Consider the following 72,089-nt stretch of genomic DNA (forward strand, 5'->3'; position numbering starts at 1 on the left):
TTAAAATGGAGCGCGTCCATTTCCCACTCCATTCCCACTGATCTCCGGTTTTGATGCTCTTTGTTTTGGCAATTTTGCTAATAAACGCCCTAATGGAATTTAAACTGAGGCTCAGCAGCGAAACCGTGAGGTGGAAGTAAGTCAGCACCAAGTGGAAAAATTTAAATTAAAACCATTTCCTTTGTGCTCTTTTTTTCCCTTCATTCTTTCATGGGATGTGCACGTCGCTGACAAGGCTAGTATTTGTTGCCCATCCCTAATTGCCCTTGAGTTGAGTCGCCTGTTAGGCCATTTCAGAGGGCAGTTAAGAGTCTTTGGGCACATGGGACAGGACATCCCAAGAGGTAGTGGGATCTGGAGTGTAGGATTTGCATCCTCATCTTTCCTTCTCTGCGCCACTTTGCCTCATCATTAAGGTAACTTGGACTCAAAGCATGACGCACTTGATGGACAAGTCACCATTTTGTGCTATTGGTAGCAAGCTGCTCCCAGCAATTAATGTCAATGCTGTTGTGCTTTAAGGAGAGCTTCAGAGTGTCTTTGAATCATTTTCTTTGTCTTCCCATGGACATTTAGCCATTTAAAAGTTGATAAAATAGGCAGTGGCAGGGAAGACACTTTACGGCTATATGGGCACTGTGTCAAGTCCATCATAGTTGTCTTTGCAGGAGTTTTGCCTGAATGTTTGTGGAGCTGGATTCAAGAAGGACACTAGTGTTTGTTTGATGGTCCTCCCATTGAATCCAGAGGATGTGGCGGGTCATTGCTGATGGAATTTCTCTAGCACTCTTATCTATCACTGATACACGGTCCAGGCTCTACTGCAGTACAGGAACGTGATGACGACAGCTACTCTGTGAGCTAGGACTTTTGTTGACTTGCGGAGGTCTTTGTTGTTAAATACTTGCTGCCATAGCTTGTAGAAGGCTGAGCTGGTGTAGCTGATCCAGTGGTTGATCTCTTAGTCAACATTGGCTTTTTGAGAGAGGTGGCTGCCAAGGGTTGGGAAGTGCTCAACATATTCCATAGTCTGTCCTTCAACATATATGCGAGGTGGAATATTTGGCTGACCAGGTCTGAATTGATTTATGAGTTTTGTTTTGGCAAATTTAAAGGGTAGCTCAAGTCTGTTGTGTGCAGAATTGGAGAGATCAAGATTGATTTGCAAATCTGGTGCTGAATTGACAACGACACTGCAGTCATCCGCAAACTGTAGGTCATGTATGTCTAAAGTGGTCAGTTTAGTTTTGACTCGGAGTTGATGAGGTTAAAGAGTTTTCCTTCTAGGCAGTAATTAATACTGACACCAGAGGGCAGTTGAAATTTGATGAGGTGAAGAGCCACTGTCAGGTAGATTGTAGATAGTATGGGGGTTATTACACAGACTTGCTTGACCACGGTTCAGGTTATGAAGGCAGCTGTTTCAGATATCCCACTCAAGGCAATTGCTGCCATATCATCATAAAGCAATTGCAGGATTATGACAAAGTTTCTTTGACATTCAGGTCTTTGGAGTACCATCCACAGAGTCCTGTGATTTACTGAGTCAAATGCTTTGGTCAGGTCAATAGATGCAATGATGAATTCCTGTTCTCAACAGTTTTCTTGGATTTGTCTGGTGACAAAGACCATATCAGAGGTGCCTCTAAAAGGCCTAAAGCCCCTCTATGTCTCTGGGAGGTTTTCCTCAGCCACAGGAAGAAGGCAGTTCAGGATAACGTGTGTCAGGATTTTCCCTGCTTTGGATAAGAGGGAAATACCTCGATAGTTTCTGCAGCTTGATTTGTCTCCCTTCATGAAGATAGTTAGAATTGTCACGTTCCTGAATCAAGCACCTGAATGCAGGCCTCATAAAAAAGAAGTCCCCAGATATTTCTTTTTATTTTAAATCCTAACGGAGATTTCATCCCGCTCTTGGATGAGGTTTCATCAAAAATGTAAAGCCCGCTTGGCCAACCATAAGGTTGGACAGGCCATGAAAAATCACTGACAATTGGGAAGTTAATGGGCTTAATTGCCTGCTTAATTGCTAGCGGGTGCTCTTCCGAATTTTGTGTGCACACACTGAGTGAAATATTACGTGAGTGCACGATGATGTCAGGGCTTGGCCTACGTCATCGCGCGTAATTTCATGCTCATTTGGGTCAGGCACGTCCCTGCCTGTGGGACCTAAAATTCTGGCCCTGGGGACTGTTTTTTCATGCAGTCTGCTTTCTGGTGCTTGATTTTGCTGCATGGACATTTTTTGCAGCATTTTTATGCTTCATTTTTTTATTTGGAGGTTTGCAGCTCCCTGGGCAGCTGTCTGCCTTCAGGAAGCTCACTGGAAGTGCTCACCAGCACCAGCAGTGACGTTGACACCCGCCCTCTTCCCACCCCCAGGGCAATAAGTGCTGGCCTAGCCAGCGATGCCCACATCCCATGAACACATTTTAAAAAATGCACTCCAGTTTTTCCTTTCTCACAACATTTTAATTTTTGCTGTACATCTCTTTAACTTTTCCATTTCTTTCTTTAAAACTGTTTCGTTAGCCAGATGATGCCAAACCCTTCCTGAGTAGCTTGGGGCTTCGTTTCTCCATCCTGAATCCATACCCTGATCGCTGCCTTTAAATCTTCATTTGGCGAAATTTTACCACCCGGTTGTGGCGCGTGTGGGGCTGTAAATGTGACGAGCCATTCAAAAGTCCATTAACTTCGGTAGGACCGGGAAACCCGCTGGCGAGGGGGGAAGTGGGGGGCGGGGGGCTGTAAAATTCCACCCATTATTTCAAGTCCTTTCCTACAAATTTCGATTTCCCTACTCTTATCCAAATAATGATTCTTTAAACATTGTTCTTTAATGCACCATTTTTCCTAATGCTTTTTCAATTTTCCTCAGTTCTCCTCCACTTTTTTTAATCATCTACAGATGACCACCTCTTAATCACTTGCTATTCTGTACACTCTTCAAATTTTTCACTCAAATTAATGCACCCCTCTTTCAGGGGCATCTTGTTGTCACACACTTTGTGACCACGCGGATGCACAGTCCCTGGGAACCCCTACTTACCCCTCCATTACACCTACATACTAGGGTTCTAAAAGAGATAGCTACAGAGATAGTGGATGTGCTGGACATGATTATCCAAAATTCCCTAGATTTTGGAACAGCCCCTGCAGACTAGAAGTAAGTAAATGTAATACTGCTATTCAAGAAAGGAGGGTAAGAGAACAAAGGGAACTACAGGCTTATTAGCCTGACATCGGTCTTCAGGAAATTGCTGGAATCTATTATTAAGGAACTCTTAGATATGCAAGTGGAAAACTTAACAAAGTCTGAGAAAAGCACAGCATGATTAGAACAAGTCAACATGGTTTTATGGAGGAGAAATCCTTTTTGACAAATTTATTAGAGTTATTCGAGGAGAGAGTGAGAGGAGGATTCTGGGACAGACAGTCAGCAGCACCTAGAGGAGAGTGCGAGAGGACAACTATGGGAGGCAGTCAGCAGCACCTAGAGGAAAGAGTGAGAGGAGGACTCTGGGACAGGCAGTCAGCAGCACCTAGAGGAGAGTGCGAGAGGACAACTATGGGACAGGCAGTCAGCAGCACCTAGAGGAAAGAGCAAGAGGAGGACTCTGGGACAGGCAGTCAGCAGCACCTAGAGGAGAGTGCGAGAGGAGGACTCTGGGACAGGCAGTCAGCAGCACGTAGAGGAGAATGCAAGAGGAGGACTCTGGGACAGGCAGTCAGCAGCACCTAGACGAGAGTGCGAGAGGAGGACTCTGGGACAGGCAGTCTGCAGCACCTAGAGGAGTCAGGAGATGAAAAGGAGCGTGAGAGGAGTCAAGAGTTGAAGAGAAGCGCGAGAGGAGTCGGGCGATGAAGAGGAGCATGAGAGGAGTCAGGAATTGAAAAGGAGCATGAGGGGAGCCGGGAGTTGAAGAGAAGCGCGGGAGGAGTCAGGAGTTGAAGAGGAGCGCAAGAGGAGTCGGAGTTGAAGAGAAAAGCTGAGAGAGCAGGGGTGACTGAGGGAGTTCGGTGAGGAAGGAACGAGGTGATACCTTGAGTACCATGAGCACGGCCGGGTAAGCATTTACTACTTTTATTGCTTACAGTTTTTAAGGTCTTATTTTGTGGTTCATCATTTGTAGGGGCTATATTCTGTGAGAACAAGGAGCAGGGAAGAAGGGCCCGAGAGTAATTGATATTAAGTATCTTCCAAAAGGTTTAATTTAATTCAAAGGGGTAAGTCATGTTAGGAGAGCTCAAAGCCGTGGTGTGCTCCTCCTGCTCTATGTGGGAAGCCGGGCACATTTCCAGTGCCCGGGGCCAGCATGTGTGCTGGAAGTGTCTCCAGCTGCAGCTCCTGGAAGCCTGGGTTTTGGAGCTAGAGTGGTGGCTAGGGACACTGTGGAGCATCCGCAAGGCAGCGACTCTCGTGGATAGCACGTATAGAGATGTGGTCACACCACAGGCTAAGAGTCCACAGGCAGGAAGGGAATGGGTGATCACCAGGCAAAGCAAGAGGACTAGGCAGGCAGTGTAGGAATCTCCTGTGGCTATTCCCCTGCAAAACGGATATACCGCTTTGGATACTGTTGGGGGGAATGGCCTCTCAGGAGAAAGCAGCAACAGCCAAATTCATTGCATCGCAGTTGGCTCTGCTGCACAGGCGAGGAGTAAAAAGTGTGGGAATGCAATAGTTATAGGGGATTGAATTGTAAGGGGAATAGATAGATATTTCTGTGGCCGCAAACTAGACTCCAGGATGGTATGTTGCCTCCCTGGTGCTAGGGTCAAGGGTGTCTCAGAGCAGCTACAGGACATTCTGAAGGGGGAGGGTGAACAGCCAGTGGTCGTGGTACACATTGGTACAAATGACATAGGTAAAAAAAGGGTTGAGGTCCTAAAAGCAGAATATAGGGAGTTAGGAAGTAAGTTGAAAAGTAGGACCTCAAAGGTAGTGATCTCAGGATTACTACCAGTGCCACGTGCCAGTCAGTGTAGAAATAGCAGGATATATTGGATGAATACGTGACTGAAGAGATGGTGTGAAGGGGAGGGTTTCAGATTCCTGCGGCATTGGAGCCTGTTCTGGGGGAGGTGGGACCAGTACAAACTGGACGGGTTACACCTGGGCAGGACCGGGACTGATGTCCTAGGGGGAATATTTGCTAAAGCGGTTGGGAGGGTTTAAACTAAAATAGCAGGGGGATGGGAACCTATGCAAGGAGTCAGAGGAAGGGGAATCAAGGACAAGAACAAAAGACAGAAAGCGGAATAAGAAAAGTGACAGTCAGAGAAATCAAGGGCAAGAATCAAACAGGGCCTCAGTGAAAAATAATGGGAACGGGACAAGTAATGTTAAAAAGACAAGCCTTAAGGCTTTGTGCCTTAACACGAGGAGCATTCGCAATAAAGTGGATGAATTAACCGTGCAAATAGATGTAAACAGGTATGATATAGTTGGGATTACGGACACATGGCTGCAGGGTGACCAGGGATGGGATCTGAACATCCAGGGGTATTCAATATTTAGGAAGGACAGACAAAAAGGAAAAGGCGGTGGAGTTGCATTGCTGGTTAGAGGGGAAATTAATGCAATAGTGAGGAAAGATATTAGCTCCGACGATGTGGAATCTGTATGGGTAGAGCTGAGAAACACTAAGGGGCAAAAATTGTTAGTGGGGGTTGTATATAGACCCCCAAACTGTAGTAGTGATGTTGGGAATGGCAATAAACAGGAAATTAGAGACGCATGTAATAAAGGAACATCTGTAATTATGGGTGACTTTAATATGTATATAGATTGGGCAAGTCAAATTAGTAACAATACTATAGAGGAATTCCTGGAGTGTATACAGGATGTTTTTCTGGACCACTACATTGAGGAACCAACGAGAGATCAGGCGTCCTCGACTGGGTATTGTGTAATGAGAAAGGACTAATTGGTAATCTAGTTGTGCGAGGCCCCTTGGGGATTAGCGACCATAATATGATAGAATTCTTCATCAAGATAGAGAGTGACATAGTTGGTTCTGAGACTTGGGTCCTGAATCTTAATTAAGAAAACTACGATGGTAGGAGGCGCGAGTTGGCTATGATGGATTGGGAAACGTTACTTAAAGGGATGACGGTGGATAGGCAATGGCAAACATTCAAAGAGCGTATGGGTGAACTGCAACAGTTGTTTATTCCTGTCTGGCGCAAAAGTAAAACAGGAAAGGTGGCCAAACCATGGCTTACAAGGGAAATTAGAGATAGTATTAGATGCAAGGAAGAGGCATACAAATTGGCCAGAAAAAACAACAGACCTGAGGATTGGGAGCAGTTTAGAATTCAGCATACAAGGACCAAGGGATTGATTAAGAAGGGGAAAATTGAGTATGAGAGTAAGCTTAAAGGGAACATAAAAACTGACTGTAAAAGTTTCTGTAGGTATGTGAAGAGAAAAAGATTGGTGAAGACAAAAGTAGGTCCCTTACAGTCAGAAACAGGGGAATTTATAATGGGAAACAAAGAAATGGCTGAACAACTAAATACATACTTTGGTTCTATCTTCACAAAGGAGGACACTAATAACATACCAGAAATGTTGGGGAACACAGGGTTTAGTGAGAGGGAGGAACTGCAACAAATCAGTATTAGTAAGGAAATGGTGTTGGGGAAATTGATGGGATTGAAGGCCGATAAATTCCGGGGGTTGATAATCTGAATCCCAGAGTACTTATGGAAGTGGCCCTAGAAATAGTGGATGCATTGGTGGTCATCTTCCAAGATTCTATAGACTCACATAAGAGATTGGCGTGTAAAATTAAAGCGCATGGGATTGGGGCTAGTGTTTTGAGATGGATAGAAAACTGGTTGGCAGACAGGAAACAAAGAGTAGGGATAAATGGGTCTTTTTCCGAATGGCAGGCAGTGACTAGTAGGGTACCGCAGGCATCGGTGCTGGGACCCCAGTTATTCACAATATATATTAATGATTTAGATGAGGGAATTAAATGTAATGTCTCCAAATTTGCAGATGACACAAAGCTGGGTGGGAGGGTGAGCTGAGAAGAGAATGCAGAGATGCTTCAGTGTGATTTGGACAAGCTGAGTGAGTGGGCAAATGTATGGCAGATGCAGTATAATGTGGATAAATGTGAGGTTATCCATTTTGGTAGCAAAAACAGGAAGGCAGATTATTATCTGAATGACAATAAATTGAGAGAGGGGAATGTGCAACGAGACCTGGGTGTCCTTGTACACCAGTCGCTGAAGGTAAGCATGCAGGTGCAGCAGGCGGTAAAGAAGGCAAATGGTATGTTGGCCTTCATAGCCAGAGGATTCCAGTACAGGAACAGGGATGTCTTGCTGCAATTGTACAGGGCCTTGGTGAGACCACACCTGGAATATTGTGTGCAGCTTTGGTCTCCTTATCTGAGGAAGGATGTACTTGCTATAGAGGGAGTGCAGCGAAGGTTTACACTACTCATTCCTGGGATGGCGGGACTGACACATGAGGAGAGATTGAGTCGATTAGGATTATATTCACTGGAGTTCAGAAGAATGAGGGGGGGATCTCATAGAAACCTATAAAATTCTAACAGGACTAGGTAGGGTAGATGCAGGAAGGATGTTCCCCATGGTAGGGGAGTCCTGAACCAGCACAGTCTGAGGATATGGGGTAGACCATTTAGGGCTGAGGAGAAATTTGAGGAGAAATTTCTTCACCCAGAGAGTGGTGAGCCTGTGGCATTCATTACCACAGAAAGTAGTTGAGACCAAAACATTGTATGTTTTCAAGAAGGAGTTAGATATAGCTCATGGGATGAAAGGGATCAAAGGGTATGGGGAGAAAGCGGGAGCAGGCTATTGAATTGGATGATCAGCCATGATCATAATGAATGGTGGAGCAGGCTCGAAGGGCCAAATGGCCTACTCCTGCTCCTAGTTTCTATGTTTCTATGTTTTTATTTAACTAGTACGGTAGATAAAGTGGAACCAGTAGATGTAATATACTTGAATTTCCAAAAGGCTTTCAACAAGGTGGCACATAAAAGGTTAATGCACAAAATAAGGGCTCATGGAGTTAGGGGTGATTTAATAGCCTGGATAGAGGATTGTTTAACAGACAGGAAGCAGAGAGTAGAGATAAATGGGGCATTTTCAAGTTGACAGGCTGTGACTAGTGAAGTGCCACAAGGATCAGTGCTGGGGCCTCAGCTATTTAAAATCCATATTAATGAGTTAGGCAAAGAGACAATGAGTAATGTACCTAGTTTTTCTAACAAAACAAAGTTAGGTGGGAATGCGAGCTGTGAGGAGGACACAAAGAGGCTGCAAAGAGACAGGTTAAGTGGATGGGCAACAAGGAGGTTAAGTGGATGGGCAACAAGGTGGCAGGAGGAGTAGAATGTGGAAGTGTGAGGTTATTTACTTTGATCGTAAGGATAGAAAAGCAGTCTTTTTTTAAAAAGGTGAGAAACTTATAAATGCTGATGTTCCAAGAGATTTGGTGTACTTGTATAAGGAGCACATGCAGGTGCAGCAAGCAATTAGGAAAGCAAATGGCATGTTGGTCTTATTGCAAGGGGATTGGAGTACAGGAATAAAGAAGTTTTGCTACAATTATAAATGGCTTTTGTGAGACCACAGCTTGGGATACTGTGTGCAATTTTGGTCTCCATGCTGAAGGAAAGATATAATTGCATTGGAGGCAGTACAGCGAAGGTTCACTAGGCTGGCTGCTGGGATGAGGGGATTGTCCTATAATGAGATACTGGTAAATTGGGCTTATATTCTCTTGGGTTTAGAAGAATGAAAGGTGATCTTATAGAAATATTCAAGTTTATGAAGGGGCTCGACACGGTAGATACTGAGAGGTTGTTTCCCCTGGCTGGGGAATCTAAAACAAGGCGGCACAGTTTCAAGATAGAGGGACAATCATTTAGGACTGTGATGAGGAGAAATTTCTTCACACCAATGGTTGTGAATCTTTGGAGTTTTCTACCCCGGTGGGTTGTGGATGTGCCATCATTGAATATATTTAAGGCTGGAACTAAGAGATTTTTGGTGTCTCAGGGAATCAAGGGTTATAGGGAGTGGGCAGGAATGTGGTGTTGAATCCCAAGATCAGCCATTATCATATTGAATGGTGGACCAAACTCAATGGGCTGTTTGGTTTTCTCCTGCTCCTATTTCTTATGTTTTTATGACCTCTGCTTCAGCATTTCCTGTAATTCTGCTAGCATTCTGAGCCAGGACTTATTTGTGGCTTCTTCAGGGAGGCCATGAACCAGGTCAAAAGAACCTAGGCTCCCAAGCAGCCATCTGCCTAGCCTTTCTGTCCCTTCAATGGTAACAACATTGGTTGGTCTAAAATAAAGTAAGCATAGTTTCTACCAAGGTTTCGACCAAGCATTAATGTTGCATGATTCTGTACTTTCAAGTAGAATTGACCGATATTCTCTGGAGTTTAGAAGATTAAGATGTGATCTCATTGAAATGTTTAAATGTCTTTGATGGTTTGACAGGGTTGAGGTTGACAGACTGTTTTCCTTAGCCGGAGAGTCTAGAATTAGGGTTCATAGTCTCAGGATAAGAGCTGGGTCATTTAGGGCTGAGAGAAAAAGAAGTTTCTTCACCCTAAGTGTTGCTAATCTTTGGAATTCTCTACCTCAGAAGGCTGTGTGTATGTTCAGTTCAGAGAATATTCAAGACTGAGATTGCTGGTTTATTGGACAGGAAGGGAATCAAGGGATACAGGGATGGGCTAGAAAAGTGGAGTTAAGATAAAAGATCAGCCATGATCTTACTGAATGGTGGAGCAGGCTTGAGGGGCCATATGGCCTACGGTTACTCTTATTTCTTATATCCTTACCTGAAGTCTCTTGGATGGCTCAGCTGGTAAATGTATTGCCCTGTGTAACTGAGCTATTACAGACCATAAAGATCGCCAAACAGTTTTGAGTTAATTGCTCTTAACTAGAATGGCATTAGGGGATGTCATAATTGGCTTCCGTATCCCTTGATTAAGGAGGGGAAAAATCCATCAGCTCCTGATGGCTGAGTGAGTCCAGAATGTGGAAGTTGGATGATGTTAGCTTTGAACTTGACAGTAATGCCTATCACTGTCAAATATTCACCTCTAGGCTCACACATGAGGGCTGGTCATTTGGGCCCCAATGGAATAAAAACATAACATAAATCAACCTCTATGGGAGAGAAGAGGAAAAATTACATTGTCGGGGGTGGGGGAGGAGGGGGAGGGGTAGGAGAAGACACAATACAGAATTTAAAATACGAGAAAGTTGTTAACATCCTAGACCTTAAATACCTGAAGGTTCGATGCAAAGTAAGGCTCAGTACATTGCAGATGACTGTGCAATTGTAAATCTGATGGGGTCCCACCAAAGACAGAGCCTTTAAAAATGGCCAAAGCAGACTGACCGCTTTTCTGGAATTTGACCCTGTGACTGCAAAAGTATTGTGTGAACCTATTACAGCTGTGTCCCTGAGCCATGTGTCAACTAACATTTGTAGCAGTGATGTGAGAATGAGTTCCTATGTGATGGCATGAAGACAGCAGGTGAGGCAGGCAATTCTTATAGAAGACAAATGGATGTCCAGACTGTAATAGCCTGCATGCCCTCCTGGACCTTTTTTCCAAACCATTTATATGTTGCTCATTGGGTACAAATGCAGCTGGTACCTACGCAGGCTCCTCTCCACATGAACAAATGCAGCAGACACAATGAAGTATTTTCTACATAAAAGTTATCCACATTCATCACCTTAACCCTTTTCCAGCTGGTAATTTTCTATTATTGCTACCTTGCTTCCCATAACTTCAATTGGCTATCACTTGACACTTTTTTGCAATGGTGTTAGGAGACATTTTGCATTGCAAAACACACCATTATTCAAAATGTTGTTGTAAAATATGCATAGAGATTGGATTGTAGTCTATCCTTGACAAAGGGTGCAGATCTTACAAATGATATTCTCCTGATAGAGCTACCAATTGTCTAATTTTGAGGGCAATTTGCAAAGTGAAATCTATTTCTTTGAATCAGAGTAAGAGCACGTTGATAATGCAGCAAGTTCATAAGCAACTCGTACTCTAAACTTACATTGTGAAATGTAGAAAAGAGTTACGGATATGCTGAAGCAATTGTATCTTTAAAGCAACATAGGGTATGCAAATTTCACAAGTGCCATTGCTCAACACTTGTATTTTGTGGCTTCAAACTTTCTCCGATACCTCCAGAGACAGCACTGTTATATAAACAGAGCATAATACATCTGTCCTTTGGTGATATAACTTTGCTTGAAAGCATTTGTACCTATTGTTTTACAAAATAATCACTATTTGTAAATATTTATAATACAAGAGAGATGGAGTGACATTGCTATACATGCTTTTTTTCTGTGCCCATTCTCTGCCTGTGTTACATTGTAAAATAGATGGTGGCATCAGACTACAGACTGTAAGTTCAATCAGACTTGAATATTAAATGGTGGCACAGATTGTGGTAGTGCTCTGTGTCACACAAAAGCTTTATCAAAATGTATGCACGCTGATACAAATTAGGGTTGTAAAATTCTGTCAAGTGTAGCAACTCCAAATTAATTGAACTGCCAAGTAAACAAGAGTTCCCTAAATATCTCGTTATCGTGGCTAGTAATGAGTTGTATTTGGGATGATGTTATGTTGAATTTTGACTAATTCCTTGATTGACTCACGGTCAAATGATGGTTTGCAAAGCAAAAACATAACGGGGAAATGCATGGGTGCGGAAAGTTGCACACAATGATCTGTTAGTACCTGGATCTTGAATCCAGTCCAAACTGCTGGGATAAAAGTCTCTAATTCAGATAATTGCAGGCACGCTGCATGAAATGCACATCGGTAGTTTCAATCCAATTCGGAGTGGGCAAATGCCCACATCACTACCCCTTAATTTGAAACTGATTTGGCAATCATCAGAAAAGCAGCAGCTTAGTTGGTGCAGGACAGAATAGATCTAATCATGGCATATCTAACCTATGAGGCTTGAAGTTGACACCAGATGCCTGAAATGAAAGAATGTTCTGTCGTAGGTTTGAAACCCACCAGTCAGGTTTCTACCCCCCACCACAGTTCTGAGACAACTCTTAACAAAGTCATAAATGAAATCCTACGTGACTGTCACAAAGGTAAATTTTCCCTCCTCATCCTTCTTGACCTGTCTACAGCCTTTTGTATGGTTGACAACTTCTTCTTATTCCAACATTTCTCCACTTTCATTCACCTTGTTCTATTTTTATTCTGATCCATCTAATCATAGTCAGAGAATCACTAGCGATGGTTTCTCTTCCTGCTCCCCTGCTGTTACCTTTGATAGCCCTCAAGGATCTATCCTTGGCCCCTTCCTGTTTCTCATCTGCATTTTGTTCCTCAGCAACATCATCTGAAGGCATTGAGTTAGTTTTCAAATATACGCTGATGACACCCCAGCTCTACTGTATAAAATTGTATAAAACGCTGGTTAGGCCACAGCTAGAGTATTGCGTGCAGTTCTGGAATCCGCATTATAGGAAGGATATGATTGCACTAGAGAGAGTGCAGAGGAGATTTACCAGGATGTTGTCTGGGCTGAAGAGTTTTAGTTATGAGGAGAGATCTGATAGACTGGGGTTATTTTCTCTGGAGCAGAGGAGTTGAGGAGTGACATGATTGAGGTGTATAAAATTATGAGGGGCATAGGTAGGGTAGACAGGAAGGAACTTTTCCCCTTGGTGGAGGGATCAATAACCAGGGGGCATAGATTTAAGGTAAGGGCCAGGAGGTTTAGTGGGGATGTGAGGAAGAATTTTTTCACCCAGAGGGTGGTGGGAATCTGGAACTCACTGCCTGAAAGGGTGGTAGAGGCAGAAACCCTCATAACATTTAAGTGTTTGGGTCTGCACTTGTGATGCCATGGCATACAAGGCTATGGGCCTAGTGCTCAAAAATGGGATTAGAATAGTTAGGTATTTATTTGACCGGCGCAGATTCGATGGGCCAAAGGGCCTTTTTCGGTGCTGTAGACCTCTATGACTCTATGACTATGACTACCTCACTACCACATCTCTCAACAAATGTTGTTTAATCAGTAAATTATACCCAACAATCAGTACTGATGAGCAGAAATTTCCTTCAATTAAATTTTGGGAAAACTAACGACATTGTTTTTGGTCCCTGCTCCAAACCCCATTCCCTAGCTTCTGGCTCCATCCCTCTTCCTAGCAACAGAATGGGATTAGACCAGCCTGTTTGCAATCTTGGTGTCACATTTGACCTTGAGATGAGCTTCCAACTTTATATTTTTGCCATCACTAAGACTGTCTATTTCCACCTCCATAACATTGCCTGACTCAGCTCATCTGTTGCTGAAACCCTCATTCAGGCCTTCATTACCTTTAGACTCGACTATTCCAATGCACTCCTGGTTGGTCTCCCACATTCTACCCTCCATAAACTCAAGGCCATCCAAAACTCTGCTGCCTGTGTCTTAACTCGCAGAGCATTATTTAAATGGTGATAGATTGAAAAATGTTGATGTACAAAGGGTCCTGGTGTCCTTGTACACCAGTCACGGAAAGCAAGCACACAGATGCAGGCCTTGGCTCCTGGTCAAGCAGCGTCTTGATTTTAAAACTCTCATCCTTATTTTCAAGTCCTTCCATGGTCTTGCCCCTTCCTAGCTCTGTATTCTCCTCCAGTCCAGAACTCTCCGAGATATCAGTGCTCCCCTAATTCTGGCCTCTTGTGCATCCCCAATTTTAATTGCTCCATCATTGGTGGCCGTGCTTTCAGTTGCCTAGGCCCCATGCACTGGAACACTCTTCCTACACTTCAGCCCCTACCGTCCTTTCCTCCTTTAAGACACTCCTTAAAACCTACCTCTTTGACTAAGTTTTTGATCACCTGACTTAATATCTCCTTATGTGCTCAGTGTCACACTTTATTTTATGATGCTCCTGTGAAACTCCTTGGGACATTTCATTAGTTTAAAGGTATTATAAGTTGTTGTTGTTATGCCCCACCTCCTAGCACAAAATTCACCAAAAGCAAAGCTTAAATAAAATAAGGGAGGTTTATTATTTTGAGAATGACCTACAGGTCAGTGTTGCCAGGAGCAGTGCTGCAGCTTGCATATCTTTAATTCCTAACAACATTTGGAGAATGACTACTTCCTTGGTCTCCCTTTACCATTTAACCTCCACAGCAAAGAAGACATCACATGCCATCAGCCCTTTGCCAATGTTGTTCTACACCTGCTGCTTAGAAGACCATCAAAAGCTTTGCGTAACTTTGTCAGAAGTGCAGCATAAGCCTTGTTTAAACTTCCAACCAAGTTACTGTTGCAAAGAAGCAAAAAGAAAATCCAAGCAAATTAAGGATCCTTGTACCATAACTGAGAACTGGATATTTAGGAACATAATGACTTAGGAACAGAGAAAATAGAAACAGGAGTAGGCCATTCTGTCCCTCAAGCCCGTTCCACCAATCAACTAGATCATGACTGATCTCCTGCCTCAGTGCCATTTTCCTGCACTATCCCCATGTCCCTTTAACAAATGATGCATCTAGCTTGTAAAGCTATAGGGTGCTAATGGCTTCACTGACACAGCAGAGTTCAGGATTTGAACATCCTGGTAACACACTGTAAAAAGTCTCTCTCTCTCTCTCTCTCACCTTCCCCCCTGATGCAGGAAGTGCACAGTAAACAGGAACCATCTCGGCTCCTTGTCCTAACAGATGCTTTTCCACTGTGTGAACAGAAACAGTAAAATGATGTGGGGATTGCAGGGGAACCAAGCCTAGTCTGGAATTATTTATACAACTTCAAATAAAGGAACTCACTTGAGTTGTGTGTTAAAAAACACTTTCCAAAGTTGTAGATTTCAGACACATCTATAAACCACACAAGCTGTCCTAAGGCAGCATGTGTAAAGAGTAAAGGAAAGCTTCTGCTTTCCAGTTGCATAAGTGACACAACTGTCAGTTCTGTCAAAGACATTGACTGCGATTTCAACCAAGGATATCCTGTATGAGACAAGAGCCAAGAACTTTCACTCCTGCTTGGGGTTGAAGTCAGGTGTAGTGACTGTAGAGGGACTGAAAGTCAGGGTGGAACTGATCTTCATAGAATTCGCATCCCTATGAATCAGCCACTGTAAATTCTTACAGAGAGTTCAGTGGAGTGGGGGTAGTAGGGGTGGCCACTTCTTTAACCCATCTTGCGCTGTCTCAGTGTAATTTTGGGAGTGCCTGTAGGGGTTCTCGGGATATCTCACTAGATATGTCCTTTTTACAGTTAGTCATATGTACACTTACAGGGAGTTGGCAAACAATGACCTGCGGGCTCCAACAAACAGAAATCAAATAGCAATCAAGCACAGAGGCAAGGGATCAATTGCCATTTAGTTTTGAACTTACCAGCAAGGGAACAAGGAAGAATGGAACTACTGAAGTACTGAGTCTTTGCCCCAAACCACCATTGTCCAAAATTATAGCAGCACCACTGGGTGGTCACCCATGTAGCACTACCACTGCCGGTCCCCATATGGCAACTACCCCATCCTGAGGGGCCATGGAATGGTCAAAAACAAAGAGTCATCAGCCTGAATTTTCGCTCCCAATCTAGTTGGAACAATTTCCAGCTCCACAAACCTGACCTGGGAAAAAGTGCCCAGCAAGGTCAGATTTTTGATCTGGGGGTGGCAGAGGAGTGGGTGAAAATGGGAGTCATGGCAGATGACCAGAAACTGAACTGGACGAGCCATGTAAATACTGTGGCTACAAGAACAGGTCCCAGGCTAGAAATTCTGCAGCGGGTAACTCACCTCCTGACTCCCCAAAGCCTGTCCACAATTTACAATCTACAAGGCACAAGTCAGGAGTGTGATGGAATACTCCCCACTTGCCTGGATGAGTGCAGCTCCAACAACACTCAAGAAGCCTGACACCATCCAGAACAAAGCAGCCTGTTTGATTGGCACCCAATCCATAAACATTCACACCAGCCACCACCGATGCACAGTGGCAGCAGTGTCTACCACCTACAAGATGCACTGCAGAAACTCACCAAACCTCCTTAGGCAGCACCTTCCAAACCCACGTCCACTACCATCTAGAAGGACAAGGGCAGAAGACACTTGGGAACACCGTCACCTGGAAGTTCCCCTCCAAGTCACTCACCATCCTGACTTGGAAATATATCGCTGTTCCTTCACTGTCACTGGGTCAAAATCCTGGAACTCCCTTCCTAACCGCACTGTGGGCGTACCTACACCACATGGATGCAGCGGTTCAGGAAGGCAGCTCATCTCCATCTTCTCAAGGGCAATTAGGAATGGGCAATAAATACTGGCCTAGCCAGCAACACCTACATCCCACGAATGAATGAAAAAAAAACAGGAAAGAGGTCAGAGGCTGCCAGGTGCAGAGGCAGGTTGGGCAAATGCTAGCCTAGGTGCATCAGTACTTTATTGTGGCTATGAAAATAAACAATAAATCAGAAAACAGTCCTCTAGCCCTCACTCCTCACATCACCTCATCCCCCAATCATTCCCCAAGCCCTATCCATGGCAACCCAAGCCACTTCATGCCCCCACCCACCTTCCATGGACCCTCATACTTTCCATGCCAACCTATGCCCTTCCACCATCTTCATGGTCTTTTATAGTCACTATGTCAATTTAGTGGCAACTCAAGCCAACCCATGTCCCCATCCACCTTCTTCATCCTTACACCCTCCATGCCAACTCATCCAGTATCCTCCACGGGCAGACCTCAGGATCCATGCTGAGATTAAATAAAGTCCTTAAGTGTCTCTTGAAGACTTCGTTATTTCAAAAAAGACACCCTCATTCATAAAAACCCATTCGCTGCATTTAAATTCTTTTAATCTCTTTTGAAAATAAGCAGTTGTACTCATTGTTCCACTTCAAAGAACGTATAACTACATGAAGCTGTCAGTCAAATGGTGAACTGACAGATATCCCACAGTGATGATGAACTGTTATAAAATAAGTCATACAACGTTAATCCTGTAATAATAACCCTCAGGCTTATGCCAATAGACAGGGTGAAACAGCAAGCACTAATTTTTTTAACACTGCAGACTGTATTTTTAAATTTAAAGGGCAGGACATTTAAATGCCAATACAGTTTTACAACTATATTTGCAGTTGTTTTGACCATTCGCTTGATAGCTATCTTGACCATTCTATTGACAGTTCTCTTGATAGTTTTCTTGACAGCTATCCTGACAGTTCTCTTGACAGTTCCAATGAGTTTGTGCACTTTTTACACACATTCATGTCCAATTTTAACAATCCCAAAGGGCACCTTACCACTCCCAAAGGGCACCATACCACACCCAAAGGGCACATTACTTTTTCCAAAGATGTCCCGGGGCCACATCCAAAGTGGTACCCTATCTCTTCAAAAGGGTACCCTTCCTCTCCAAAAAAAACTCTGGAAGCTTCAGAGTTTCTCTTACCTGATCTAAAGTGCACACATCATGTTTTAGACATACCGCTAACCAAAAATCAGATCAGACTGAGGCAGTTGCACTTTAACATGTGCAGTTGCCTCTGTGAGCCATGGATGTATCAATTAGAATCAACCCCCAATCAACTCCTGCAAAAAACTTGGGGCCAGGCTTGGGGGTGGTGCAATCAGATCCAGGCCTCCTTCGCCCTTTTCACCAAAGTGAACAGCCTCTCCGCCTGCACGGAAATTTAGGCCATAGGGTCACTTATGGCACAGAAGGAGGTCATTCAGCCTATTGAGTCCTTGCCAGCTCCTCCTAGAGCAATGCAGTCAGTCCCATTCCCCAGTTCAATCCCCATAGCTCTGCAAGTTTATTTCCTTCAAGTGCACATCCTTTTGAAATCATTGTTTTTTGCTGCTTCCACCACCCTCATGTGCAGCAAGTTTCAGGTCATTGCCACTCACTGTGTAAAAATGCTCTTCCTCAGATTCTCCATATATCTCTTGCCCAAAATCTTACATCTGTGTCCCCTAGTCCTTGTACCATCAGCTAATGCAAATAATTTTTCCTTATCTAAGTTTATCATAATCTTGTACGCCCCCTCAAACTTCCCCTCAATCTCCATTGTTTCAAGGAGAACAACCCTTGCCTTTCCAACTTATCCTTGTAACTAAAACCCCCTCATCCCTTTTAGCTCAGAAGAAGAGTCATATGGACTCAAAACATTACCTCTGTTCCTCTCTCCACAGATGCTGCCAAACCTGCTGAGTTTTTCCAGCATTTTCTGTTTTTATTTACCTCTTATCCCTGGAACCATTCTGGTAAATGCCCTCTGCACCCTCTCAAGGACCTTCATATCTTTCCAAAAGTATGGTGACCAGAACTGGACAGAATTCTCTGTTTGAGACCTAACTGAAGCTTTATAAGTGTTTAACGTAACTTTGTTCCTGTGCACCCTTTAGAATAAGTCTATGTTGTCTCTCCCCATACCTTCTGCCAAATTGCAGTGAGTTGTGGTAGATGATTGTACTTAAAACTGGAGAATGGCACAAAATGATGTTCCCAAGGGTCAGTGCTAGGACCGCTGTTTTTTTTCACTAGATAAATGACTTGCACTTCTCTGTATTAGATTCCATTGTCCACTTGCCTGTCCATTCTGCTCATCTATCTATGTCCCATTGTATGTAATATGTATCATCTTTACTGTTTGCCACTCCTCCAAGTTTGGTATCATGGGAAAATTTTGAAATCTTACTTCATATTCCAAGATGCAAGTCATTTGTGTAGCAAAAGAAAACAGTGGTCCTAGCACTGACCTTTGGGGAACATCATTCTGTACCATCCTCCAGTTTTAAATGCAATCATCTACCACAACTCACTGCTTTCTGTCCTTAAGCCAATTTTTTCATCCGATTGGACACTAAACCTCCTTTTCCATAAACCTCAGTTTTGTTAATCAGCATTTTTGTCAACCACTTTCATTAAATATATATCGGGCTGAATTTTCTGTTTGGCGGGGGAGCGCACCAGGAGTGGGCACAGGTGGGCGCTTGGTCTCCGTGGTGGAGGAGTCTACGCAGACGATCACCGAAGCGATGAGTCACATGTCTGAGTGCCATGCGTCCTCCATGAAGAGAGTGACGACTCTCGTGGAGATAATCCTCCAGGAGACCCATGAGGGCTTCCTGGGGACGCGCTCTGATGAGCATCATGTTAATGCAGCAGCTGCCTGGCGTCTCTGCGGGCACCTCTCAGGGAGCTCTGGATGAGGGCGGTTCAGTGACAGTGGTATCCGGTGAGGCAGCGATGACTGGGGAGATGCCAGCGGTGGAATTGGCAGCTCCCTCCCAGGCGAAGCTCGCACTGGCTCCACAGGCCAGAGGACGACTGCCAAGGTCACTGAGGCCAACAGGACAGCAGGGTCAGCAGCTGTCTCAGATGCCACTCTGAGCAATGGGGCAGCACCAAGGCGTAGCACCTGGAAACGAAAACATAAGGCACCTTAGGCACACCACTTTTCACTGGTGCTTTTGTGTTGGCCCAAGATGAGGTCCTTATGATTTGTTTTGTTTAGTAACTCTATTCTCTTTATTTTGGAATAAGTTAAATTCAGATATGTCACTAAGGCTGAGGTGTATGGTTCTGCATGTTTACGGTTTCCAAAACTGTAATGAGTGCTTGGTTGGACATTGAGCTTTATTAACAAGGCCCTTAGTGACTGTTCCTAACCTGGCAGATTTTGCACTTAGGTGTCGAGTATTGAGCCTACAGCCCAGGCTTGTCCTGGTGGTCCATCTGTGGTGTGCTAGCTGAAGGTTCATTGGATTAAAGCCTCCCAGGTGTCCCTAACTCCCTGGAGTATGCCTGGGTCAGTGTCTACCTCCTCAGCATTTCCCTGTGCGTGCTCATCCTCGGACTCACTGCTGGACTCATCATGTGCAGCCGCAGCCACTGCATCGAAGTCTTCATCGTCCACTGTGTCTCCCCTTTCCAGCGCAAGATTGTGGAGAGTGCAGCATGCAACCACCATCACCGACACACGATCTGGGGAGTATTCGAGTGCGCCCCCTGAGCGGTCCAGGCATTGGAAGCGCATCTTAAGAAGACCGATGGCTCTCTCCACCACAGCCCTTGTGGAAGCGTGGCTCCTATTGTACTGCTGCTCAGCCACTGTTCTTGGTCGGCGGAGAGGTGTCATGAGCTACCTTCTGAAGGGATAGCCCTTGTCACCCAGCAGCCATCCATCCAGCTGGGCTGGAGCACTGAAGAGCCTCGGCACCTGGGAGTGTCTGAGGATGTAGGCATCGTAGGAGCTGCCTGGGTACCTTGCACAGACTTGTAAAATCAGCATCTTGTGATCACACACTATCTGCACGTTCATGGAGTGGAAGCCCTTCCTGTTGATGAAGGCCCCGGGCTCACCTGCTGGCGCCTTGATGGCCACATGTGTACAGTCTATTGCACCCTGGACACAGGGGAAGCCAGCAATAGCCGCGAAGCCTCTGGCTCGCTCTGTCTCGCTTGCCTGGTCCCAACAGTAGTGGATGAAGGTCAATGCACGTCTGAACAGAGCGTCTGTAACCTGTTTGACACAAGTGTGCACAGCTGATTGGGGGACACTGCAAAGATTACCCACTGAGCCCTGGAAGGAGCCAGAGGCATAGAAGTTGAGGGCAGCCGTGACCCTTAGAGCCACTGGCATGGGGTGTCCACCCAAACAGTTAGCGGAGATCTGAGGGCCTATCATCTGACAGATATAGTTGACTGTCTCCCTTGAGAGGCGGAGCCTCCTTCAGCACTGCTCCTCAGACATATTGAGGTAGCTGCTTCGCCGCCTGTATACCCTGGCAGCAGGATAGTGGCGTCTTCTGCGGCTCCTTCCCAAAAGTGGCTCCCCTGGAGGCTGATTGTGCACTCCTGGCTCCTCCACCTTCTAGCCCTCCATTCCTCCTCAGAGGAGCTGCCTCCAATGGACAGTTCAGCTCCCATTCCCAGGCTAAGGGAAGGCTTCCTGAAACCTGCAGGTCCAGAAAAGATTACTCTCTGCAGAGTGCTGACCTGAAAGTTAAAAGTCCAGAAAAAGCGGCTGGTATGCATTTTGAAGTACTGCAGATCACACAGGCAAGTTTCAAAAATTTTCAGAAATAAATGCTTTACTGTGCACACTCATGACCTCTCTTATCCCGCCCGTGGATGTGGTTAATACAAATGTGTCCTACCCGCCTGCCCATTGTGCCTGTGCGCCAAGCCGAAAATCACACAGGAGCAGAAAAATCAGCATCAATTGGCGCCTCAAGGGCCTTAACTGGCCCGTTAATTAATGGCGGGCACACGTCAGACATCATCATGCTACCGCCCAGCGAAATATCGCGATGGCGCGCGGTGACATCAGAACGCTCGCCCAACTTCACCGAGCGTCATTTTATGTGCGGACATGCGGGGCCCACCCCCACACGCCAAAGGGAAAATTCAGCCCATAGGAAACACCCACTGCATTTCCTTCATGATGCCTCTCTATTATTCATCAAAAGATTTTTGGCATCTGGAAGTTCTGTTTCACAAGAGAATTATCAAAATTTCCATCTTTTGCTCTTTAGGCTACTATACCTCAAGTCAAGTGATTCCTGAGGTCTCCACCAATATCTCAGAATTGAACGCATGCATGGAGCAGGGAGGCCCTTCAATGCTGAGATTGTTGAATTCTGTTGTGTTGGTTGCAATTGTTGAACAGGAGGAGTTCCTACTCCTGATCACATTTTACAGGCCCCTATTATTAAATAACTCTTAACAATGCACTTCTAAAATCGTAGTATGATCAAACAAAGTCAACATGGTTTTATGAAAGGGAAATAGTATTGGACAAATTTATTAGAGTTTTTTGAGGATGTAACTAGTAGGGGAGATAAAGAGGAACCAATAGGTGTGGTATGCTTGGATTCCAAAAGGCACTCACTAAGGTGCCGCAAAAAGGTTAATACGCAAGATAAGGAATCATGGAGTTGGGGGTGCCATATTATCATGGATAGAGGATAGATTAAGAGAGAGGGTGCAGAAAGTGGGGAAAAGTGGTGCATTTTCAAGCTGGCAGGCTGTGACTAGTCGAGTACTGCAAGTGATGGGGCCTCAGCTATTTACAATCTATGTTAATAACAGATAAAGAGATTGAGGGTAATGTATCTACGTTTGCTGACAATACTAAGCTATGTGGGCCAGCAAGATGTGAGGAGGACACAAAGAGGCTGCAAAGAGATATAGACAGATTAAGTGAATGGGCAACAAGGTGGCAGATGGAGTATAATGTGGGGAAGTGTGAGGTTATTTATTTTGGTAGTAAGAATAGAAACAGCAGAATATTTTTTACAAGGTGCAAAACTTGTAAATGTTCATTTTTTAATTTGTTCATGGGATATGGGTGTCACTGGCAAGGCCAACGTTTGTTGCCCATCCCTAATTGCCCTTAAGAGTAGTTAAGAGTCGAACACATTGCTGCGGGACTGCAGTCGCGTGCAGGTGAGACCAGGTAAGGATGACGATTTCCTTCTCTAAAGGGCAGTAGTGAATCAGATGGATTTTTATGACAATTGATGACAGTTTCATGGCTACTGTTACTGAGACTAGCTTTCAATTCCAGATTTTTCTTTATTAATTGAATTTAAATTCCATGAGCTGCCATGGTGGGATTTGAGCCCATGTCTCCAGACATTATTTCTAGTCCAGTGGCATTACAACCACACCACCATATCTCCCCTGAGGAACATGAGTATTCCTGCACAAGGAAACACAAAGTTAGCATATAGGTACAGTAAATAATTAGGAAGGCAAATTACATGTTTGACGTGGGAATTGGAGTCAAGAATAAAGAGGTCTTGCAACAATTATAAATGGCTTTCGTAAGATGACACCTGGGGCTGAATTTTTCCGTCGGCGAGAAGGGGGCGGGGCCTGCTCGCCGACGCAAAAATGATGTGGGATGATGTCAGGGGCAACTCCCAACTTCATCAAAATTTATCCATTTAAATCTTCCGGAAGGCAGGGGCACAGTGCGATCAGCTGTCCGCCCGCCGACCTGTCAATGGCCAATTGAGGCCATTGACAGGATAATTAAAACAATTAAAGGACCAGCCCGTCCAACCTTAAGGTTGGTGGGCAGGCCAGGAGCCCCGGTGAGCTTCAGAAAAAACATGAAATCTCATCCACCGGCGGGAGGAGGTTTCACGTCGGTTTTAAAAAAGTTTAAAGTTTTTGTGCAATTTATTAACATGTCCCATCTCGTGTGACATTGTCACATGAGGGGAGCATGTTAACGATTTTTTTATTTTTCTATTTTTAAACTTTGAAAACCTTTCAGCGATCTGCCTGAGGCACCACTTAGCCTCAGGGAGATGTGAGCTCCTTTGCGCGCGTGCACGAAAGAGCGCACTCTCGTATTTGGGGAATCCCTCCCCACCCCGCACAGGAAGCACTAGCGCTTCCCGGTGGACGTCACACTGGGCGGGCCTTAATTGGCCCACCCACGCAAAATGGCGGCGGGGCCCGTTTCGGCGGCGGCGATTCGCTGCCCGCCCGCCCGCCCGCCCGCCGCCAAGTCGGTCGGGCCCGCCCGCCCATCAAGGGCAAAATTCAGCCCTTGGAATACTGTGTGCAATTTTGGTCTCTAAATTTATGGGAGGATACACTTGCACTGAAGGGAGCACAACAAGGATTCACTACATTGGTTTCTGGGCTGAGAGGGTTGCCCCATGGTGAGAAGTTGAATAAATTGAGTTTATATTATCTGGAGTTTAGAAGAGTGAGATGTGATCTCATTGGAAAATACAATATTCTGAAGGGACTTAACTGGGTAGATAATGAGATGTTGTTTCCTCTGGCTGGGAAATCTAGAACAGAAGGGTGCAGTCTCAGGATAAGGAGCTGATCATTTAGGGCTGCGATGAGGAGAAATTTCTTTACTCAAAGGGTTGTGAATCTTTGAAATTCTCTGCCCAGAGGCTTGCAGATGCTTCATTGTTGCATACATTTAAGGCTGAATTAGACAGATTTTTGGGATGCATGGCCTATTTATGGCTTCATATGCTACTGAAATTCATATACCACATTGCTCATTTGTGACAGGTATGTAGGCCATATGATTCAATGACTGGCAGATAGTATCAAACAGAACGTCCCTTCGGCTGTCTACAAGAGGCAAAGTGCTGACCACACTCAACCAGCCTGTTCTTGTAAAACTCAGAACATAGGACAGAATTTTGTCCTTGAGGCACGGAGCTGCCTCAGGGGGATGAAGCACTGTTCAAAAAAAAAGAAAATAAAAATGTCATAAAACATGTCCCCTAACGTGAATCTGTCACATGAGTAGGGGCATGTTTTTAATTCAAGTGTAAAATTTTTATTTTATTTTTAATTGTTTTAGGAAACCTCATCCCACCCGTGGATGAGGTTTCCTAAAAAGTTCAAAGACCGCCCCGGCACGCACCCGGCGAACGAACTATCACGGGGCTGCATGATGACGTTGGGGGCGCTTGCCCGACGTCATCGCACATCATTTTACCCTCGGCCGGGTCGGGCGTGCGCCCGCCTACCAAGCTTAATAATCTGCCCATAATGTCTCACATTAGATATGATTCTGCGATTGGACAACACTCGCTGAACAAGCCTGAGTGTGCCAAGAAATACACAAACAACCAACTTAAGATTATCAGTCAAGCTCGCAATGTGGCTCATTTATTGCTTGCTAGAAAGTAAATATATTCATGCGCAGGAACCTGTCCTTTGTAGGTAAAAGGAACATGTCCAGGCATTGTGCTTTTCTGAATTAAACAAGAGCATTGGGTACAATAGCTTCCTGGACCATTCTCCAAGGCAACATCTCAATCAATCAGAATTGACTTGCCAACCAATCAGCACCCTTTTCTCATGCAGTATAAATTGTTGCTCTCTTTAAAATTTGGCATTCTTGCATTTATCCTGATGAGTGCAAGGCGAAAGGAATTTAAATGATTCATATTATTAATTTGCATCAAACACATGTTTCCTGTTGCATGAAAGCAACAAACCATGAGAGAATGAAATGTGAATTGTGCTATCTACAGCAGAGTGTAAAGGTGCAGTCATGATAAATGCTTCCATGATGTTAAAGTGTGAGGATTCTCTCACATTACTAATTGTCAGACAGCCACAAATCTGTTATCTTTTATTTATGGGGACCATGGCAACAAAGTTAGTGTCATTTTTAAAAATTCTCAGCAATTTTGTCCATTACACTTTGACATTTAACCCAGCATTATTTTATTTTGCTTTTCAGCCCACAAAAAATTAAGAGGGTGAAGAATGATGCTACTGGAAAGTGGAACACATCAGACACAGGCACCTCAACATTCGTTGCGGCAAAGTGTGAGTTTCATGGAATGCAAACACTTCATTCCCCAGCCACTCACAAATACTGGTAATAGAAGATCCAAGAGGAAATAGTGAGATACACAAAGTTTCACCTTTTACACAATGTCATTTTTTTAAAATTGTAAAGTATATGAACCTATATGTCTTTACTCAAGAAAAATCAGCAATGTTGAAAAGATGAAGGGAAAAGACAAGGTAAGCCAACATGATTGTTATTAGGTGATAATTGTGGGGGTAAACAAAAGAAGATAAGGATTATTACAACTTTGAGGTCTTGGGAAAGAATGGGTTGAAAAAATGTTTACAGCTGTTCTTGATATTAGCATATTGAGGGTGCAAGAAGGACAAAAGACATAATAAAATATGGTTTAAAAAAATCATTAGTCTTTACAACAATTGTTCTCTTTCTAAAATTAAGTTGCTTTTCACTAAATATGTGAGAAGAAGCTTTCTGCAGACAATTTTAAATGAGGGAACTGCTGACAATTTCCATCAGAGTGACTTAAAGCATTGACCTTTCACTTCTGGAAAACCAAGCCCATCAAGTCTGCCCATATCGCCATGTTTTTGTCTCCTGGAGAGGTGGACGAGAAGGGTTTGGGTTTCCTGACTCCCGAGGCAGCATCAGGAGAGGAGTGCAGGTGCTGAGGCAGGCTCATTAGAGGGCCTGCCTTGGTTCGCTGGGACATTGTCCTTATACCCCCTCACCATCACATCCATGCCCCCTCAAACACCATCACATCCATGCCCCCTCATATTCTCCATGCCCCCTTATATTCCCCATGCCACCCCATATCCTCATGCCCCCTTCAGTATCCAATATGTACAGTCCTCAGGGACCATGTAATAGCAATGCAAATCCTTTCAAATGGACATTAAAAAAAGTACCCTCTAACAATCTGATAGAGTTATCACTGACAAATGCAACCATTCACACTGAAAAATATCCTGACTCAATGAAAAAAACGTATATCCCCTCAATAGGTCATTCAATTGTAAAAGCAAATGAGCATCTATTCAGGAGACATATCAAATATAGATGATCCTTTAATAACCTCTTAAAACTGTCAGCCAAACTGTGAACACATCCCCCTGCTTTGATAACTGGTTCCATAGCTTTTGAAACTCAGTTAAGCATTCATAATGACCTCAGTTGCCAAAACAAGCACTTACAAATACAAACAATGGGCCTAATGAAACTAGAAAAACAGATCACCCTGTTTTCTTTTGTCTAAGTGAAAGCTACAGACCCATTTCTCCCCCCAAATTTAAATCACTTTAGATCACGGCAGTGGAGTTCTAAATACGGTTTTCTTTAGTTTTGAATGCATAATAGCGCGCTTTACCAGTCAGAAAAGTATTTTAATGCTGGTGAATGTAATGATCAACATACCTTTACAGGACGGAGCCCTATGATCAATATAATATAAAAGCAAAATACTGTGGATATTGTAAATCTGAAACAAAAAAAGAAAATGCTGGAAAAACTCAGCAGGTCCAGCAGCATCTGTCCCTATGACCCTTCTTCAGAGCTCTGCAACACTGCTGTTGCAGGGACTGGAGAGCTGCTGACCAAACTGATTGGCCGCAGGACTTCCTCTGTGCTCGTTCACTGCTGTAAAAGCAATCTAACTTATAATACGGCAGCTGCTAATGATATTTGAAGCTGTCAAACCATATAACACTCACCTGTCAGGATGCTTCCAATTCCTCAGCAGGCCGCCACTAAGGTTCACGAACTGTGAAACAAGACAGGTTTTTAGGAGTCTTCCAAAACCCGCTGACTGGTGAAAGTCCTTGGGGGACATGAAAAACAAATTTACCCTTGGGCTGTCAATGGCAACCCCGACGTTAGAGGATGTGTGTGCGGGGTCGCAACCTGAACTTGACCCCAACCTCTTCCTGACTATGGGGAGAACTTTTCCCATGTCAAACGGACCAAGCGGGAGCGGGCACGGGCAGGCACGGACCCGATCGCTGCCCGTGATCAGGTCCACACCGCCATTTTACGCAGGTGGGCCAATTAAGGTCCGCCCAGCGTAATGTGTGACTCCCAAGGATAGCGGGAGTGGGTGGGCCGCGGCGGGAGTGCAATGGCCACCGGATCCAATGGCGACCCGGCGGCCTGTTTAAATGAAGCGCTGGCAGCCTTGGAAAGGCTGCTCACAATGACAAGTAGAAGGGCTCACCAGAGGGCTTCTGGAGAGCAGGCTGGAGGGTAGGCCAGCGGAGCAGGCCAGGCCGGAGGGTAGGGCAGCGGGGCAGGCCAGGCCGGAGGGTAGGCCAGCGGAGCAGGCCAGGCCGGAGGGTAGGCCAACGGAGCAGGCCAGGCCGGAGGGTAGGGCAGCGGAGCAGACCAGGCCAGAGGGTAGGGCAGTGGGGCAGGCCAGGCCAGAGGGGAGGGCAGCGGAGCAGGCCAGGCGGGAGGGGAGGGCAGCGGAGCAGGCCAGGCCGGAGGGGAGGGCAGTGGGGCAGTGTGCCCCTCGGTTTTTGGATGAGTGCCGAGCTGCTCTCCTGGAGGAGGTGGGAGCACGGTGGGAGGTCCTTCTTCCGAGGGAGGAGAAGCGGAGGCCAACGTGACCAAATGTGTCTATGAGGAGGTGGCGGAGACAGTGAGCTCCCATGATGTGGTGCAACGCACACGGGTCCAATGACCTCTTGCGCTCGGGAAGGGTTAGTTCCATGTTGGCAGAGGTCACTTAATACAGCTGTCACCCTTTCCCCCTAACGCGCCCCTCCCCCCAACCCAACAACTCTGAGTGCAGTTACAGCATTGAATCCTTCACAGCATGTATCCCTGGCTGGGTGGGCCAGCAGATATTGCCCATGCCCAGTTCACCCTGAGAGGGTAGTACTGAGATGGGTTCTGCAACCGCAGCATGTATGACACTAACACCCAGGGTATAGGCAAACTCAAGGATCTGCACCTGGGCAGAGTGCTGGAACTGGGAAGCATGGCAAAGTCAGGGTGCTAACATGCTGGGAGGGGAGCTTCCAGTTGGCGAGGCACCAATCCACCTGTTGGTCTTTGCGCTCCACGTGCTTGTGCCTCCTTGCTTTGCAAGGTTAGGTTGTGTGGTGCCAAATGTGATGGAGGGGGCATTTGGGCAATTTGGGGGTCAGCCCTGGTTTCTTTGCATGAGCGTGCAGCAGCTGGGGGGTGATAATGCACTGGAGTCCTGCAATGTCCCACTCTGGCTGGAGTGGCAGGGATGCGATTGGAATCCAGGAATAGGCTGGGCTAATCAATGCTCCTCTCTCCTTTTCGGGGGAAGACTGCACACAATTCTGCTGAGCGGATTCGGACTGGCGGAGGCCAGGCCCAGTTGGTCATTGTGACTCCATTCGAGCCGGAGGCCATGGATCTGGAGAGGCGCCATGTGCCCAGGTCCACCGGTGGCGGTGAGGCTGAGCTGCCACAGGGAGGTATGTTTGCCGAGCACTGAGGTCACCACGTGTGTCCCAGTAACTAGGGCACTGCTGAATGCTCAGTGATTGAAGTTTGCAACATGGGTTGAACATTGATTATGGAAGGATGAGCGCATAATGATCCGAGGGACAGGGATGCACATTGAGATTGTCTCCACTTTAACTAATCAAATGTCCTTGTTCTTCCTTTCAGCATCATCGGAGCAGGGCTGGGAGGAGGAGGCAGAGGGACTGCCTCTGACACCTGAGGACCCAGAACATTTTTACTCACCAGCGTCACACCGCAGGCACCAGCTCAGATACTAGCACCTCGGTGGGAATTAGATCATTGGCTAGTATCCTGGCCGGAGACAGAGAGTGCCAATGGCGCCAGCAGTCGGAGGACTGCAGGGGACCAGGCACATGCTCAGATGGTGGTTGATGATGTGCCTCTGGAGTTGTCCGTGAGGCAGCAAACGCAGGAAGTGCAGCAGGGTATGCGGGAGGATCTGGCGGAGATACATGAGGCAATGCATGGCATAGTGCCCGTGCTGGAGGAGTCCACACGGAGCATCAGCGACGCAATGAGCCTTATGGCCGAGCGCCATGTTTCCTCCATGGAGAGATTGGTGACTCTCGTGGAGAGGCTCTTCCAGGAGACCAATCAGTGACTCCTGGGGTTGCGCTCAGACCTGCGAGCCCTCAAAGTGGCATTGACTTCAGCTGGTCAGTGCCAGTGTGGGAGATGGTTTGGGCACCAATTATCTCAGCTCGGTGCCGATCCATCTATGGTGAGCAGTGGGGTCCGGAGCGATCTCACGTCGGGGCAGCAGCCGCCTGTTGTCTCTGCAGGCTCCTCTCAGGATGCTCCAGATGAGGGCAGCAGCTCCTCCGCCCCTCTCCCAGTGACCGTGGCATCTGATGAGGCTGCGGTGACTGGGGAGATGCCAACTGTGGAACTGGCCGCTCCCTCCCAGGCGGGGCCATCAAAGGCTCCACGGGCTAGAGGACGTCCGCCAACGTCATCGAGGTGAACAGGACAGCACAGTGAGCAGGCTGTCTCTGATGCCAGTGCCAGCGAGGGGACAGCACCTAGACGTAGCACTCGTAAGCGTAAACTTGAGGCACCTTAGGCACACCACAGGTTACTCACTGGTGCTTTTATGTTGCCCCGCTATTAGTTCACGACCACTTGGGGTGATGTGCAACACCTTTGTGATTTTTTTTCTGAAATTCATTCTGTTAAATCATTAAATTTCGATATGTAAGCATGGCTCAGGGTGACTTCTTTCTTCTGCAGCTGGACAGTTACCCATGATGTTATGAGTGAGTTGTTTGACATTGAGCTTTATTGACAAGGCCCTTAGTTAATGTTCCTATCCAGGAAGATTTTGCACTCAGGTATCAAGTATGGACCCTGCAGCCCTGGCGTGTGTTGGAGGTCCCTCTGTGGTGTGCTAGCTGAAGGTTCTTTGGATTAAAGCCTCCCAGGTGTCCCTGCCGCCCTGGGGTATGCCCGGGTCAGCGTCTACCCCCTCAGCATTTCCCTGTGCGTGCTCATCCTCGGACTCACTGCTGGACTCATCATGTGCAGCCACAGCCACTGCGTCCACATCTTCTTCGTCCACTGCGTCCCCCCTTTCCAGCGCAAGATTGTGGAGAGCGCAGCATGCAACCACTATCAGCCACACACGATCCGGAGGGTACTGGAGTGCACCCCCTGAGCAGCCCAGGCACCAGAAGCACATCTTGAGAAGACCGATGGTTCTCTCTACCACAGCCCTTGGCTCCTATTGTACCACTGCTCAGCCTCTGTTCTTGGATGGCGGAGAGGCATCATGAGCCACCTTCTGAGGGGATTGCCCTTGTCACCCAGCAGCCATCCATCCAGCAGGGCTGGAGCACTGAAGAGCCTCGGCACCTGGGAGTGTCTGAGGATGTAAGCGTCATGGGAGCTGCCTGGGTACCTTGCACAAACTTGTAGAACCTGCATCCTGTGATCACACACTATCTGCACGTTCATGGAGTGTAAGCCCTTCCTGTTGACGAAGGCACCGGGCTCACCTGCTGATGCCTTGATGGCCACATGTGTACAGTCTATTGCACTCTGAACATGGGGGAAGTCAGCAATGGCCGCGAAGCCTCTGGCTCGCTCTGTCTGGCTTGCCTAGTCCCAGCGGTAATGGATGAAAGTCAATGCACGTCTGAACAGAGCGTCTGTCACCTGCTTGACACAGGTGTGGACAGCTGACTGGGAGATTCCGCAAAAATCATCCACCGACCCCTGAGAAGAGCCAGAGGCATAGAAGTTGAGGGCAGCCGTGACCTTCATTGCCACTGGCATGGGGTGCCCACCCACACAGTTGGCACAGGTCTCAGGGCCTATTATCTGACAGATGGAGGTCACTTTCTCCCTTGAGAGATGGATGCTCCTTGGCCAGAGTTTCAGGCTCCTCCACCGGTGGGTTTTCAGATGGTGGGGGAGTTTGAAATTGAAGGGATTGTAGAGATTCCCTACGGGTTCCCGCCCGTCCTGTCAACACAGCGATTTTCGCTGGGGCGGGCAAGGTCTCGGACAGGAAGCCTGCCCTTTCCCCAACGATGCCCTTCAATGGCCCCCAGCCTGAATTTTTAGGTTTGTGGGAGGATTGAAGTTGCACAGAGCAAGGCCGAAAATCAACAGAGTTACGCCTCGGGTATGAAGGGCAAAGCGGGGGGAACTCCCATTGGAAGCCTCCTTGGGTTCCCCCCACCATTAAGGTCCAGTGGCATCCGGACATCCCCCCCCCACACCCCCAGCCTCTCCCCTGAGACCCCAATTACCCCTTTTGCGCTCCCCCCCAACACTCCTCCCTCAGCCTTCCCTACCCTCCCTGCACTGGGACACCTTGAATTTATCTGGGCCTTCGCATCATGGACTTAGGCTCCGATGTCCTCCTGCATTTCTTCTTCTGGCCAGCTACAATTCTGTTTTTGCAGGGACTGGAGGGCTGCTGGCCAAACTGATTGGCCGGCAGGACTTCCTCCCGAGTGAGGGCCGGAAGTTCCCCCTGCAGCCACTTAACGTCCATTCAAGCATGAAATGACCGCGGAACACTCGGAGTTGGTGGGAATTAGCAAGACCCCGCCATCTGGAAAATTCAGGCCATTGAGTTATATGTACTGGGAAGGATATATCTTAGAATTTTCAATCAGCAAAGCAAGGAACTTAACACTTTGCAACCTCTGTTAATACAAGTTGTGTAAGTGAGGACTGAGAAATTGAGGACAAATAGAGGTTTCCATTTTATATCTAGATTCATGACATGAACAAACATCAGTGAAAGCATTTTGAAGAAACTCAAATAAATGTCAACAGAAAGCTAAATGTGATAAACCCTAGAATCCTCTAGGAAATGCAAGAGGAAGTACATGGAAACATGGCTCTAATAATCGTTTAGCACTTCACCATCAGCATTCTGACTATTTAACTGATATAAATGACAGGAAATGCTGGCTGCGGATACTTTATAAAATGGTGCGATCGTACAAATTGTTTTACTGAGTAGGCCCTGATTGCTCTAATAGCATTTTAGCGGCAGAGTAACAACCAACCAAACAAGATCAAGGGGTCATTTTTCAACACTAGATTGGAAAATTGCACTTGTCACTCCGCTATTTAAGAAAGGTCAGAGAGGGAAACGAGGAAATTATAGACCAGGTAACCTAACATCTGTTGTTGGTAAATTACTAGAGTTTATAATTAAGGACAGGCTGACTGAACACCTTGAAAATTTTCAGCTGATCAGAGAGAACCAGCAGATTAGTAAAGGGCAGGTCATGCCTGCCGAAACTGATTAAATTTTTTGAAGAAGTGACTGAAGTACTGGACAGGGGAAGGTCCATAGATATTATTTATATGGGCTTTCAGAAGGAATTTAAGAGATTGTTAGTTAAAACTGAAGCTGACCTGGCTAGGAAATTTGTTGTTTAAAGAGACTCAGAGTAGGGATAATGGGCAGGTACTCTAATTGGCAGAATGTGACTAGTGACATCGCATAAGGATCAGTGTTGGTGCCTCAACTATTTATTGTATTTATTAATGATTTGGATGATGGGACAGAGAGCCACATATCCACATTTGTCAATGACACAACTATAAGGCAGTATTGCAAGCAATGCAGATGGAAGCATTAAATTACAAAGGAATATTAATAGATTAAGGTAATTGGGTGCAATTTAGGCAAATGTGAGATCATCCAATTTGGACCTGAAAAGGACAGAACAAAGGCACTTTGTTTAAAGGTGAAAAACTAGAAACAGCGGAGGTCCAAAGGTCTTTGAAAAATCACAAGCCTGTAACTCTGACTCGATATCCTGGATTTTCATTCCTGACGCCAGTGTACAGAGTTATAAAATCTCCTGGCTCGTTGCACACACCTTGCAAAAAAGTTACCCGAATAATGGGATCTTCGATCCTAGGGGGTGTTGGAGGGAGGGTGCAGAATGGAGTCGGGTCCGGTCCTCCCAGGCACAGATTGGAGATGGAAACGGTGCCGAGGCACACTGTTTAAAAGGCCTGCCTCATTTCTCTGGGACTTTGCCTGAGTTATTTTCTTAAATATTAGGTCCTCACCCCTCACACCCCCTCACCCCTTCCACCATTCCAACCCATGCATCTTTTTTACTCTTACAATCACTGGCAAGCAGTATTTTCTTTCCATTTTTAAAGGGCTGGAGATATAGGGCTGAATTTTCCCGTTGGCCTGCGGGGGCAGGCCCGACACGCCAATGAATAAAATGACTCACAATGACATCGGGCATGCGTCCTGACATCATCACACATCATCGCGATATTTCATTTGGTGGATGCACGCCGGAGTCGGCTGCGCACCCGCCGAAATGTCAACAGCCTATAAAGGCCATTAAGAAATTAATTAAAGTAGTTAGGAAGGCTGCCCATCCAACCTTAAGGTTGGCGGGCAGGCGAAAAGCCCTGTGGCCTTCGCATTTTTCAGGGAACCTCATCCACGGGCGGGGTGAGGTTTCCTGAAACGTTTATAAAATAAATAAATAAAACTTCCCACCTTTACAAACATGTCCCATCTCATAGCCAGGATCTTTAGGTCGGCGAGCAGGGGCGGGGCCCGCTCGTTGACACGTAAAATGATGCGGGATGACGTCAGGCAGAACTCCCAACGTCACCCCGCACCATTTCAATTTTCAGGTCGGTGGGGGTGCAGCCGAATCAGCTGTGCGTCCGCCGACCTGTCAACGGCCAATTGAGGCCATTTAAAAAGTAATTGAGATAATTAATGAACCTGCCCGTCCAACCTTAAGGTGGGCCTCAGAAAAAGCATGAAACCTCATCCACGGGCGGGATGAGGTTTCATGAGGAGTTTTAAAATTTTAGTAAATGTATGATTTAAAGTGATGGACATGTCACATGAGGGGACATGTCAGAGGAATTTTATTTTTGCACCTTCACCATTTTTAAATTTGGCGCCAATCTCCCTGAGGCAGCACTTAGCCTCAGGGAGACGAGTCTGCCCTTTCGTGCGCGTGCGCAAAAGAGCGCACTCTCGGCTGAGGGACTGAGCCCCCCCCGCCCACACAGGGAGCACATAGCATCATTTATTAAACTGTTTTATTATCCATTCAATCTCCCCGAGGCAGCTCTGGCCCCAACTCTCCCTCCTCCCCCTGCCCACACGGGTAGTGCTGAGCGCTACCGGCCATGTATTATGCTGGGCAGGTCTTAATTGGCCCACCCACATAAAATTGGCGGTGCGCAGCCAATCGCGGGCAGCAATCGGCTCCACGCCCACCCCTGCCCACTCCCGCCCAGCCCGCCTGCCATAGGAAAAGTCCTGGCCATAAATAACTTGACACCCTGAGAGTTCTACATAACTTATCCACCCTTAAGACCATAAGACGTAGGAGCAGAAGTAGGCCATTCGGCCCATTGAGTCTGCTCCACCATTCAATAAGATCATGGCTGATCTCATCATCCTCAACTCCACTTTCCTGCCTTTTCCCCATAACCCTTGATTCCCTTACTGATTAAAAATCTGTCTATCTTGAATATACTTAATGACACAGCCTCTACAGCCCTTTGCAGTGAAGAATTTCACAGATTAACTATCCTCTGAGAGAAGAAATTCCTCCTCATCTCTGTCTTAAATGGGCACCCCTTACTCTGAGGTTATGCCCCCTGGCCCTAGAATCTCCCACAAGGGGAAACAACCTCTCAGCGTCTACCCTGTCAAGCCCCCTAAGAATCTTATACATTTAAATAAGGCCACCTCTCATTCTTCTAAACTCCAATGAGTACGGGCCCAACCTACTCAACCTCTCCTCATGAGAAAATCCCTCCATACCCGGGATCAACCTACTGAACCTTCTCTGGACTGCCTCCCTTTAAAATAAAGGCCAATATTCTATTTGCCTTACTTACTACCTGCTGAACTTGTCTGCTAGCTTTTTGTGATTCATGCACGAAAGCATTTACATCTACTCTAAAAATGTGCAACTCCCACACTGTGGGATAAGGTCCTTGCTCCAGTGTAAATATGGTCTGTTTGAACTTAGCACTGAGTTTAAATGACCCTCCTCAGTTTGAGTTTCCCACATGTGTGAATCACTTCCTCCCTTCAATTGCCACACCGCCACCCTACCCCAATCCCCGGCACCTGGCAAAAATGGTTTCTGCCGAATGGGGGGCAGGACTTCTGGATCTGGGGTCCATCCACCATTTTGGAAATGCTGCAGAGTCTCCATGACTCGTGAAAATCCAGTCCTATTTCTCTCTTCAGAGATGCTGACAGACTTGCTGAGTATTTCCAGCATTTTCTATTTTCGTTCCACTCTTTATTTATCCCCAGTGGTCTTATTGGCAAATCAGAACTTAGATACACTAGGATGGAATCACTTAGTTGGACAACCTGCTACCTGCTCACGAGGCCCACGCATGGATAATGGTCAGTTGGAGTCATAACTCAACAAGGATCAGTTCCTTCACTAAACATAGATGAAAAGAATAATGATTTTTGAACAGTTTTGAAGTACAATTACTAACCAGTAAATGTATGCTTTCACCTTTATGTTTGATTAATTTTATTTGCTAGGAAAATTAATTGATTAATCAACGTGGCCAAATTAAATAATGTTTACCATCTCTGTTTACACCATTTATTAACATAGATCTCAGACATGCCCTATTCATGACATAAGATGCCTGTCCACATCTTAAAACCACAGAAATTATCACCCATTTCAACAAATCCCGTAATTAATTGGAGAGCGATCAAAGACCTTTAGATTATAGTCTGACCATTATTTGTAAAAGATCAACATTTTCCAAATTCAGTCTCTGTTTGTCATTGTTCCTGTGGAGACTGTCAGTTTGTCTGCAAATCTGTCCAACAATAACCTTGGGCCATTAGTCATGTCTCCAGAACAAGGAATTACTGATGATGCACAATAACTCAACTTGTAAACATTCACATATGATCTAAATCAGACTTGAAAACCAAAGAAGCAAAGTAAACGCATTTGTTTCAAGAGGAGATGATACAAACTGTCTGAACACTTGTTTCCAGGGAAGGGACTGCAACTGGGGATGTAGCAATTTACCATACCTCTCCCTACTTATGCCATTTTGTTCAGCAATTCAGCTCATTCCGTGTCAAACACCAGCTCTTTCTCAGAGGCATGTGGATAGTCAAAGTTTTAGACTTACTTCTATTTGTCTGCATTGGTGGACAATTATTCAATATCACTCAGCCCCTCACCTCTGCCTGAAGCTGCTGCTTCAAACAGAATTGTTTCAAGAGATCAGAAATTCCTGTCCACAGCTTGTAACAATTTTTCAATCTCTTAGAGCAGCAGCTACAGCTGGTCGTGAGAGGGAAGTCAGTAAGAAAAGTACCAACATGAAATGAAAGGGACAGTCAGCAAATAGTTTTTTAAAAAATTAACTTATGGATGTGGGCATCTTTTGCTAGACCAGGATTTATTGCCAATCCCTAATTGCCCTTGTTCAGAGAGCATTTAAGAATCAACCACATTGCTGTGGGTCGGGAGTCACATGTAGGCCAGAGCAGGTAAGGATATCAGATGGGCTTTTATGACCATCAGCAATGGCTTTATGGTCATCATCAGACTTTTAATTCCAGATTTTATTGAATTCTGCTATGGTGGGGTTTGAACCTGGGCCCCCAGAACATTACCCTGGGTCTCTGGAATACCAGTCCAGTGACAATACCCCTATACCACCACCTACCCCTACAGTACCAGCATCAACCATCAACTGTGGCAGGCGGGAATTCAGAGAATGGTCGTACCACCAAAATTACTCAATGAAGACTTCCAGTAAATATTTCCATGGGTCTCCGGGTGCACACCTGCAAAAGGTTGACCAGTGAAAGACCTGGGCAGTAGTGCTGCTGAGAGACAGAGTTAACAGAGCCCAGCGGATTGCCTCCTGGTCTGTAGCTTGGACATGATGTGGTCCTGGTTTAGTAAGCACAGGGAGACTCCAGTAATAGCAGAGGAATAGTCACAGAGGAGGCAACAGAAGTAAAGGAACAGTAAGATTGTCAGGAAAAGAAGAAGAGATGATTTCCCAATAATTTTTCAGGAGGACAGTCTACTTTCTGTAGGCAGTGGTAAGAGATCCACACTTCTCTCAGGTTGCTCCACTATGGGAAATGGGAATATGCTGAGAATATGGAGACAAGACAGATTCATCTTCTGTAATGAAAGGAATTTCCTGTAGACAATGAAGTTGGGGACAAGATTGATCTACAGGATTCTGCAGCCTCAGAAGTGCTGAAGATTCTGCCGCAGCTTCTATGCTGACCTCCATCTCTGGAGGGAAGAGGAATTTCAGCTGGGACTGAAGTATGGGTAGAAATTGACTTTCACCCCAGTGGTGTGATCCTCTATGGACTCTAACCTGGACTCATGTAAGGCATTCGCAGGGGAAGACTCTTCATGAACAACAGAAGATAAAGTAAGTGATACATTGGTAGATTCAGTGGGTCTAAGATTTGAATGTTGCCCAGCCACTAAAAGCACAGCTGATTCATCTAAAAAGACACTAGAGACTCCATAAGGTGCATCCATCAACGGCAAACATGAATCATCCTCTCGGACCTCAACCTCTAACAGATCACTCAGTACTGCAGGGGATTCTTCCTCATCACTCTCTAGGAAGAGACAATTCAGGTCCAGCAGGTCTTCCTGGGGATGGTCACCATCTGCCGCAGTGCCTTCTGTATCCTCCATCTCTGGCCTTACTTCTCAAAGAACTGAAAGATTCATAACTTCAGTCTCTGCCTGGGCTCTAGCAGACGGTGCCTCGCAAGAGAAAGAAACTTACTGCCGAGTGTATAAATTTCATCAACTTCTGAAGGCTGAATTTCTACAGCCTCTAAATAAAAGGATGAAGATTGTTGCATGAAAGACAGTTCAAATGGTGATCATCATCTGTTTTTTCTAAGAATCCTATAAGTAAGCCAACATCACCACTCAATAAGGACGTACATTAAAGTGAAGAACATAGAGAGAATCAACGATCTGTCACCCCCTGTAGCTGAGAGGAGCAATAATCCTGCCTTTGATTGGAAGGTCTATGCCGCCTGGACCTTGTAACTTCATGTCTGATGGATGAAGGGTCATTGCCTGAAGCCAGTCATGGTCATCTATTAATAAGTTAACAGCAGTTCCTGTATCAATTTTAAAGAAGTATCGAAGCCTTGAACTTGGACTGTTACTGACCAATAGCCTGGATTAAGACTATCGAGTTCCCTGAGGAACTCTGTAGTTTTATCTATTTCTTGCCTTTCCATTTCTTGGAAGGAGTGCGTTTCATAAATATTTTCTGGTCTGTGACTCCGATTAAAATTGCTGGATTTGCAGCAATTCTTGGAATATCCAGCTTTGCCTCACTGGAAGCATTCCACACCACCTGCTGGGGAGCCTTGGTGCCTGTGCTGGGTTTTCACACCACAACCCAAGCATCTCAAAATGGCTGCCAGCATGAAGTTTCCCGCCCTTTCAGTTTGTTTGGCTGGATTTCACATGGGCGGGGCCACTGCCTGTGGACCTACCCAATCCATGGAGTCATGTGAAGCCTCGGAATCGCCACAAATTATAGACCAATTAAAAGCTCAAGACTCAACCTGTCTCACATACTGGACCACTTGAAACATAGAAACACAGAAATATAGAAAATAGGAGCATGAGTAGGTCATTCAGTCCTTTGAGCCTGCTCTGCCATTCAATATGATCATGGCTGATCCCCTACCTCAATGCCATACTCCCGCTCTCCCCACACCCCTAGACACCTTTAGAGCCCAGAAATCTGTCTATTTCCTTCTTAAATAGATTCAGTCTTTGTCTACACAACCTTCTGTGGCAGAGCATTCCACAGGCTCACCACCCTCTGAGTGAAGACGTTTCTCCTCATCTCAGTCCTAAATTGTATACCTCGTATCCTGAGACTGTGACCCCCTGTTCTAGACCCCCAGCCAGAGGAAACATCATCCCTGCATCCAGTCTGTCCATCCCTGTCAGGATTTTATGTTTCAATGTGATCTCCTCTCATTCTTCTGAACTCCAGTGAATACAGGCCTAGTCGGCCCAATCTCTCCTCAGACAACAATCCTGCCAACCCAGGAATCAGTCTGGTGAACTTTCACTGCACTCCCTCTATGGCAAGTATATCCTTTCTTAGATAAGGAGACTAAAACTGCACACAACACTCCAGGTGTGGTCTCACCAAGGCCCTGTACAACTGTAGTAAGACATCCTTGCTCCTGTATTCAAGTTCTCTCGCAATGAAGGCCAACATATCGTTTGCCTTCTTAACTGTTTGCTGCACCTGCATGCTTGCTTTCAGTTATTGGTGTACAAGGACACCCAGGTCCCTTTGTACATCAACAATTCCCAATCTATCACCTTTTAAATAATACTCTGTCATTCTGTTTTACCCACCAAAGTGTATAAATTCACACTTATCTACATTATACTGCATCTGCCATGTATTTGGCCACTTACTCAACCTGTCTAAATTGCCTTGAAGCCTCTTAACAGCCTCCTCATCGCTCACATTCCCACCAATCTTCATGTCATCAGCAAACTTGGAAATATTATGTTTGGTTCCCTCATCCAAATCATTGATATATATCGTGAATAGCTGGGGCCCAAGCACTGATCCCTGTGGTACCCCAGAGTCACTGCCTGCCACTCCAAAAAAGACCCATTTATTTCTATTCTTTTTTTCTTGTCTGCTAACCAATTCTCAGTCCATGCCAATATATTACCCCAAATCCCATGTGCTTTAATTTTACACACTAACCTCTTACTTTATCAAAAGCTTTCTGAAAACCCAAATACGCCACATCCACTGGTCTTCCCTTATCTATTCTGCTAGTTACGCCCTCAAAGAACTCCATTAGGTTTGTCAAACATGATTTCCCTTTCATAAATCCATGTTGACTTTGTCTAATCCTGTTGATATTTTCTAAGTGTCCTGTTATCATATCCTTAATCGAGTGCAAGATCATCTTTGGCCTGCAGAAAGTCAGAGTTTTTCACCCTGGAGACCCATGACTAGGCGATCACAGATTAGCTCATCCTTCAGCACCTTGTATCTACAAGAGCTAGCTGGGTGACATAGGAATAATTAAATGCCCCCAGGTAATTGACCCCTCAGCAATGTCCTGTCTACCCTATCTAGGCCCCTCATAATTTTGTAAACCTCAGCCCCTCAGTCGCCTCTGTTCTAAGGAAAACAACCCTAGCCTATCCAATCTCTCTCATAGCTGCAATTTTCTGGCCCTGGCAACATTCTTGTAAATCTCCTCTGAACTCTCTCCAGAGCAATTATGTCCTTCCTATAATGTGGTGACCAGAACTGTACACAAAATTCCAGCTATGGACCAATCAGCATTTTATACAGTTCCATCATTACATCCTTGCTTTCGTATTCAATACTTTGTCCAATAAAGGAAAGCATATGGAATGTTTTCTTTACCACCTTGTCCACCTGTCCTTCCAACTTCAGGGACCCATGGACAAGCACTCCAAGGTCTATCACTCCCTCTGCCTCTCTCAATATCCTCCTGTTTATTGAGTATTCCCTTGCTTTGTTTGCCTTCCCCAAATACATTACCTCATACTTTTCCGGATTGAATTCTATTTGCCATTTCTCCGCCCACCCAACCAAACCATTGATATCATTCTGGAGTTGACAGCCATCCTCTTCACTATCAACTACAAAACCAATTTTTGTGTCATGTGCAAATTTCCCGATCATGCCTCCCACATTTAAGTTCAAATCATTAATATATATAACAAACAGCAAGGGCCCCAACACTGAGCCCTGTGGAATGCCACTGGAAACCACTTTCCATTCACAAAAAAATTCATCAACTATTATCCTTTGTTTCCTGCTGCTGAGCTAATTTTGGATCTAACTCACCACCTTCCTCTGTATCCCATGGGATCTCACTTTTCTGACCAGTCTGCCATGTGGGACCTTGTCAAATGCCTTACTAAAATCCATGTAGACAACATTCACTACACTACCCTCATCAATCCTCCTTGTTACTTCCTCAAAAGGTTCTGTTAAGTTAGAAAGACATGATTTCCCTAACAAAACAATGCTGACTATCCCTGATCAATCCTTGCCTTTCTAAGTGACAGTTTACCCTGTCTCTCAGGATTGATTCCAATAATTTGTCTAGCACCAAAATCAAACTAACCGGCCTATCATTTTCTGGCCTAGACCTCGCACCCTTTTTAAATATTGGTACAACATTTGCAGACCTCCAATCTTCTCGTACCTTACCTGTGTCTGGTGAGGTTTGGAAAATGATCCTCAGAGCATCTGTTATTTCTTCCCTGGCTTCCTTTAACAACCTGGGATACAATCATCCAGCCCTAGTGCTTTATCCACCTTCAAGGATGCCAGTCTCTCCAGTACTTCCTCTCTCACTATGCTTATTGTATCTAATATTTCACATTCCTCTTTAACTAGAATGCCTCCATCACCCCTCTCTTTTGTGAAGCCAGAGACAAAGTACTCATTGAGAACCCTGCCCACATCTTCAGCATCAACGCACAAATTTCCAAGTACATCTCTGATAGGCCCTACCCTTTCCTTAGTTATTCTCTTGCTCTTAATGTACTGGCAAAACAGCTTTGGGTTTCTTTGATTCTTCCTGCCAATATTTTTTCATATGCTCTCTTTGCTTTCCTGGTTTCCATTTTTACTTCACCCCTGTACTTTCTATACTCCTCTAGGCTTTCTGCAGTATTAAGCCGTTTGTGACTGTCATAAGCTTTCTTTTTCTGCTTTATCTTTCCTGTATGCTTCTGGTTAACCAGGGGGCACTAGATTTGGCAGTACCATCCTTTTTCTTTGTGGGGACATATCTATACTGTGCCTGTAGAATCACGCTTTTGAACACCTCCCACTGATTTGACACCATTTTCCCTTCTGGTAGCTGTATCCAGTCCACTTTCACCAGTTCACCTCTCAGCTTTGGAAAATTTGACTTCCCCCAATTTAGAACTTTTATTCTTGTTAGTCTGTCCTTTTCCATGATGACACCAAATCTAACTTTATTATGGTCACTATCTCTGAAATGGTCCCCCACTGTTACTTCATCCACCTGCCGGGCTTCATTTCCTAAGACTAAATCTAGAACTGGCCTGAAAAAGTTCTCTTGAATACAGTTCAAGGATTTTGTGCCCCCTGTGCCCTTCACACTGGGGAGAATTTTCGGCTCAGTGAGCGGGGACAACGCCCACTCGCCGAGGCGTAAAATGACGCAGGTGCGCGTCCCGACGTCACTGTGTGTCCTTTAGATTTTCAGTTCGGCCGGCACATAGCTGACTCGGCTGTGTGCTCGCCGCACTGTCAAAGGCCCTGTTAAGGCCATTAATTAACTAATTAAGGCTATTGAGAAAGCTGCCCGTCCAACCTTAAGGTCGGCGGGCAGGTGAAGAGCCCAGGTGGCCTTCACATTTTTCATGGAACCTCATCCACGGGCGGGATGAGGTTTCATGAAAGGTTTATAAATTAAATACATTTTTTCATTAAAGTTCATTGACATGTCCCAGCTCATGTGACACTGTCACATGAGGGGACGTCTTCAATTTTTTTTTTCTTTATTAAAATTTGTAAAACATACAACTTATGTCCCTGAAGCACCTCTGCCTCAGTGAGATTTCTGTGCGTGAAAGAGCGCACTCCCAACTCAGGCGGGGGCCCCACTACCCACACAGAGAGCGCACAGCCTTAATTGGCCTGCCCACGTAAAATGGCGGCCCGGACCCGATCAACACCCCCGATCGGGCCTGCACCCGCCCATGCCTGCCCCCGCGCAACCCTCCACCTGACGGGGGGAAAGTTCTCTCCACTGTTACTATCCCAATTGATATTAGGGTAGTTGAAGTCTCCAACTATTACTGCCCTATTGTTTTTGCACTCAGAAATCTGCCTACATATTTGCTCTTCTAACTCCCTTCCACTATTTAGAGGTCTATAGTACACTCCTAGCAATGTGACTGCCCCTTTTTTATTTCCGATCTCAACCCATATGGCCTCATTTGATGCTTCATTTAGTATAACATCCCTCCTCACAGCTGCAATTATTTCTTTCACCAATCATTCTACACCCCCACCTTTCCTATCCCCCTCCCTATCCTGTTTGAAAACTCTGTATCCAGGGATGTTGAGCTGCTATTTTTACTACTCTTTAAGCCAAGTTTCCGTTATAGCGATGATATCATGCTACCATGTACCTATCTGTGCCCTCAGCTCATCAGCTTTATTTGCTATTCTCCTTGCATTTAAATATACACCTTTTAACACAGCCAAATTTCTGTGCTATAAACTTTTTAACCTGTGCAATTCCCTAGGTTGTTGTGAGTGCAGGCCAAAACATGCTTATTCAATCATAACAGGTAATAATAGCTAAAATAGATGGCAAAGGCTTTAATAATGGAATCAAAGTCTGCAGTGGACTCCTACACACCCATGGAGATATTGATGTAAAATGGCACATTGTTGTTATTGAAGGAACTCTACAGTGAAGAGAATGTTGTATGCTACTGGACCTACTGCATAAAGAAAGAAAATAACTTGAATCTTTGGCTCTTTCCCATGAAGAGTTGACACAACTCAGTACTGGGAAAAATGGTGTTTCCATAACTCCCACTGCTGGCCTCTCCGCAGGCAGACAAACTGGTGGTGCAAGGGAAGGGACCTGCTCACTAGGTATAACCATCGTCATCTCTCTCCAGTGTGCCTCCTCCTTCCACCAAAATTTCTCCAGCTGCTTTAAAAGGTTTCTTCACTGTAGGGTTCCTTCAATAACACCAATGTGCCATTTTACATCAATGTCTCCACGGCTGCCATCATGTTGTGAGATTGCGTCCTTCTACCTTGAACTCTGGGCTTGGGACTTGTTCTTAAAGACTGTAGATATACTCTGGTATCTGCTTAACACTTCTTTATTAGTACTACATCTGAACAGGTTACAGGGTAGTCAGGTAGCTCCTAGGCATGATTCCAACCTCTGTCTTGAGAGTCTAACACATCACTGACTAGTGTCAGTGATACATCATCTGGGACATTCACATATTCAATCTGTTAACCCTTTATACTACACAGGGGGCAGTCACAGAGGGAACTCCAGCAACAGAGGGACAGTCACAGAGGGAACTCCAGAAGCAGCAGAGGGACAGTCACAGAAGAAACCCCAGCAACAGAGGGACAGTCACAGAGGGAACTCCAGCAGCAGCGGGACAGTCACAGAGGGAACTCCAGCAGCAACAGAGGGACAGTCACAGAGGGAACTCCAGCAGCAGAGGGACAGTCACAGAGGGAGCTCCAGTAGCAGAGGGACAGTCACAGAGGGAGCTCCAGTAGCAGAGGGACAGTCACAGAGGGAACTCCAGTAGCAGAGGGACAGTCACAGAGGGAACTCCAGCAGCAGCAGAGGAACAGTCACATAGGGAACTCCAGCAACAGAGGGACAGTCACAGAGGGAACTCCAGAAGCAGAGGAACAGTCAAAGAGGGAACTCCAGAAGCAGAGGAACAGTCAAAGAGGGAACTCCAGAAGCAGAGGAACAGTCACAGAGGGAACTCCAGAAGCAGAGGAACAGTCACAGAGGGAACTCCAGAAGCAGAGGAACAGTCAAAGAGGGAACTCCAGAAGCAGAGGAACAGTCACAGAGGGAACTCCAGAAGCAGAGGAACAGTCACAGAGGGAACTCCAGAAGCAGACGAATGAATTGGCCTTGATCACCTGTGAGGCCTTGAACTATAATCTGGCACTGCTGGCAGGGTTTCAGAGCCAGGCTCCTTGCACTGACCTCCGTGGTAACCTGCCCCCTTTTCCTTGCGAAAGCGTTCCTTAATAACTGTACAGCCTCCGGTGGTGACATAGACTCTTTCCTCCTGCTGTCATCCATGACTAGGGACAGAGCTGCATCCAAAAACCTGGGGGCTGTCTCTGCTCTGGTACTCCATTTACTTTGTTTCCAATTGCAGCCATTTGCGGTACTGGCAGAGAGCAATAGCAGCTTCCTTTCAGTCGGTGCAGCACCCTTTAAGAGGGACAGTCTGTCTTTAAGAACTGGAGGCTAGCCTCACAAGGTATTATTCCCTCTGTTGAATGTGCAGTCAGCCAGCAGTTTGGGTTGTGTGAGGCTGCAGGTGAGAGAGCAGCACAAAGTTGGCATGTTGCCCGCCCTGAATGGGACCAGCACGAGCAGATCATGAATCAGGACACCTGCATCCAAAAACAGGTGCAGCCGAATGTTTAGCCCTGTGTCTCAAAACAGCTCTCTAATTATACCACCAATTGTTTCATGTTAATATAATTTCAGCCATTTAACCATTTTCTCTTTTCCACTCAAGCATTTACACATCATCCTATTTCCTTTCCAGGTATAGTTTTGTCTCCTTTTTTTATATATTGTTCGTCATGAACATTTTCCAGTTGTGTTGAAAGATCCACACTGAAACATGAACTCATCTTTTCTCTCCAATGCTAACTGACCTGTTGACTGTAATGACTTGACAGAGCGGACAGGTTTCAACAAGAAACAGATAAACTTTATTACAGAGAATTTTTTTCAGGTGCTACATGCTCGATCAGGACTCTCATCAGGAAGCCTCACCCCCACCCCCGGATTGCTCGCGCTTAGGGCTCATTGGTCGGAGCCTCCAAGAACATCACGTGACCCCTGATAGACAGCAGGAGTGGCTATACCTTCAGTTACCACACTGACATTTCCAGCATTTTCTGTGTTTGCTATCACATCATTGTGTTCTACATTAATCCAGGCAATGTTACCTGAATGTACTAAAAATATAGTATAAACTTTTATTTTCCTTTTATCTCAGAGTGCGAATATTTCCGAGGCCTGAAAATGTATTGTTTGCAAATGAAAGAACTTATCCTGAAATATTTTAATGCTCTTGCCACATAGGCTAACAAAAGTTTCTATTTTTAATAGCAGCTTGTAATAATTACTGACCTTAATGCCAGGAAATAATACTGTCAAGACTGGAATGCTAATTACCAATTACTATAAAAATAAAGATTCCAGCAGCAGGCTTGAAGCTACAAAAATACTGAAGGGGTTTAAGCTTCAGTGACAAATTTCTTTCATCACATTACTTACTCATCTCCTAACTTGCTCTGAATATTTCTCAGCTGTCCTGGTCATAATATTTTATGCTCATGCTTTTGTTCCAGCCAGGAGATGTATTATTTTCTGGTTGCTAATTTTAGAGAGGAATTTGACGTGGGTAAAGAGTGGCGGTATGTTGATACAAAGTGGCAACAGATTATTCCAAATTGCTTACAGTTGATCTAAGTGGGACTTTAAAAAAAATCATTCACAGGATGTGGACTTCACTGGCTGGGCCAGCATTTATTGCCCATCCCTTAGTTGCCCTTGAGAAGGTGATGGTGAGCTGCCTTCTTGAACTACTGCAGTCCATGTGGTGCAGGTACACCCACAGTGCTGTTAGCGAGGGAGTTTCAGGATTTTAACCCAGTGACAATGAAGGAACGGCGATATATTTCCAAGTTAAGATGGTGAGTGACTTGGAGGGGAACTTCCAGGTGGTGGTGTTCCCATCTATCTGCTGCCCTTGTCCTTCTAGATGGTAGTGGTCATTGGTTTGAAAGGTGCTGTCTAAGGAGCCTTGGTGAATCCCTGCAGTGCATCTTGTAAATGGCACACTCTGCTGGTATTGTGTGTTGGTGGTGGAGGGAGTGAATGTTTGTGGATGTGGTGCCAACCAAGCGGGCTGCTTTGTTCTGAACGGCGTCCAGCTTCTTGGGTGTTGTGGGAGCCGCACTCATCCAGGCAAGTGGTGAGTATTCCATCACACTCCTGACTTGTGCCTTGTGGACAGGCTTTAGGGAGTCAGGAGGTGGGTTAGTTGTCACAGCATTCCTAGCCTCTGACCTGCTCTTGTAGCCACAGTACTTATATGGCTAGTCCAGTTCAGTTTCTACTCAATGGTAACCCCCAGGATGTTGATAGTGGGGGATTCAGTGATCAGTATCTGAGGAGTCACAAATGGTGCTGAATATCGTGCAATGATCAGCAAACATTCCCACTTCTGACTTTGTGATGGAAGAAAGGTCATTGATGAAGCAGCTGAAGATGGTTGGACCTAGGACACTACCCTGAGGAACTCCTGCAGTGATGTGCTGGAGCTGAGATGATTGACCTCCAACAACCACAACCATCATCCTTTGTGCTAGGTATGACTCCAACCAGTGGGGAATTTTCCCCCTGATTCCCATTGACTCCAGTTTTGCTAGGGCTCCTTGATGCCACACTCGGTCAAATGCTGCCTTGATGTCAAAGGCATCATATTGAACATCCTTGAGCACAGTAGTGGATTACTAGCATAGCCCAGTGCTGAAGGCTCAGTTAAAATGGAGGATCTGAACCCAGAGAGATCATGGCAGCCAATCTGCACAGCTGCGAGTGAACTGAACTTCTATATGCCTCAAAAATGTCCCCTGATATCAGAGCCGTCAGAGTCAGGGAGAGGGTTTTCTCACGCAAGGTATTTACTCATCTCCTGCATTTCTTATTTTCCTCCCAAAAATATACTTTATTCATAAAAATTTCTAAAAGCACATTACCTCACTATTCAAAGTTGACATTACATCAAGTTCAAAGCAAATCAATTCTTTTCAATACAGTTTCTGGCACCTTGCAGTGTCTCACTAGATTTACACTTACAGTTAATATTTACAACATTCGTTTCATGTCAAACCTACAACTCAAGGGGCTGGATTTTCCGGTCCCGCCTTTTGGCTGCTCTCCAAATTTTCTTGACCCGCTTGCAGCGATTCCCTCCACGGTTGGAGCTGGAAAATCCCAGAGGGGTTTTACATAGTTTCCAGCCCCTCAGTGTACTATAGTGGGAGGGCCTTAGACTGTGGCCTTTCCCCAGTGCACTTTGTGGCAGCTAACCCAAGCTGGAGTGCATTCCTCAGCAAATAGCTGTGGACATTGGGTTGTGCCACTCTGCAATTGATGCTTATCTCAGTGCGCATCCCTGGGAACAGCCCATAGAGCACAATGTCCTGCATTGCAGAGCTGCTCAGGATGAACCTCAACGAACACCACTGCATCTCTTCCCAGACCTTCTTTGCAAAGGCACATTGCAGAACGAGGTGGGCAATGGCCTCTTCCCCACTGCAACCACCTCAAAGGCAATGTGCAGAGGGGGTGAGATTCAAAGAGTGCAGGAAGATTCGGACAGAGAGGGCCTTTCTCACTGCCAGCCAAGCTACAGCCTTGGTGCTTTTTTGAAAGTTCTGGTGCAGAGGTATTCTGCCAAATGACTTTGACAGTCTGCTCAGGAAATCATCCAACAGGATCCACCATCTCCTTTTCCCGCAGGACTTTGAGGATGTTATATGCAGACCACGGCCACTTGGACTAGCGGTCAAAGGTGTTTTTCTGCATAAACTACTCCACAAAGGACAGGTGGTATGTCATGGTCTAACTGAATGGAGCATTCCATAGCAACATTGCCAGGCCCATCCTTTGCAACACGGGGGACTTCCCTTGCCCTGCATCTTTGACGGTCTGCAACAGCACACAAAAATGGCCTTCAGGACGATGGCAATGTTGAGTACGCTTTACCCCACTTTACCTAGAGGTTTGTAATGTGTGTCCCTGCGGAACCCGTCTATGTTCAATCTGCAGATAAAGCAGGTGCCTCAGGTGACCACCACGACACAGGATTGGGATATGGGACAGACCTCGGAACATAGGACTTAGGATAAGGAGTAGGCCATTTGGCCCATCAAGTCTGCTTTGTTATTTGATAAGATCATGGTTGATCTGATTATGGTCTCAACTCCACTTTTCTGCCTGTCCTCCATAACCGTTGACTCCCTTGTCTATCAAAAATCTATCTAACTCAACCTCGAGTAAATTCAATGACCCAACCTCCACTGCTCTCTGGGGAAGAGAATTCCACAGACTGATGACTCTCTGAGAGAAAAAAGGTATCCTCATCTCCATCTTAGAAGAGATATCTCTTATTCATAATCTGTGCCCCCTAGTTCGAGTCTCCTCCACAAGTGGAAACGTCCTCCCAGTATCCATCCTATCAAGTCCCCTCAGGATCTTATATGTTTCAATAAGATCACCTCTCACTCTTCTAAACTCCAATGGGTACAGCCCCAACCCAGACCTAGTGGGGAACAAAGAAATGGAGGAGGAACTGAATAGGTACTTTGCGTCAGTCTTCATGGTGGAAGACACGAGTAACAAGTTCAAGAGAGTCGGGGGGCAGAGGTGAGTATGGTGGCCATTACCAAGGAGAAGGTGCTAGGAAAACTGAAAGGTCTGAAGGTGGATATGTCACCAGGACCAGATGGATTACACACCAGAGTTCTGAAGGAGATAGCTGAAGAGATAGTGGAGGCGTTAGTGGTGATCTTTCAGGAATCACTCGAGTCAGGGAGGGTCCCAGAGGACTGGAAAATTGCTAATGTAACCCCCCTGTTTAAGAAGGGAGTGAGGCAAAAGACGGGAAATTACAAGCTGATTAGCCTGACCTCAGTCGTTGGTAAGATTTTAGAGTCCATTATTAAGGATGAGATTTCAGAATACTTGGAAGTGCATGGTAAAATAGGACAAAGTCAGCATGGTTTCATCAAGGGGAGGTCATGCCTGACAAATCTGCTAGAATTCTTTGAGGGGGTAACAAGTAGGTTAGACAAAGGAGAGCCAATGGATGTTATCTACTTGGACTTCCAGAAGGCCTTTGACAAGGTGCCGCGCAGGAGGCTGCTCAGAAAGATAAGAGCCCATGGTTTTAGAGGCAAGGTACTAGCATGGATAGAAGATTGGCTATCTGGCAGGAGGCAGAGAGTGGGGATAAGGGGGTCCTTCTCAGGATGGCGACCAGTGACTAGTGGAGTTCTGCAGGGGTCAGTGTTGGGACCATAACTTTTCACTTTATACATTAATGACCTAGATGAAGGAACTGAGGGCACCCTGGCTAAGTTTGCAGATGATACAAAGATAGGTGGAGGGACAGGTAGTATTGAGGAGGTGGGGAGGCTGCAGAAGGATTTGGACAGGTTAGGAGAATGGGCAAAGAAGTGGCAGATGAAATACAACGTGGGGAAGTGTGAGGTCATGCACTTTGGTAGGAAGAATAGAGGCATAGACTATTTTCTAAATGGGGAGAGAATTCAGAAATCTGGAGTGCAAAGGGATTTGGGAGTCCTAGTCCAGGATTTTCTTAAGGTTAACTTGCAGGTTGAGTCGGTAGTTAGGAAGGCAAATGCAATGTTGGCATTTATTTCAAGAGGACTAGAATATAAAAGCAGGGATGTGCTGCTGAGGCTTTATAAGGCTCAGGTCAGACCACATTTAGAATATTGTGAGCAATTTTGGGCCCCGTATCTCAGGAAGGATGTTCTGGCCCTGGAGAGGGTCCAGAGGAGGTTCACGAGAACGATCCCAGGAATGAAGAGCTTAACATATGAGGAATGTTTGAGGACTCTGGGTCTATACTCGATAGCGTTTAGAAGGATGAGGGGGGATCTGATTGAAACTTACAGAATACTGAAAAGCCTGGATAAAGTGGATGTGGGGAAGATGTTTCCATTAGTAGGAGAGACTAGGACCCGAGGGCACAGCCTCAGAGTAAAGGGAAGACCTTTTAGAACAGAGATGAGGAGAAACTTCTTTAGCCAGAGAGTGGTGAATCTATGGAATTCATTGCCACAGAAGGCTGTGGAGGCCAGGTCATTGAATGTATTTAAGACCGAGATAGATAGGTTCTTGATTGGTAAGGGGATCAAAGGTTACGGGGAGAAGGCGGGAGAATGGGGTTGAGAAACTTATCAGCCATGATTGAATGGCGGAGCAGACTTGATGGGCCGAATGGCCTAATTTCTGCTCCTACGTCTCATGGTCTTATGGTCTTATGGTCTGTGCCACGTACAGCAGCTTTGAGAGCACCTTGCACCTGATGGCCAGGTTCTTACCTGCAAAGGAGAGGCAGCATCGCTCCCGTATGCCCAGTTTTTGCATCACCATGGTTACGCATTCCTTCCAGTACTTGGCACATGCCACGGCCCTTCCAAACCATATTCCCAGCACTTTCAGATAGTTTGACCTGATGGTGAAGGGGACAAAGGATCGGTCAGCCCAGTTCTCACAGAACAAGGCCTCATTCTTGCCATAATTTATTTTGGCTCCCAAGGCCAGTTCGAGCTAGTTGCAGATGCTCATCAGTCAGCGCAGTGACAGCGGATCCGAACAGAAGATGGCAATGTCATCCATGTACAGGGAGGCTTCGACTTGAGTGCCCCTGCTGCCTGAGATTGTCTACCTTCTTCTGTCTGCATCCTTCCTGAGAGACTCAACAAAAGGTTCAATATAATACACACCAAGACAGGGGAGAGAGGACGGACCTGCTTGACTCCAGATTTGATCAGAAAGTTTCCAATTCACACCCATTGACTGAAGTTGCGTTACTGATGTGTAGTTTGATCCAATTGTGGATTTTCTCCCCAAACCCTAATCCATCACATAGGACTGTGATATTCTGTCAAAGGCCTTCTTCTGTCCAAGCTGATGAGGCAGGTGTCCACCCCTCCCTATCCCTCACATTGCCAATGAGAGAGGCTATCAGAGATATTCCTGCCAGGTATAGTGTAGGTTTAATCGGGGTGGATGACAAAAGTTAGAGTAGACTTGACCCAATTGGCCTTGAAAGACCTTGAACAGAATTGTTTTAGTCCGCTTTAAGCAGTAAGATGAGTAACCAATTTTTGATTTCTTCCATCCCCACTTTCCTCTTATGATGAGGGTGATGATGCCTTTCCTCACACACTTCCATCAGGTCTGGACAGATCCAGTCCCACAGAGCCAAATGCAACTTGGCCGGTAATCATCCCTTCTGGGAGTTTTACTCATCTTGAAGGACCTGACAGCCTTTGTCAACTCATCCAGAGTTAGTGGTTTGTCCAGACTCTCCTGCGTCCTGTCATCTAAGACCTCCATTATAGAGGGCATGTAAGGGCTGGGAGGCTGTGCTGTCTGTGGGCCTCATGTCATACAGCCCAGCATTAAAGGATTTGCTGATCCTTAGCATGTCAGGTTGCAATGACATTGCTAAGCCACCTTCTTCCTTCAGGCTGCTGATCACAGAACTCTCTTTGTGTACCTTTTGGAAGAAAAAATGCGAGCACAGTCTAGACTTTGGACTGGAAGATGATTTTGGAGGCCTCCGCAGCGAAGAGTGAGGCCTACTGGCTCTTCACCTTTTAGAAACCCAGTTTGACATCGACCCTCATCAGCTGCAGCAGGAGCAGGTTCTGCATGCTTTCCCAGAGTTGGGACATTTCTCTCTTTCTCTGTCTCACCTTTTTTCTTATTCATTCATGAGATGTGGGCGTCATTGACTATTGCCTTTGCTTAGAGGACATTTAAGACAGTAGATTTCCTTCTCTAAAAGATATTAGTGAACCAGATGGGTTTTTACAACAATGGTTTCATCAATAGACTTTTAATTCCAGATTTTTATTGAATTCAAATTCCACTATTTGCTGTGGTAGGATTTGAACCCAGGTCCCTAGAACTTCACCCTGGATTACTAATCCAGCAATAATACCACTACACCATCACCTCACCTACATGAGCAACTTTGAGCACAAAGAACATCCTGATTTTTGCCTTGTTCGCTTCCCACCAGAACAGTGGGACTCAAAGAGGAGTTTCAAGGTTCTCCAACCTTTGTAATCCCTTTTGAGCTCCTTGATGTTTTCTGAGGTCAACTGTTTCATTTTCAGCTTCTATGTCCCCCTGCCAACCCTCTGGTTTTCCTGTAGGTGATAATCAGCCATCATGGCTGTGGTCAGAGAAAAGCACCAGCTTGATGTCAGTGGATCTGACTGTGAATGCACAGGAAACAAATAGGAAATATATCCTAGAAGGGACAGACCAGTCTGGCCTTGACCAGGTGTATCTGCATAGCATTCCATCTGCAGAGATGCTGAAGATGTCGTGCAGCTTGGTGTCTTTGACTGTTTCCACCAGGAGTCTGGACATGGCGTCCAGCTTGCTGTTGGCCCTGCTGGATTGTCCGGCCACATCAACGATGCAGTTGAAATCACTCCTAAAATCACTGGCCTGGATGTCACCAGCAACAGTGGGAGCTGCCGGAGGATAGTCAGCCAATTGCTGATTTGAGCTGGGGCATATAATTTGATTAACTGTAACAGAGCATTTTTGTACATTACGTTTGCTATGAGGAGGTGACCACTTACCACCTCCTAACTTCGAGATGGTGAAGCTGCTCCCCCACAGCAGAATACTCATGCTGGAAAGATGAGAATCGTTTCCTCCTGACCAGATTGATAGCCCATGAGACCACCATCGCACACAAGTGGCAAGTAACATTCACGCCTCAGAAGTGCCAGGCAATGACCATCTTCAACAAGAGGGAAACTAATCACCTCCCCTTGACAGTCAATGGCATTACCATCATTGAATCCCCCACATCCAACATCCGGGGGGGTTACCATTGACCAGAAACTAAACTGGACAAGCCATATAAATACTGTGGTTAAAACAGCAGGTCAGAGGCTAGGAATTCTGTGACGAGTAACTCACCTCTTGACTCCCCAAAGCCCGTCCACCATCTACAAGGCATAAATCCACTTTCCTGGATGAGTGCAGTTCCAAAAACACTCAAAGTCATCCCAGGACAAAATAGTGTGCTTGATCGGCATCCCATCCACTGCCTTCAACATTTACTACCTCTGCCACTGATGCACAGTAGCAGCAGTGTGTACAATATACAAGGTGCAGTGCAGGAACTCATCAAGGCTTACAAACTCACAAATTCTGCCACCCAGAAGGACAAGGGTGGCAGATATAAGAGAACACCACCACCTGCAAGTTCCCCTCCAAGCCACACAACATCCTGACTTGGAAATATATCGCTGTTCCTTCACTGTCGCTGGATCAATAGCCTGGAACTCCTTTCCCAGCAGCATTGTCAGAGCACCCGCATCAGATGGACTGCAGCGGTTCAAAAAGATGGCTTACCACCAGCTTCTCAAGGGCAATTAGGGATGGACAACAAATGTTGGCCTAGCCAGTGAGACCCACATCCCATGAAAGAATAGAAAACACTCCATTTAGTGGGCAGATAGGAGCCTCAGTTTAACATGTCATCCAAAAAGACAACTGCTACAACAATGCAGCACTCCCCAAGTGTTAGTCTCAATTGTGTACTCAAGTTCCTGGAATGGACTTAAACCCATAACCTTTTCACTCAGAGTTGAGGGTATTATTGTTGAATTAAGTGATTGTCAACAATCTTGGATTCTTAAAGATGTGACTGGCAGGTAGGATTGTTTCATCAATCTTTTGGACTTTTCATAAAGCAATATCTGTAACACCCTTTGCAGCATTTCTATCTGCTGCTGTTTATTGCTACATTTTGGCATTTCAAGATTCCTTTTGAAAAGAAAAGTATTTTGCTGACAGCAGCTGGACGTCTTCAGCAATGAATATAGTTCTCAGAACTGGGGCGTCCAATGGCAGTGATGGATGCAGTACAAGCAGAAGGAACAAAGACAAGTCCGCTTGCAGTTTAGATGCCTGGCATCCAGGGCACAAGATGTATGTGTGTTGTCAGTGTCCCCTTCTGAATGGCTAGACATTGAATATCACTTGTGAAAAGCAATTTGAGTGCAAACAGAGCCTTGACCACCAATTACAATTGTAAAACCTATTAATTTTCCAGTAAATCCAATCTAGAAGTAAGCACCTTTTATAAACTGGAGTCATCTCAATAGCCAGTACAGTGTTCACAAGGCAAGTTGTGAGTGCACTTTGGATCTCTGTCCTCTGCAGATGGCAGTGTAATATCACTCACTCCGTGGGTAGAATCATTCCAGATTTGCACTAAGTGCGGTAGCTGGAGTGAAAAAGGACCTTTTACCCGTCGGCCACAATGGCGGGTTTTCCCCTTCATTGTCCCCTTCAAGCCTCATAAATTATGTGGTCTTGGGAAAATCAGCAGATCGCTAGTAGCTGGCCTCCTACTGGCACACCATTACCTCGTCACTTCCTCATACCAGGCGACATATTTAAACTGAAGCTGTACGCACACTTTTCAAGGCTTGCAGCCCAAGATAAGTGAAGACGTGGCTCCTAAAGCCAAGAAGAATGCAGCCCCCCAATTCAGTGATGCATCCCTGGGACACCTTTTGGACACCATGGAAGCCTGCTGGGAAGTCCTGTACCCCGGCTCTGGCTGCAGGAGGCCCATCAGTCTCACCACTCCAGCTTGGGAGGCAATGGCAGACGTAATCAGTACCAACGCTGCACACAAGAAGTCAGCCATCCAGTGCAGAAAACTGATGAATGATCTCACCTGTGCTTCCAGGGTAAGTCAACCATCTCATCAATCTCAACTCACCCACTCACAAGCCCATCACACATTTACTGGCATCTCACTCATTGCCAGCTCAAGGGACATCACCACTCACTGTCTCACACACACCTCACATATCCATCTGGCCTCATCTCTTCCGGAGATCGCCTCTTCATTCCATCCATGGCTCCACTCAACACACACTCATGTCTGGCATCCTTCTCATTTGGCCTGATATGCGCCTTGTTCACACTTTCTCCATTTGTCTTTATGCTGGACAAGATCGCGCACAATCAATGGGAGAGGTCCAGGCTGGGGGTGGAGTGCCGGACATCAAGACCCTCACTCCGTTCGAGAGTCGTGCATTGGGGCTGGCTGGAGAGGACGTGGACCGTTCCTATGGTGACAGTGAGGTCCACGGCAAACATCTACATGAGGATCCTGCACCGTGCATCCCTCTCTCAACTCTATTCTGAGTCCACTGTTCTGTGTTCAACACAGCTGCCAAGCACTAATAATCTCCGTTTTCTCTCCTTGGCACATCGACCATGTCGCACTCAGGCAGCCTTGACCCCGACCCCAGCACCGAGAACACCTCGGATGAGGATCCTGAGGGCAGCACCAATGAAGACTTGTCACAGCACTCACCCATAACCTCCACCAGTGCAGTGACACACACTTCAGTGGGTCCTGGATGCAGAGTAGCCTTGGGGTCACAATCTGGTGAGCACACCACGCAATCTGTTCCACAGCAGGCAGTCGCAGGGACATCCGAAGTCACCGGCACTCGGAGGGTTGCTGGAGGCAAGGAATCAGCTGAGTCTGAGTCAGATGATGAGCCTCTGGACTCGGTCCTCAATCAGTTGGTGGAGCTGCAAAGACAATCATGGAAACATCGCTTGATGTTCAATGGTATTACCATCACTGAATCCCCTACTATCAACATCCTGGGGGTTACCATTGACCAGAAACTGAACTGGACTAGCCATATAAACACTGTGGCTACAAGAGCAGATCAAAGGCTCGGAATCGTGCGACGAGTAACTCACCTCCTGACTCCCTAAAGCCTGTCCACCATCTACAAGGTACAAGTCAGGAGTGTGATGGAATACTCCCCACTTGCCTGGATGAGTGCAGCTCCTACAACACTGAAGAAGCTGTACACCATCCAGGGCAAACCAGGCCGCTTGATTGGCACCACATCCACAAACATTCACTCCCTCCACCACCAACGCACAGTAGCAGCAGTGTGTACCATCCACAAGATGCACTGCAGGAATTCACCAAGTCTCCTTAGACAGCACCTTCCAAACCCACGACCACTACCACCTAGAAGGACAAGTGCAGCAGATAGATGGGAACACCACCGCCTGGAAGTTCCCCTCCAAGTCACTCACTATCCTGACTTGGAAATATATCTCCGTTCCTTTACTGTCACTGGATCCAAATCCTGGAACTCCCTTCCTAACAGCACTGTGGGTGTACCTACACCACATGGACTGCAGCGGTTCAAGAAGGCAGCTCACCACCACCTTCTCAAGCGCAACTAAGGGTGGGCAATAAATGCTGGCCCAGCCAGTGAAGCCCACATCCTGTGAATGAATAAAAAAAAACATTGGGAAGGGATGTGTGGTGCACTCCTCAGGTTGCAAAGGACAATGGAGGAGTCTGTCCACCTTCAGTCTGAGGTGATGGCATCGGCATGTCGACCCATCGAGGTCAGCACTGGCAGAATGGTGGCTGTCATGAAGACACTGGTCCAGGACATTGGTCCTGCACTGCTACATGGGCTGAACTCCATCGCTGATGCCATACTTGGCCTCCAACAGTGTCAACGCGAGAGGGGTGCAGGGCAGCTCAGTCTCACTCCGGCTTCCCCTTCTCCTCAAGGACTCAGCCAGGGGCCCTAGGCACCCATATGGAGGAAGATCAGCGGGTGCACACCCCGGGTCCATGCACCTAGCTGACTCCGGGGATATCTGGCTGCTCCAAATCCTCCCTTCCTGTGACCCCAACGCTTTCAGCTGCACAAGCTGAGGAGGGTGCAGCTGGCCCACAGAAGGATAACCAAAGCAGGTCGGGATCCTTCAGGTCTCAGCCCTCCAGACAACACCCACTAATGTATCACAGACAGGGCACAGCAGACAGCAGGCTGCCTCCACTTCGGCTGTGGATGTCAGGGGAGCACCAAAACATAGCCGCAGGATTAGGAAGGTTAAGAAGATGTAGTTGCACTGCGTGGGCATGGGTGTTAATCACTTGTACATAACGTAAATAAACTCCTAAGGATGTCTCTTTGCCTGTGGCTCCTTGTTCTGATGAGCAGTGTTTGTGTCACTCAGATGTGAAACCTTGGTTCCTGCACAGTCCAGGGCCTCTTTCCTGTGCAGTGTGTAACCTACAGACCAAAGTGATGATCCGGCTTCACACTCACTGGACACATTACTGATGCCTGCACCTCGATGGTGCTTGTCATTGCTGCCAGAATGTCGTGGGCAGGCGTCACAGAGTTCCCTTATTCTCTGTGTGTGCTCTCAGCAGCTTTGAGGCGGGCTGGCCCCCATCTCTTCAGCATCTGTGACTAGGGACACTGTGCTCCTGAAGGGGACCGGTGCTAAATGCTGACAAAGGATCAGGTGCATTTAAAGTTTCATGGCTGTGTCTCCGTGATTGAGCTGCTCTCGGCCAGACAGGAGTCAGACATTCACAGCGGCTATGTGAAGATCTAAGGAGTGTCCTCACTGCACGTTGTCATCATTCTCCTGGAATCTGGCAACTATTATAGCCTTCTCTGCATCTCCACGACATGAACCTGAGCACTGAGGCTATGTGCGCTGCCATCAGCCACACAGGAGCGAAATGTTCACAGACGCAAGGTGAGGATGTCAGGACTGTCCTCGCTGCATCTTGTCATTATATTCCACGAATCTTGCGGCTATGAGGGCCTCCTGAGTGCGCCTGCCTCATCCGCCTGTACGATGGCCTCATCACCGGCATCCTCGCCTTCGAGGACCTCATCACCATCATCTCCTCAAAGATGAATGAGATGTGCAGCTCTTCATTCTCCTCCTCAGCCAGGTCCTCCCCCCATTACAATGCCAGGTTGTATAGCATGCAGCAAGTTACGACGACGCGCGACACCCTTGGTGGACTGTATTGCAGTAATCCACCGGACCTATCAAGGCACCGGTACCTCATTTTTAAGATGCCTACATGTGACTCCAGACCCACAGCAATGTGGTTGACTCTTAGCTGCCCTCTGAACAAGGACAATTAGGAATGGGCAATAAATGCTGGCCTAGCCCACATCCCATGAATGAATTTTTTAAAAATTGCAGACTGGTTTCACGACGGTGTGAAACCAATTTTTGGCCTTCTCACCATATTGTCTGTTCACTCCGACCATGACGCCAATGGGCCTGGGTGATTCCATCCCATGTTGGATCACAGGCTTTCTAAAACCGCTGGTTTGACTGCACTGATTTCAGAGTTGTACTTCTAGGTTTTGACATATTGAACAATGATCCTATGAGCCTAGCAATTGAAAACTGTTTGTGTATGTCTTCCCTTCGCCTTGTTGCTGCTGTTCTGTTGCCATCTTAGCTTGGTCCTCCTCAATTGTGCTATGCATTTCCCCAGGATTGCTTTCCTTGTCCTCTCTTTCTGCTTCCCCTGAGATGAATCCTCCATAGCCAGGAAGTCTCCTCAATGAAAGGAGCAGTTTTGGCCCTTGGCAAGATTCCATGTTGCAGTAGTACTCAGCAGCAAAACATTCATAAGACAACGATTGATAGCAAATTCCATTCAGCCCTTCATAGTTCATAGATTCAGAATGATTGCTTTCCCCTCCACTACTCCATCTGGGAGTCAGTTCCGTGCATTGATAACTTTCTGTGCGAAGAAGAACTTCTTAAGGTCAATTGTTGTGTTACACAAACAATTTTATCTCAAGTTACATTCATGATTTATCACTTTGATATTGCTTACAAACTTATTTACCTCAACAAAATCAACACTCAAATTCCCCCTTTCAAGGTTGAAAAACTTTCAAGGTTTCTCCAATATATCCTTATTACTCAGATTTCTACCTCTGTGGCTCTTCTCTTCTCAAGCACAGCTTCCAAACCTTCAATGTCTCCACTGTTCCATGGTGACCAGAGCTGGACACAGAATTCATGGTGGGGCCTGAGGAGAGCTGGACCATGACTCCTTCTGACTTGTTTTGACTATGCAGTCTGACATTGTACTGACCATGTGGATTGCTGGTCTCTATTGTTTGGACATTTGATTATCAAAATTGTTAAGTTTTGAGTCTCTTTCAACATCATTCATGGAGCCCATGCGCTACTCATTTTCCTTCCAATGTGGAATGTCCTACACTTGTCTGTATTAAATTTCATCTGCTATTATTCTGCCTACTTGTATATTTTGTCCATTTCATTCTGTAACTTCCTTCAATTCCACCAATTTCAAATCATCTGAAGTTTGACCAATCTGAATTGCTTCTGAGTCTATGCTGTTGATGTAAATTAGAACCAGTAGTTCTCCTAATACTGATCCTTGGCCATGTCAACGGTAAAGTTTCAACATAGTGCCATTCCTCATCTACCTCTGATCACAGTGTTCCCTTTACTTCTGGAAAATGAACAGTCAGTGTATGGTAGTTACCAAACTGAATCGGTTCGATACTTGCTAGTGTGCAGCGATCATGTTCCATGACTGTGAAATGAACTCTACTTTTAAATATATTTTAAGTGCTCATTTTGAATGCATTTATGTTATAGAAATTAAGTGACTTCTGACATCTAACTATTCACACAATATGAAGGTTTGTTTCAGTAGCACTGTGGCTGCACTGAAAACCTGGAATTCCCTGGAGCTGTTAACATCTGATGACTACAAAGTACCTGGCATGATGCAAACAAAAGATATTCACATCAGCCAAATTGTTAGAAAACTACAGCTGTACATGTGCCAAAAGGCAGCTCTACAGATAGAATGTAATGAAGGCATAGGTTTTAGTGACAAGCTGTCAGCAACAGAACCTTCTACAACATGAAATCTAAATAATATTAAAGATGTGGTTGACCTAGCCACTTGAGAGCTAAATGCCCAGCTGTAAGGTCATGAGACATCTCAGGGAATGATAAATTTTTTGAAAGAGCATTTGAAAAATAATCACCTCAAATCATTTCCAAATTGATATGCTTAAATATATCTGACAGCCAGGATTCTAAACTCAGGGACAAGAGGCAGGTAGATAATCCTACCATGGAAGATGTAAATCTGAATTCAATAAATCTGATAACTTGCGGGCGAACACTGTAAAAAGTGAAAAGCTGTTAGATTGTTGTAAAGGGCTAACTGGTTCACTAGGGCTCTTCAAAGAAGGGAGCCTGCCACTCCTTCCCAATCTGATTTACATGTGACTTCAGTCCCACGTTACATGGTTGATGCCTAGTATGCTCAGGGCAAATAGGAATCAACAATAAACACTGGCTTGCTAGTGTGACCCACACACTAAAACAACAAAAGAAAAGAGCAGAGCAGGTTCTGCATTCTGGAATTACTGGAAAAGGAATGCTGTGAGAAAGCATCAGGAGGACCTCACAGGTTGTGCGAGCATTAGGAATGGTTCAGGGATCAAAGAGTACTGAGAATGTATTCTAGGTGTTAATGAGCACTGAAGGCGGATCTGGAATTGAAGGGGGAAGGTATGGGTTTGGTATAATTTTAAAGCATTTGTAGGCCAGTGTCTGATAGTATTGAGGTTTCCCTGAACTTCAACACTTGACCCTTTCCCTCCATTAACAGTCCTAAGGAAATGTGGTAATCTGAGGTGCAATACAAGTTTAAGAGAATGTGAGCAGATTGACCATGTGATTGTATTACCCAATTGCTGTGTCGCATGGTCTACATTGTTAATCAGTAGTTGTAAAATAGGTGTGGTTTTGAGAAGCACACAAGGGTTAGTGCTCCGTTACTATGTCAATAAACAGCACGTTTCACCTTACACTGGTCTCTTCATCGGTATCACCTTGACTACCAACTCACTCACCAGTAGATAGGCGTGTAACCGTGTTCGTTGAGCAAAGCAACCCGATAGAAAGAACATGACAGGTAAGCAGTGGTAAGAAGAGTGAACAAGAGGCAATTGGGGCGGGTAGTCAGCCTGTGCTCCCTCACTCATATTACGTATGAAAAGTTGGGAAGAGGTTTCACAGGCTGGGTGGGGTGACAGTGGGAGGCCTTAGTGCACCATTTTCCTAAAATTCCCATTATAAACCTTTGATTTCATCATTCTTGCAAGCTCTCACTCCATCTCCAACCTTCCTTTCCTCTCCAATGTCCTTGAACATGTTTTCAATTGCCAGGTCTGTGCCCATCTTAACTGGAACTCTATGTTTGAATGCCTAGAATAATTCATTGGCCCCTGCCACAGTACCGAAATGGCTCTTATCAAACTCACAAATGACTTCCTATGTGGCTATGGCAAAGGTAAGCTATCCCTGTTCATCCTTCTCAACCTATCTGCAGCTTTTGGCATGGTTGAGCACCATATCCTCCTCCAGTGCTTGTCCACTGACACCCAGCTTGCTGGGGGTGCTCTAACATGGTTCCATTCTTATCTATCTAATCATAGACAGAGAATCACACGCAATGGCTTCTCTTCCTGCTGCACCACTAATTTTGATGTCCCAAAAGGATCTATCCACTGGCTCCCCCTCAACAATGCTGCAACTGACTGTAAAAGTTTCTGTAGGTATGTGAAGAGAAAAAGATTAGTGAAGACAAATGTAGGTCCCTTACAGTCAGAAACAGGGGAATTTATAATGGGGAACAAAGAAATGGCTGAACAACTAAATACATACTTTGGTTCTGTCTTCACAAAGGAGGACACTAATGACATACCAGAAATGTTGGGGAACACAGGGTTTAGTGAGAGGGAGGAACTGAAAGAAATCAGTATTAGTAGGGGAATGGTGTTGGGGAAATTGATGGGATTGAAGGCCGATAAATCCCTGGGGCCTGATAATCTGCATCCCAGATTACTTAAGGAAGTGGCCCTAGAAATAGTGGATGCATTAGTGGTCATCTTCCGAGATTCTATAGACTCTGGAACAATTCCTACAGATTGGAGGGTAGCTAATGTAACCTCACTATTTAAAAAGGGAGGCAGAGAGAAAACAGAGAATTATAGACCAGTCAGCCTGATGTAAGTAGTGGGGGAAATTCTGGAGTCCATTATAAAAGATTTAATAGCTGAGCACATGGAAAACAGTGGCAGAATCAGACAGAGTCAGCATGGATTTATGAAAGGGAAATCATGCTTGACAAATCTACTGGATTTTTTCGAGGATGTAACTAGTAGAGTTGATGAGGGGGACCCAGTGGGTGTGGTTTATTTGGGCTTTCAGAAGGCTTTCAACAAAGTCCCACATAAGAGATTAGCGTGTAAAATTGAAGTGCATGGGATTGGGGGTAGTGTATTGAGATGGATAGAAAACTGGTTGGCAGACAGGAAACAAAGAGCAGGAATAAATAGGTCTTTTTCTGAATAGCAGGCAGTGACTAGTGGGGTACTGCAGGGATTGGTGCTGGGACCCCAGTTATTCACAATATATATTAATGATTTAGATGAGGGAATTAAATGTAATATCTCCAAATTTGCAGATGACATAAGCTGGGTGGGAGGGTGAGCTGTGAGGAGGATGCAGAGATGCTTCAGTGTGATTTGGACAAGCTGAGTGAGTGGGCAAATGCATGGCAGATGCAGTATAATGTGGATAAATGTGAGGTTATCCATTTTGGTAGCAAAAACAGGAAGGCAGATTATTATCTGAATGGCTATAAATTGAGAGAGGGGAATGTGCAACGAGACCTTGGTGTCCTTGTACACCAGTCGCTGAAGGTAAGCATGCAGGTGCAGCAGGCGGTAAAGAAGGCAAATGGTATGTTGGCCTTCATAGCCAGAGGATTCCAGTACAGGAACAGGGATGTCTTGCTGCAATTGTACAGGGCCTTGGTGAGACCACATCTAGAATATTGTGTGCAGTTTTGGTCTCCTTATCTGAGGAAGGATGTACTTGCTATAGAGGGAGTGCAGCAAAGGTTTACCCGACTGATTCCTGGGAAGGCGGGGCTGACATATGAGGAGAGATTGAGTCGATTAGGATTATATTCGCTGGAGTTCAGGAGAATGAGGCGGGATCTCATAGAAACCTATAAAATTCTAACAGGGCTAGACAGGGTAGATGCAGGAAGGATGTTCCCGATGGTGGAGGAGTCCAGAACCAGGGGTCACAGTCTGAGAATATGGGGTAGGCCATTTAGGACTGAGATGAGGAGAAATTTCTTCACCCAGAGAGTGGTGAGCCTGTGGAATTCGTTACCACAGAAAGTAGTTGAGACCAAAGCATTGTATGCTTTCAAGAAGGAGTTAGATATAGCTCTTGGGGCGAAAGGGATCAAAGAGTATGGGGAGAAAGCGGGAGCAGGCTATTGAGTTGGATGATCAGCCATGATCATAATGAATGGCGGAGCAGGCTTGAAGGGCCAAATGGCCTACTCCTGCTCCTAGTTTCTTTGTTTCTATCCTCAGCCCCTCCTATTTCTCATCTATGTGCTGCCCCTTGGCGATATCATCTGAAAGCACAGTGTTAGCTTTCACATTTACACTGATGACACCCAGCTGTACCTCACCATCATCTCTCTTGATTCTTTCACTGTAGCTAAATTATCACACTGCTTATCTGATATCAAGTGCTAGATGAACAGAAACATCTTCTAATTAAATATTACGAAGACAGACACCATGATTTTTGGTCCCCACTACAATCTCCGTTCCATAGTTCCCAGCTCCATCCACTTTCTGGCCACAGTCTGTGGTTAAACCAGTTTGTTTGAAACCTTGGTGCCATCACTAAGACTGCCTGTTTCTAGCTCTGTAACATCCCCCGACTTCGCTCCTGTCTCAATTCATCTGCTGTTGAAATTTTCATTCATGCTTTTGTTACCTCTAGACTTGGCTATTCCAATGAACTCCTGGCTGGTCTCCCACATCCTACCCTCCAAAACACTGCTGCCTGTGTCTTAACTAACAGTAAGTCCCATTCCCCTTTTGCCTCTGTGCTCATTGAGCACTGACTTCCAGCCAAGCAATGTCTTGATTTTAAAGTTCTCATCCTTGTTTTCCAATCTCTCCATGGCCTCGCCCCTCCTTATTTCTGTAATTTTTTCCAGCCACACAAACCTCCAAAATATCTGCGCTCATCTAATTCTGGTCTCTTAAGCATCAATGAATTTAATTGTGCCACCATTGGTGGCCTTGCTTTCAGTTGCCTAGACCCCAAGCTATGGAATTTCCCTTACAACTCTCCACCTTTCTACTTTGTTTTTCTCCTTTAACCTATTTCTCAACATCTACCATTTTGGCCAAGCTTTTGATCATCTGACCAATATGCCCTGTGGTTCAGTGTCATATTTTATTCTGTATTGCACCTTGTGAAGTGCTTTGGAACCTTTTATTATGTAAAAGGTGCCGTATAAATATAAGCTGTTGTTGTTATTATCCCACTTCAATGGCGGAGGAAAATTCAGCCCTGGAAATTTAAATTACTGAGAAATAAATGGCAAACCAAATCTTTTACAAAAAACATGGTGAGTCATTCTGTTGGTTCATGGACAGGTCACAATTGTGGAATGTTAAAATTTTCCTGCCAGGGTTTTCCCATGTTTACATAAGCAGTTTCAATGTTGAATGTCATGACACAAAAAGCATGTTTGAAAATTGTGGGGCTAAGAGCAAAATTTAGGATTAGGAAATGTGTACCATGTGGAAGAATTCAAAATGCATGTAAATAGAAAGTAAAAGTAGCCCCAGTATTGATCTTTGCCAGTAACTTGTTCAATTACTCTTAAGAACATTTGGGAAAAACCTTCAGCGAACTTCCCTTCTTACTCAGACGAAAGCAAAATACTGCGGATGCTGGAAATCTGAAACAAAAACTGAAAATGCTGGAAAAACTCAGCAGGCCTAACAGCATCTGTGAAGAGAAAAAAAAGAGTTAACGTTTTGAGTCCATATGACTCTTCATCAGAGCCAAAAAGAAGTAAAAATGTAATGAAATTTGTACTGTTTAAGGGGGGTGGAGCAGGTGGAGCTGGATAGAAGGCCAGTGATAGGTGGAGGCAAAGGACAGATTGCCAGAGATGTCATGGACAAAAGGACAAAGGGGTGTTAATGATAGTGATACTGCAAAAAGAGGTGCTGATGGTGGCATTAATGTCAAAAAGCAGAGTGTGGTAATAGCAGGACAAGGCTAGCATTCTGGAAAGAACAACATGAATAAGTGGCAGATGGCCCTAGCGGGGTTTGGGGGGGGGGGAGCACTGTGGTGGGAAAAAAGATTGAAAATAGGATAAAAGGTGGGGATAAAATGATGAATAAAAATGAAAACAAATAAATAAAAATAAAAATAAGCGGATAAAATATACCACCAAACACATCTTCCCTTCACCTCCCACAATCGGCTTTGTCCTCTCCTTCCACCCCACCCCCACAAGGGCTATCTGTCACTTGTTCATGTTGTTCTTTCCAGAGTGCTTAGCCTTGTCCTGCTATTATCACATTCTGCTTTCTGACCTTAATGCCACCATCAGCACCTCCTTTAGCCAGTACTACTATCATTAACACCCCTTTGTCCTTTTGTCCATGACATCTCTGGCAATCTCTCCTTTGCCTCCACCTATCTACCAGCTTCACCTGCTCCACACCCCCCTTAAACAGTATAAATTTCATTACATTTTTCCTTCCCTTTAGCTCTGAAGAAGAGCCATAAAAACTCGAAACGTTAACTCTGTTTTCTATCTCTCCATAGATGCTGTTAGACCTGCCGAGTTTTTCCAACATTTTCTGTTTTTATCCCCTTCTTACTCTTTGGGTACGATTTTCCGGCCCTAGCCACTGCCAGAATCGTCCGGTCCTGCCGGAACTCAACGGGCTTTTGGCAGGGCTGCTGCGACCCCCGTGGCCTGCTCCGTCAGCAGGAACATCCCGGCTCTAATCTTTTCAGTTCCAACTGCTGTTCTCTGCTATTTGAATCCATCACCATTGTAAGCAATTTTCCTGGATTAATTTTGTCAAGTTCTTTTCATAATATTTAAAATTAGGTTATTGTGATGTATCTTTTCCACAGGAAACAAATTCAACTCCATTAACCTTTCTGAGAATCATCCTTCTTTGCTCGCTTCTCAAGGGCAAAGCTATCCTTTCCATGAGTGGCTGATCCGAACTGCAGACAGCATTCCAGATGTAGTGCAATCAATATTTTATCTAGCAAAAATCTAACCTCACTTGATTTGTACTCTGTCCCTGCGGTAATGCAAGTTCTCTATTCTGACATTATTGTTGTGCGTTGGTTGGAATGAGTGAATTTTATATTTGTACTTACTTCTGCTTACCAGAGAATGTTTTGTAAGGCACCGGTGCTCAAAGCCATGCACCAGATTTCATAATAGTTGTGCATCAGTGCTGCAATAAAGTATTTAGACAGCAAAAGAGAAATATTTATTTAAGCTGTTAATCATGGGTCAGCTCAATCACTTATTGGAGAATTGCTAATGATTTCCTCTTCTATGTTATTCCATCTTCTCTCCCTGCCGACAGTACCGACTACACAGCATTAACCTCAGTCAGTGCATCATGCATGAATGGCGAGTGCTGAAGCTTATGGGTTATTCATAGCACAAGCTTATTTTAAGATCATGAGATAATTACACCCCTATGGTTTCTTCATTACTCAACAACACCAGAAGCAATCAACTATCGGGTTATTGAGGTAGTACTTCTAGCAACTTGTAATGGACACAACTGAGAGTGACATTCACAACCAGCATAATTATAACAAATGGCACTCAGGCATTCAACTGCTTGGCAAGTTGGCAATCTTGGCTGAATTGTCAGGTGCAGCACAGAACTTGGCATTTAGGATGTACATCTTTAGCACCGCAGCAACACCATGAATGGTCAAACCGGGAGCACGACTGAAGTTGCAGGAGAAGCCCCCTATATAATTCACCCTCCCCTCCACTCCCAGGTAAGGAAAACCACTTTAGACTGCAGTTAAAAAGAAGAAAAATAGAGAACTTCTAACTGAGGTTTTCCATTGCATGGTGAGCCCATGATTCACCTGTCCATTGAAATTAATTTCAGGGAGGGGGTGATTCAGAGAGGTGGGCAGTGACGCTGAATGCAGGATGGCGAGCCCACCAGCAGAAAATCTCTCTTCAACAGAAATGTTTTTCTCTTCCCATTCATTTTCCTTTCCTCCTGATCTGAAACCACAAACTCATGCCATGCTGAGGTACAGTTCCACATATACCAGCTGCTCTCTAGTACCTCACCCAAATGACCATCCTTCATGTGTGACTCTAGTTATTGACAATTCAATCATCACAATAAGTTTCTGTTATATTGCACTAAGAACCGGGCTTATGAGGCTGGCTCACAAGTCACAGGTCTCACATCGCAGACTCCAATCTAGGAATAAGCTTGCTATGATTCACTAAGGCTGAGGGCCAGGAAGTTCGTTAACATTAGAACTTCTCAGCAGCAAATTGCCATTGCGAATCCTGGCAAGTATACATTTGGTTTGCGGTTGTGATGCACCATCTGTGTGCCAGAAGTCAATGCTATTAGCACATGTCTTAATGCAATATAAAAGCAGTCATAGTCAAACTTAATCCTCTCCTCATGCAATGAACACACTCTCCAGCCATCATCACAGAATTGTGATCTCTTCTTAACCGATGGAAATTGATTGCCCCTGTAACTCATCTGCCGACATGAGTTAAATCAGCACAGAATAGGAATCAAAGCCATGGGGGAGAGGGGGAAATCAGATAAGCTGCACATTCTTGATCACTGTCTGCTGTGACGTGCATGGAATCAGTTAAGGATAGGATAAGGCTTGATTGTGATATCTTCATGCATTGCATAAACTCATGTATGAAGAAGTCATTTGGGTGAGGTGCATACCACAAAACCTTCAACAAAGGAAGGGAGAAAACTTGAAAGGAAAAAAGTACCCTGATTAAATCTCTGGAGGGCAACAAGTTTAGGTCCTTCAACTTCCTTTCATAAGTCAGTGATCTAACTGCCCAATGATTTAACCTTTGAAATTTAGTGACTGCACTTGACATCAAGGTAGTATTTGACAGGATGTAGCATCAAAGAGCCCTTGCAAATTAAAGTCAATGGGAATCGGGGGTAAACCCTCCACTAGTAGGAGTCAAACATAACACAAAGTGAGATGGTTGCAGTTGTTTGAGGTTAATCATCTCAGCTCCAGCACATTGCTGCAGGAGTTCCTTTGTGTCCTAGGTCCAACTATCTTTAGCTGCTTCATCAATGACTTTCCCTCCAAAATAAGGTCAGAAGTGGGGAAGTGGGGATGTTCACTAATGATTGCATAGCGTTCAGTACCATTTGCAACCCCTCAGACATTGATGCAGTCCGTGGCCATATGCATAAGACCTGGACAGCATTCAGGCTTGGGCTTATTAATTTCAAGTAACAGACAATCCACACAAGTAGCAGACAGTGACCATCTCCAACAAGAGAGAATCAAATCATCGCTCATTTTGCTTTTATCATCACCCCTTGATATTCAAGGGCAATACCATTGCTGAATACCCTACTATTAACATCCTGGGGTTACCACTGGCCAGAAGCTAAACTGGACCAGCATCTAAATACTGTGGCTACAAGAGCAGGTCAGAGGCTGGGAATTCTATGGAGAGTAACTCACATCCTGACTACCCAAAGCCTGTCCACCATCTAAAAGGGTCAAGTCAGGAGTGTGATGGAATACTCTCCATTTGCCTGGATGAATGCAGCTCCCACAACGCCCAAGAAGTTCGACACTATCCAGGGCAAAGCAGCCCACTTGATTGGCACCCCATCCGCAACCTTGAACGTTCAGTCCCTCCACCCCTGGTGCACAGTGGCAGCAGTGTGTACCATCTACAAGAAGCACTGCAGCAACTCACTAAGGATCCTTTGACAGCACCTTCCAATCCTGAAATCTCTACCACCAAGAATGACAAGGGCAGCAGATGCATGGGAACACCACCACATACAATCTCCCCTCCAAGTCACACACTATCCTGACTTGGAACTATATCGCTGTTTCCTCACTGTTGCTAGGCCAGAACTCTGGAACTCCCTCCCTAACAGCACTATGGGTGTACCTGCACCACATGGACTGCAGCAGATCAAGAAGGTGGCTCACCATCACCTTCTCAAGGGCAATTAGGGGTAGACAATAAATTTCTGGACTTTCTAGTGATTCTCACATCCCAATAATGAACTCTGGGTTATCTCCCTTTGAATTTTTTCTATCTACATCTATTCCATAATTACAATGGTCAAAGCTGACAAAGCTTAAGTTTCATTATCACTTCCTTCACTTTGTTTCTTGCAGACCTTATAATTTACACTATAGTATAAGCATGTAACGAAACAAAAGGTGACTTGTGTTCTCCACTGTTTCGTTTCTAGTTTATTAACATGACACAAATTCCAGGTTTTTATAACAGGGACCACACAGTAAGGTAAGCCTCAGAAACCATTCCCACATAAAGGAAGTGAGAACTTGATTGTTTTTTTCTGTTACTTTGTTTCTTGCTACTGCTGACTTCTATTCAGTGGAACTTGTCAGAAGGAGAAGTAAAACATGAATAAAGCATGATGGAAGATTTCAAACCAGATGTAATTTTGTCCCCCCAGTCTTGCCTCCCAATGTCGTTCTATCTTCACCTGCTGGAGTAACATCCCACAGATGCTGACTGCCTTTCGCTGGCCCCATGTGTCCTTCTTCATTTGGGGACTTTGAGAGTTGGCATGGGCAAGCTTTTTGACTGTGGATGCCATCACTGCCAAGGTAGATTCTGTTGTCATTAAACATCCACATGCAAACACTTGCTAGCAATGGTCACCTGATTGCACTCAGGGGACCTGGTTGGTTTTTCCCTCCCAGCCCAGCAATGCTTCCAAATCTTCCAAAACCATGACCTCTACCACCTACAAGGACAAGGGCAGCAGAGACATGGAAACACCACCACCTGCAAGTTCCCTTCCAAGCAACACACCATCCTGACTCAGGACTATATCACATTCCCTCACTACTGTGGGCTCAAAATCCTGGAACTTCCTTTCTAACAGCACTGTAGCTGTTTTAACACTACACACACTACAATGGTTCTAGAAGATCACTCACCACCATCTTCTCATAGACAATTAGGGATAGGGAATAATTACTGGCTGTGCTAGTGACGCTCACATCCCAAGAACAAATTAAAAGAAAACCCTGTGGCTAATTATTATACACCTGCTCCACTCCAGCTATGATTAACTAATGCAACAACGACTGGGCACATAAGCCCAGACCTTTGTGGAGCTCAGTTCAGCTTAGTTCCACAATTGATACCTATACCACCCAGTCAGCAGGGGACCTGCAAATATCATTTTTTGACTTAGCTATTTTTCCTTTATGAGGCATTCTGACTTTTATGGAATTAATGAGCCCAAAACTCTTCCACCTCTTTTTTTTACCTACCTTATCTATAAACTTAGCAAGGACAGAAGGAGAAAATCAGTCTTCCACCTGTGGCCCACATCAAAAGACTGTTTTAGGGATCTGTCCAGGGAGATCTTCGGTTACCCTAGGTTTTCAAACTAGTGCCTGGTCCGTGGGCGATGGCGGAAGTTTTGAGAGGAGCAGACAGTACCTGAAGAGCAACAACTATTGCCAATATTATCTAACATAAGGGCCAGAAATGGAAGATGGCTGTTCAGCAATTCAATGGGAATAGGATTGAGATAAGCAAAGGTGGATCTGTCTGACCAGATGAACTTGGAGAGGACACGAGAGAAAATGAGAAACTAGAGAAAGGTGTGTGTTCAGGGCTATGCAATGGGGGACCTTGGGGGGTACTTGGCTTGACAGTCAAAGGGAAGGCAGTGATGTAGCCAAAGCAGCTAAATGAATTGTCTCAAGCTTAGTGACAAAGAGGTCCACAAGCTCCTCGCATTTCCTGGAGATGAGGATGGAGGGGCCATGTGGCAGGAGTTTAAGGAGATGGTTGACAATGGAGAAAAGAAGCCTGGGGCTATCTTTATCCTGGGTTATATTCCAGGCTGGTGCTGGAGAAGTGAGCAGTTTTGGCTGAAGAAATCAAAGCCCAAAAGTGCTTGATGTGGCCAGCCAGATCCAGTGATGAATGACTAAACTAATTGGTCACTGGAGATGTTCAAGT

The sequence above is a fragment of the Cetorhinus maximus genome, chromosome 1 (genome assembly GCF_964194155.1).
Source record: "Cetorhinus maximus chromosome 1, sCetMax3.hap1.1, whole genome shotgun sequence".
NCBI classification, from domain to species: domain Eukaryota; kingdom Metazoa; phylum Chordata; class Chondrichthyes; order Lamniformes; family Cetorhinidae; genus Cetorhinus; species Cetorhinus maximus.